Source organism: Nothoprocta perdicaria, unplaced genomic scaffold (genome assembly GCF_003342845.1).
Source record: "Nothoprocta perdicaria isolate Ctin4 unplaced genomic scaffold, notPer1 scaffold_299, whole genome shotgun sequence".
NCBI lineage: Eukaryota > Metazoa > Chordata > Aves > Tinamiformes > Tinamidae > Nothoprocta > Nothoprocta perdicaria.
Genome location: NW_020455531.1, coordinates 105,881 through 177,969, shown reverse-complemented (window position 1 = coordinate 177,969; position 72,089 = coordinate 105,881). Strand labels below are relative to the sequence as shown.

At 39.4% G+C, this 72,089-nt stretch overlaps 3 protein-coding genes across 3 annotated transcripts in view; 1 reads left to right on the top strand and 2 right to left on the bottom strand.

The window, feature by feature from the left end:
• Positions 1-846: 846 nt before the first annotated feature.
• On the top strand, positions 847-7,905 carry MFSD9 (major facilitator superfamily domain containing 9). The gene is made up of 5 exons (XM_026041885.1): positions 847-931; positions 2,194-2,237; positions 3,049-3,178; positions 4,388-4,597; positions 5,153-7,905. Exons 1-5 carry the CDS (start codon positions 862-864, stop codon positions 5,944-5,946), a joined length of 1,248 nt encoding a protein of 415 aa, XP_025897670.1. The 5' UTR covers positions 847-861; the 3' UTR covers positions 5,947-7,905.
• Positions 7,906-13,900: 5,995 nt separating this feature from the next.
• On the bottom strand, positions 13,901-44,184 carry SLC9A2 (solute carrier family 9 member A2). The gene is made up of 12 exons (XM_026041881.1): positions 44,025-44,184; positions 38,120-38,583; positions 32,699-32,949; positions 27,001-27,218; positions 25,805-26,007; positions 22,853-22,942; positions 21,400-21,470; positions 19,793-19,954; positions 19,072-19,168; positions 18,008-18,139; positions 16,139-16,229; positions 13,901-14,307 (listed from the first exon to the last, which is right to left on the bottom strand). The coding sequence occupies exons 1-12, from the start codon at positions 44,167-44,169 to the stop codon at positions 13,937-13,939; spliced, it is 2,295 nt and encodes a 764-aa protein (XP_025897666.1). The 5' UTR covers positions 44,170-44,184; the 3' UTR covers positions 13,901-13,936.
• A 24,070-nt stretch (positions 44,185-68,254) lies between these two features.
• Positions 68,255-72,089, bottom strand: part of SLC9A4 (solute carrier family 9 member A4) — a 30,154-nt gene continuing 26,319 nt past the window's right edge. The window contains exon 12 of the mRNA XM_026041888.1: positions 68,255-68,535. Within this exon, the coding sequence (XP_025897673.1) occupies positions 68,255-68,535 (281 nt within the window). The remainder of the gene's footprint in view (positions 68,536-72,089) is intronic.

The window sequence follows — 72,089 nt, the reverse complement described above, 5'->3', positions numbered from 1 at the left end:
AATACCCCAGAACTACTGGGTCCRTGTGGCTAGCTCAGTAAAAGATAAAGAAGTTAGAAGGATGGAATAGGAAATGTTTGTATTATTTGGGATAGGCAATCTTCACTGGCCAGTTTCTCTACTTCTGCAAAAGAGTTGTCATTTGGCTGGATTTTTTTCCATGTTTCTCCATTGCATCTCTTAAGTTACAGGCAGAGTAGGTATTTTGGTAGATACAGATGCATCTTGAAGCTCCTTTCCCACTGCAGATGAGAGTTCAGCTCATAAGCTGCACTTTGAAAGTGAAATAAATATATACKGTATATAAGTAGATACAGTATAAGTACTGCTTATATACATATATAAGTACATAAATATATACTGTAGTTTTTAACTTTCACAAGTTAAAAAATAGTTTTAGGTGGTTGAAATAACAGACCACTTACCTGGTCAAATTAAAAATAGTAGTGCCAAGAACATTTCATTTTAAACAGGCAAACTTTAAAATATATTATAAAAGCATTTATCTTTAATTATATGTCTTCAGAATAGATGTATCTGGAAAGAAAAAAAAACTAATGTTTTTATAGCTTTTGCTTATGTGTAAGACAATTGATTCTTTCAATTTAAAAAAAAACTTGCCTGTTTTATAGTTTTATACATAGGTAGAGATTTGTACATATTGTAGAGATTACAATATATCACATTCACACATTCATGACTACATAAAACTTTTTTTTTTAATTCTGTATAGGCATGGAAATTATTTTTAGAATTTTAAATATGAGACCATTCTTAAGTCAGGGTGTCATTGTCTATGTCAATTGTGATAAATTATTGCCYCTTTTTCTGCCTGCTTTTCAGGATTTGTTTGGTGTGAGTATGGTTGTTCCTTTACTGAACCTGCACATCAAATCACTAGGGGCAAGTCCTACAGTTGCTGGAATAATAGGTAAGTTGCAATCCTTGTTTTGATTGAGAAGAATAAGATAACATGTACTAAAATCTGCATTACTGGAAACTGGATATTGTAACAGTATTCTTCCTTGGTAGTAGCATAATAAAAAGTAATGACAAATTTCAAAGCACAGAAACAACCATGCTGTTTTAGACACAAAAATGACAGATCCCTGGGAAAAAAATCCTTGTAATCATACTTTTAGAGATGTTTTCCTACTATCTAAAAATTAACATCTTAACAACTTTGGAAGCCAGAAGTGTTTTATTGCTATCTACTCACTTTGCAACGTTTTTACAGCCATTTCTATTGCTCTTGATTGCTCCCATTTTAATTAAATTTATTAGAGCTGCCCTTCAGCAATATCTTTATCATCTTTAAGGAGTGTTTACAAATAAATTCTGAAGGTTTTGTRTTTTGATTCAGAATATGAAGTGGTGAGATGAAGCTCTGTGATTCCAAAGTGGTGGTCATTTATTTCTCACAGTATGGTTTATAATTCATGCTGAAAGTGTGTTTTTTGTAGCTATGTGTGGTTGACTTAGGATCTCTTGCTCTGTTTTTTATTACTCTGCTTTTTTATTTTGGATGAAATCTATCACTTTTCATGAAATAGTTCCAGTTCTACTCTGAGTTGACAAGAGTGTTATTTTAAGAAGCAATTCATCAAAAATATGTCTTCATTTCAGCACTCTGCTTTGATTTAACTTTAAAAGAACGTGAGTTTTGAGGTGTATTCTCATGAATGAAAGAGCCTGGCAGATGTTTCTCTGTGCTTCTTTTTTTCTTCTTCTTAGTTAGTGACAGAATTGTCACTAACTGCTGCTAAACTGTTGGCTTCAGAAATGAGAGTAGAGCCTATGGTTTCTTCAGGGCTTCTGCGAGATGCCTTGTAATAGAAGTAATTAGTGACCACTGGTAATGAAATTATCTCCTGATTCTGACGAGGCAGTTGTAGATGCCAAGATGCATTTTATTTAATACACTTTGTAAAGCTACATCCTTTTACATTACATGCTCTGTGGTATTTCTCTTCTTTCTCAGGTCTGAAACGGTTATGACAGTTTTGTGGAGAACTGTGCATATTTTTTTCTCCTACTCTTCTTCCAGTGCTTTTACTAAATTATTCCCAAAGCCACTCTCATGTTTCCTCATTTAAAATTGTGTGCAGTTTTCATAAGTAATTCATGCTTAATTCTTGCCATAGGTATATTACACTTTTTGTTTGTTTGTTTTGTTTTGTTTGTATTTTTTAGGCTCTATCTATGGTGTAATGCAGCTCTTTTCAAGCACATTTGTGGTGAGTTTTAAAACTGCATTTATAAGTATGTTGCTATTTCTGTGAATTTTTTTAATTAAAAAAAATGAATCTTGAAAATTTCAAAGTTTTTTTAGAGGACCCAATTTTTAGTCTGTGTGGAACATATGCAAAGTTACGCAAACCAGTCAAATCCTTCAGATCATTGCTAAGCAAGAACAGTCTTTAGACAAAAAGTAGAATCCAAGTTTGGAATCAGTCATACGTTCTGGAGCACATCTCAGTCACATAGGGTTTTTCTTTTTTGCAAGTTATTTACCTTTATGCTATTAAAGCAATTTTCTTCAACCCTGTAGCCCRTCCAAAAAATAGTCTCACAAGTCAGTTCATCACAGACCTGTTTTCTTGAGTTTCTTGTTCTCTTTTCTGGAGTTTACTTTCCCTGTTTAATGAGCATTCTCTCCTAAGTTGCCAGGTGGCCTTAATTCAGGCATCGTGTTTTCATTTTTTTTAAAACTCCTAATCTAAATAAAAGGKTAAAGAGTAACTGCTACTACTATACCCTAGTGTTTTATCACATGATTGTACTTTTAGAAAGGGAGAAATTAAATRAAGTTTTGTCTGTGCGTGGCATGAAATAGAAGCACAGCTTGAGCAGAAGTGCTCTCCGTAGGACAGAACTCATCTTCCTTTGCAGACTTTGAGCCCTTAGGAAAGGTGTCGGATAAGCTCATGAACTTTGCATTGGTGGCCCTGTGATGATGATTTTTTTCTCAGTTGTATTTTAATGTATTGATTGTTCACAGCAGATAGTTAAATGCTATAAAAAGCTCTTATTTTCTCCTTTGCCAAGGGCTGCTGGAGTGATATAGTCGGAAGACGATACTCCCTGCTTGCCTGCGTTCTTCTAAGTGCCCTGGGTTACCTCCTTCTTGGAACATCCACCACCATATTCCTGTTTGCCATTTCTAGGGTCCCTGTAGGTGAGTAAGTGCTTGGTATTTGTGACTTGATGTTCCCTTGTAGCTTCAGCATGAGAATTACTATCGGAGAAACTTGAGGCATGTGGATGTGTAAACAGTGGTACCAACTAAAYCCCAGTAATGGAGAAATGTCTGCAAATCAAATGTTCTCATGTTTTGTTTTGTTTTGTTTTCCCATGAAAATAGTTTGTAATGTATACTCAAATTGACACATTTTTTATGCCACCTTCAATAGTTGAATTATGTAAAAATGTGAATACAGCAGTTCCTTGAAATACTAATTGTACCATTAGTCATAAGTCATATACCTGATAACTGCCAAAAATATTGGCCTATATTTTCAGTACAAAATGGAATGACCTCTGCCATATTGCTTTTCTCGTGCTGAAAGCCTACTTAAAAGTCATAATATAAAATTTAGTTTAAACTATTATTACCGTATTTACAATAAACAATATCTATGCTGTGCAAAAACATTGCATGTTTWTATCACTGAAACTAAGTTTGTATCAATGCTCACATTTGAATTTTGAATTTTATAGTAAGTTGTTGTTTCTTAATTTAAAGAAAAAATACTAATGAATGATTTGATAGTTTATTGTGTCGTAGGAGTAATACTTTTTTTTTTTTTTTGATGTTAACAGCAAAAGAGATTGAGAGTGTTGCCTTTCTTAGAAAGAAACATAAGTGACTACATGATTAGTATCCTGCACTGCGTTTTTGCCACCCACCACTCTCATATGAATTTGTTGTGTTGCAGTCCTGAACTGTCCATGTGCAGCAAAGTTGGCACAGGGATATATCTGTAATAGGCAAGCCATTCCCACAAGTTCTACCACTGTATTCTGTCCTGTGAGTGGGTACTCACAGGATCCTATATTTTCAACCATCCTTTATTCCTGATGAGATCCAGCATGCAGAGAAGCTATTTACTCCTTCAGCAGGAGCACTCCCTTGTCAATTTTGATTCCAAGGTCCCCATTTTTGAATAGCTGAGGAGTAGTTGTAGCTAARTATGCAATTTATTCAACGTGTCTCCTCCGTGACATACTCTTGTATGACTCCAGGTTTGAATGATGTATGKTTTATGGAATGCTCTAAAATATGAATCTCACAGGCTTTGGACACTGGTGTCCCACATAGCTGCTGTGGCTTGCTATCTTTCTGGGTTCAGCAAGGCATGTTGAATTATTTCTTACTATGTTGCAGGTATTTTCAAACACACGCTTTCCATTTGTAAGGCCTTACTTTCCGACCTGGTGTCGGAGCGAGACCGTCCCCTGGTGATCGGCCGCTTCAATGCAGCCTCCAGCGTGGGCTTCATACTGGGCCCGGTGGTTGGTGGCTACTTTACGGAGCTGGAGGGTGGCTTTTATAAATCATCCTTCATCTGTGCCTCTATCTTCATTCTCAATGCTGGTGAGTCGAATGGCGTATTTTGCACGCTGAGTCCCTTTTCTTTGCACTTTTGGGTATTTGTGCCATTTGCAATTGAATTCACTGGTATCAAATTTTAAGAGTTGTGACAAAGATGTTTTATAAAGGGATACTATATTTTGAATCTGAACCTGTTTGAAGGGGCAGGAATTTTGAAACGGTTAATTTCCAGATGCTTCTTCTTTATATTGCATATATTATTTTACATTCATACACAATTGAGGCAAGATTTTGTTGTTGTTTTCTTGTTTATTTTTTTGTGCCCAAATATGAAAACAAGAAATCAGATTTTTTTGTTCTATGGTTCTTAGAAGAGTTTGTGTTGTGAGTGTGTCACCTCAGTGGTCTTCCTTGCTTTCACCACACTTAAAATTGAAATGATACTGTGAATAACAGTAGTCTTTGTGTTATTTTTATTGAAATGAATGTTAAAGTCCTTTTTTTTCTTTCTGTGCTAAGTAAATTGTAACAAACTAATGTTAAAACGAGTATAGCTAACACGACTGAATGAAATTAAGTAATTCTCTTATCCCTTAGGTCTTGTTTGGGTGTTACCATGGAGAGAAGAAAACACAAGTGACCGTGCACAAGGAACCAGTAGCAGCAAAGTCACAGAAAATTTCTCAATAAAAACGAATCGTGACCTGCRGTTCCAGCCAGTAGCTACTAGGTCTGTGGCAAGTGACAGTCCCTTCCTGTCTTCATGGAGCCAGACTGCAGCGATGCTGAAGAGAATTAAAGACATTGCGTGCTCTGACTTGTGGGATATATTTCTAATACGGTTACTGATGTCCGTTACTATACTGCTCTACTACAGTAATTTTGGTCTGGCCTTGGAAGAGCGATTTGGGGTGAAACCCAAGTTCACCGGCTACCTAATAAGCTACAGCAGTACCCTGGGAGCCCTGGCCGGCTTTGTGCTTGAACCCATAACAAAACTCTACCAGCACAACACGTACACCCTTCTGCTGCATTCCAGCATTCTCACCTGCTCGCTGATTCTCCTCTACACATCYGCGCTTAACGTATGGACTGTCGTTTTGTCTTCCACGTTCTTAGCTTTCTCCACTACTGTCGGCCGTACKTGTATCACGGACCTGGAGCTGAGCCTGGGTGGGAACCAGGCCAGCGGGGCGCTCCTGGGTGTAGGGCAGTCCGTGACATCGGTGGCGCGGATAGTGGCCCCRCTCCTTTCGGGAATTGCTCAGGAGTTCAGCCCTTGTGGCCCTCCTGGCCTAGGGGTTGCCCTGGCTCTGGTAGCCATTCTCATCATGAACCTGAACAAACCCAGGTATTGCGGCAGTGGAAATGTTAAGTTGAAAACTCAGTAGCTGCAAATTTGGATAGAGTGGAGCATCTTAAAGGAAAGGCAAAGGGAATTACAGAACCTGGGGTAGTGCTTGCACCTACAGGATCATGCAATCCTAACAGGATTCTTAAAGGAGGCCCATTTTGTGTTGAGATTGAGGCAGGAACCTGTAAATGTCTTCTGCAGGGTCATAACTCTGCGTGCGTCTTTGTGACCTGGTGCCACTAGAACCCTTGTGTGTGTGTGCGTGTGTGAGACAGAGAAATACCTAATGTTGGTTGTTTTCTTTGTGTGTGTTTTTGTGTGTTTTCAGGACTTTTAACCTTTATGGGGGAAAAAAAAAAGATATGAAATGGAGAAATCCCATTTGTAACTCACTTTTGAAGCAGTGTTTACATCAATAGATTCCAATATGAAACAGCTGATTTTTATTATTTAATCAGAGGTGTATTTTTTATTACTTAAAAGAATTTGCAGTATATAACTCGTTAGCCATCGGTCTGCTGTGGCAGTGGCGTAGCTAGCGGGATGTTTCTCTATGTGGTATCGTGAGGCAAACTTTGCCTGTCACACTTGCTGTGCGGAGTGATCTGGTGCTTCAGAGCAGCCCTCTGAGCCCTGCAGACCCTTTCCCAGAGAACAGAACGGGGTACATGCTAACTTCAGCTGTCCTAAAATAGTTTTAAAATAATACAGGCTGCTGACACTGAAATTGAGCACGTGAACTTTATTGCAAGTTGCACTAGTGCTTTCTAATTAATGATAACTTCTGGACTTTATCATGATTTTTTTTTWAATATTTCCTGAGCAGTTTTTCTACCTTCTATTTAAAAATAAATTTCTTAATTTCTTTGGTGCCTGTTAAGGGGATGCTGGAGCAAATAGCAGTAGTTTAAAGGGAGTTGTGGACTAATCTGTTCCCTTTCATCTTTAGAGGCATAAATGACATTTTAGAGACAGAGAAAACTGTTTATGTGTTGGTGGAGTCATCATCGCTTCTCTGTGTGGCCCAACTAATTTTTCTCTATGGGAAAAGTTACCCACAGAGCTGCAGTCAGAGTTGTACCACTGACTGCTTGCTGTTTGTTGTTCAGACCCATAGTACTCAGCAGTCATCACCTTTTGGGGTTAAAGTTGAAATACACAGTCCATTTTTCACTAGAACCATCAGTCCATTCTACTTTTCCTAGCAGTGCTTGATGAATGTAAAAGACAGCTGTGTGGAATGTGATTTTTTTGGTAAAAGCAGTGTAGATGTCTCCCTGAAGATCTATGTGCACATAATGTTGCTGCTTCAGGAGAGCGATAACTTGGCTGTTTTTCTTCCTTTCCCTTTCAAGATGATCCTATAAGAGTTTCCTTGCTGAAACTCCGTGATTCCAACAGAAACATCACAAGAATAGAGTTAAAAATATTTTAAAAACTTCAGTTCTTTTAATTTTGTGTAATGTTTCTTATTCCTCATGTCGTTTCAATTGATAGCCTCATTTTCTGTGTGATAAATAAAGCTCACACAGAGGCGTTACCTATTTTAGTAGTCTGTGTTTCATTTGTCCTTATGGACTTGAGGAGTTTTCAAGTTCTTTAAGTTCCCTTCCTTTAGTCAGTGTTTGCCTCAAAGCACTCTCTATAAAGCGCTCTCTAAATTTCCCATCCTATTTCTTTCCATTAGTGAAAATAAACATTTTTTCCCTAAAATCACATTTCTCTAAAACAAAGACTTCTAGTATGCAACTACAGAAAAAAAAAAAACTCACAGATTAATTCAGTATGTATAAAATTGCAATTTTTGCTATGTGTCTTGGTTATATTAGATAACAGATTACAATTACCCTTCTAGAGCCAATGCACCAACTAAAGCTAAATTCTGTAAACACTGTAACTGTATGGATAAACTATACAGCAGCCTGAATATTTCTTCTGCATATAAACATAAACTTCCCTGGTTTTGTTTATGCATAATTGAAAAATGTGATGTCCACAGTCAGTGATTATTTTTGTTTGTGTATGAAGTTATTTTGAAAAATGTTTCTCTGTATGTCCATAAATAAAAATGGAATTAAATATTGGATATTGGGTAAAACTGTGGAAGGTTGTACTCTCAGGGACGCTTTGTAACTGATATTACTGAAGAAAAGTTTTCACTTGTTTGTCGAAATGATTTCTGAAGTGCAATAAAAATCCTTTTTTGTAAAGCTGCAGTTAGGRAAAAAAGTTGCACTAAAATTGTTTTTAAGGAATAGCAATAAAATGAAAAGGCATTCCACTTCTACCATTTTGTCACTGTTTTTTCACCCTTTCTTCTAGTGTAGTATAGTACAAAATACAGATCACAACTCAGTGTGTTCTCAAGTACAAGGTTTTTTTTTTCCTAGAGTTTTTTATTTTTTATATTTCAAGGAATGCTGTTCCCTAAAATATGATTGAATACGATTATTTTCATTAAGTGGCAAAGTGTCCTATGAGTCAGACAAGAAGTGGATTGCCAGGTTAAAAAAAAGAGAGAACTTAGCACTTTTAATGTGACACATTAAAGTCACATTAAAGRCTGGGGGCTGGAGGCTGTGCTCCAGCACATTGGATCCTGGCGTTGTCTCTTTCCATCTCCAGAGAGCGGTGAGTAGATGCCAGCCCAGGAGGGATGTTGTAGGTACCAACCTTGCCCGGGAGGGATGTTGCAGGTCCCAGTCTTGCCCAGGAGGGATGTCGCTCCCGCTATGTGGCCCAGTGACAGCGTGCAAGGCCTCATTGAGYCACTGGGCACTTTCCTGCATCCCATGGTGAGGGCTAAAGGCTGTAGCAAAGCAGATGCTGAATATGGACTAAAGGAAAATATAGTTTCCACCTGCACGTGTCTGAACACAAGACTTGTGCTCCATGTTGCTGTATGTTGCGTATATCCGAAATGTACAATTTCTGCAAAGTTTGCTTTCCTTSCTTGTTTTCTGTTCTCTGGATTTACTTCCCACAGCATCACTGTAGAGGCTAGCACATTCCCATTTTTCTTAGACTATCTCAAGTCTGTGAGCAGGTAATGCAGAAAAAAACTGGACAAAACTGCTTATTGCAAACACTTTTTAATGCYATCAGCCAACCCACACAGGGTATAGAAACATTCCTGTATAAAAACCTCATTCTAKCTGACTGGAACCTCTGTGGAGATCATCACTCATTGCCTGCCAATCTCTATTCAACTACGGGTGGAATGCACTGGGTAAGTATTTATAGCTTGGCTCTTTGGGGTTTATAAATCCCAGGTTCAACCATACTGTCACTGCTATAAATTTGCAGGCAAAGATGCAAGGATCTAATYATGAATCTTTTAAGGGAGTTTGATGTAGCCTTGAATTTGAGTATTAATGGATTGCAAGCGGTCTTCAGGTTTCTTTCTTGTAAAATGAAAGTTTGCAGAGCTATTTCTAAAAGTRAGTGTAAAACTGAGCATATTTTAGATCCTGAAACAGTGAGGCTCAACAGAGCTGCCAATGTTACTGCCTCTCCTGTGATCTTAATTCCTGCTATTCTATCAAAACTTGCAGTCTAGAGAATCTCTAAAGTGTGATGAGGGCTGTACAGGAACCGCATCACTGATGATTTGAGCAAGAAATGCTGCAAACCCAGTATCCCATGGTGATGTCCTACTGGAAGCCCCGTCTCCCACCTGCAGGAACATTGCTTCTGATGGAGAAAATCCCTTAAAGGAGACGCACAGTCCTAAGGGAAAGAATCTTCAGTCCTAACTTGGAAAACTGAATGCTATGACTGCCTCAAGTAAATATATACTAAGCAGCCATGCTTATTCTATTCTATTCTATTCTATTCTATTCTATTCTATTCTATTCTATTCTATTCTATTCTATTCTATTCTGTTCTGTTCTGTTCTATTCTGTTCTGTTCTGTTCTGTTCTGTTCTGTTCTGTTCTATTCTTCTGGTAGCTCTTGATTAGCTCGCTGGCTCATAAGTTAGATGAGAGACAAATGGGAACCCTTTGACTTGGAAGTGGTGAGACAGAGCATGGTGCTTCACACAGATAGCTCTGTCAAGCATAGTCAAAGATTTGGTCTAGTAAAAAGCAGGATAAAAAATGGTTTGGCTTTGGACCATTGGTCTTCCCTTCTCTCCTGGAGTCAAGTGGCACCTCACTCAGGTGGGTCAGACAGTCCATGATGTTTTTCTACCACTTCCTTAGCAGTTCCTGTTTCTCCTGCTAGGCCWTGACACTTTCTGCTTTACGTTTCATGGGCTGGGCCTCCAGTCCAATGCTGACCTGGCTAGGGCTGCCTGTGGCACATGCCATATTTTGGGTGTGTGTATTCAGAACACTTTTTTACAGGACCAGAGCTCCTGCAGTACAAAAAGCATTCCTCCAGCTAATTTAAAAATCTTTCCTCTATTCAGGAGCTCGGAAATGTTGGCAGAACTTAGACAGCTTTGGAAATTGTGAGTAGCTGAAAAAATTCAGCCTTAAAATGTGACTGTTGTCTGAAGCTGGTGAACCTGGCAGAAGTTGGAAAATCTGTCCCAGTGCACAGTGTGATTGCTCCCAAAGATCCCAAGATACTTTTCATAACAGCACATATGTTATTCTGACTGAATTCTCGACTTAGGAGTCACATAGGGAAATAAACTTCGTGGCTTCAGCAGAGAAGCATATTCTCAAGTTTCTTAATTGGTATGCAGCATTATCATCTTTGGTTGAACACCTGTGTTTTCAGGGGAGCTTCTATTGCACTTTGAGTAGGTCAGTCCTTAAGATTTGGTTCCTTATATCAGATTATTTTCCCAATTCCTCCCTGAAACAGGTAATTGGATGCCTATCTACTCTCTGCCCATGCAATACCTCCACACTACCCTATTTGCTTTCTATCTATATGTGTCTCAGCAACTGGAGGGTGAAAGCATGTGGATTAGGAACACACATTTTCTACTGGCTCATCCCCGAAACAGAGCAGCTGGGCATCAACCCTCTCCCCCAGGGTTGTAAGTATCCATACTGCAAAGTGTACCAGAGCATCAGGCAATAGAAATCTCTGTTTGAATTTGGCAAGTTTTACAGTCGCAGTGAAGAAGTGTTTTGCTGAAAATGAGAAAATCGTGTTACCAGTCAATACACGGCTTTCTCCATCAGATGGTGCTCAAGGACAGATTTATTGGGCTTCTCCTCCAACAGGCAGAATCTTTCTTCAGTGCAATATTAAGAAAACTCCTCTGCAAACTAAAACTAAACTGTCCATTTATAAAATCCTAAAAGTGCTACTGAACTTGCTTTTCCTCTGTAGGAAGTAAAAAAAAAAAATGGTAGGAAGAGACAAGCCTGAGACCCAAACCACAGCAAAAGTGAGATGAGAGGGGCCACTTGGGACATAGTCTGTGTTGCCTACCGCTGTCATTGCTACTGCAACTGGGAACATCCAGGAAAGTGGTTCCAAAAGGTGATGGGAGTCTCTCCCCATCCAGCATAGTGGAAAGGAGCCTGGAAAATATGGTAGGAGCAGGGGGGGCAAGCAAGAAAGCACTCACATGGAGACAGAGATTCCCAGGACTCTTGTGACTGCTTCACAGTATAACACTGCTGTAGTCTCACCTCAAAGTGCTTTGAAAAAGTGTCTTAAGTATTAGCATGTTTTCAAGCGCCAAGAACTTAAGACTAAATTCCATAAAAATGACCTCCAGTTTTATGTGCATGGACTATGGGGCACCCGCTTTAGAAAGCAGCGATCTGAGTATGCATGGTTCCAGCGGAGAGCAAATAAAGCTGTAAGGTTCCTACAATAATTATTTAAAGCTGTGCCAGTAAAACTGACCATGATTTGAAAATAAATAAAGAAATAAAGTTGCCTTCCCCAGATATAGGCCAACTGCTTGGACATTACCAGCCCAGGAAAGAGAAAGGTCCACAGAGACTAAAATTATTGCAGACGTGCAAAGTTTGAGGTTTATTTAYTGGCCACTGATAAAAAATTGCTAATCTAAGGAATCTGATCTGCAATGAGTACCTGGTTTCAAAACTGAAATCCAAACTTACAGCTTTCTTATTCAAACATGATCATGATAATGCATGACAGGGTGCTAGCGTCTGTTTTTGCTAATGAAACATTTGTTCTCATTTGTTTTTAAAATTTACTGAGTTTGAACCCGTTTTTATTTCATAGGAGATGACTATTCATGGCTATCTAAGTAACATCATGGTTCTTCCACAAAAATAATCAGTTTTATACAGACACTGCCTCAGTATGAACATTTGACTGAGATTTTCTAGAATTCACAGAGCCATCTCTCTGAAGCTTAGAATTTGTACTTGAAATACAGCAGAAATTTCCATAGCTTGAACAGAGGAAAAAGACTAAAGCAACTGCACTGATGCAAGAGTTTAGAGAAGTTTGACATTTCAAATAACTACATAAGATCAATATTACTGAACAGTTCTTTAATGAGTGAAAGACTTAATCCCTATTTATAAAACTCAGCCCCACGCCCAAACCTCTGAAAGAGCTCTACCTCATGATTTAAAAGAAACATCCGATTTTAATAGTCTTTTAATAGTTCTTCCAAAACAAGCTTAAATAAAAAAAAACTTATTGTCCACTGATACTGATGTAGAAATGTGCTAATCAAAAAGGAAAGTTATGATTTTCACAGTGTACATTCTTAAATGAAAGTTATGAATCWTGTTACAAGTACAAYGAAAATGATTTGTGCTGAAATGCARAAGTTCTGAAGCAAGCTCAAAACCCAGGAAAGGCTAAGTGGGACAGAAAGTGCAAATTCCTGAGAGCTACAAAATAAGTACCATTTATTTTAAAGCACCCTCCCTTCCCATAAGCAGTCGAATAACAGACATTTACACTAGGATGAAGAAAATCTATGTTTCTTATGAGTGCTATTAAGGTGCACAGTGATTTCAACTGACTCCAGAGCCCCATTGTGCTACTTTTCTGTACAAACAAATCAGAAGGAACATGTTAATTCCAGGGAGTGTATAGCCCAGACAAAGAAAAGATTTTCCTTCCCCTTTATAGAGGAGAAAGAGAAAAGGCAAATGAGCAGATCGGATTCACAAGCATAAGGTGACCTGGCTTTCTTCAATCTCAATAGTCAGCGATGCAGCCAGGAAACCCTGCTCACTTGGTCTATGCGCAGYGCTCCACAGCCATTCTACTGCTGTGTTTGCACTGCACCTGAGAAAATAAGGTGCAAAAAGCAATTTTAAATAAGAACATTATTTACGTGCTTGAAGCTTTCCTTTTTAGGGCTTCTGGTGTAGTGCTATGTGCTCTCATTGGCATTAGTGAAAGTCAAAGTCACTTCGATTTTCCTTAGTGATCCTCAGTACCTTTCAAAGGTACAAATTGCCAGAAATGCAGGAAGTAAAAATTCAAGATATTCAGGTCTTGTCCCTGTCACAACTTTTCTCTATAAACTGCATTTGCAGTTCTGCTTCTACAGCTTATTCCTTTTCTTCTTGTAAGAAGATACTATCTTTCTGTGTCCCAGGTCTCCAAATTCAACATTAGGAATATGTTTAGTCTTCTTACAAAGTCTGTATGATAGGTGCATTGTGCAATTTTCAGTGTTACTCTTATTAAAGCTCTGGTCAAAACAAGCATAATTTGATCATAAATAAAATCTGAAATTATATAGAACTTTTTTTTTTTTAAATATTCCCTTCATCACTGGACTTTAAACAATTGTTTTCAACAGATAATTGGATCTTGAACTGGATGACTTCATTCCAGAAAAGACGATGTGATAAGGCACATTTCCATCCTATCTTAATAGTGAAAATAAAGTAATTAAATAATTGCTATAAGTTATTTATAAAACAGATCTTCTCTTTATGTCTTCAGTTTTGCAGTTGTTCCAGTATTCCATTCATTTAAAGGCATTGGAAATACTTCTATCCTCATTGAGCTTTTTTTGTTTTACTCGATCCCATTGCTTGATGAGATGCTTTAGAATCCTAACTCTTTATGTCCATGACTTCTTACTGATAGCTCTATTTTGGCTATGGTCAGTAAGGCTGGTTCTCAGGCTTATTTCTCTGCCTCTCCCCCTGTGATGCCTGCCTGGTCAACCGTGGTGGTGGCATAGGTCTTGATGACACATGGTCTGTAGACAAATCTTCCCTGGTCAATGTGCCAAATCTTGGTCTCGTCAGCAGCGGTTGCCTGAACCCAACGGATGGCTGAGGCTGGCTGCTCGGCTCCTGGCTTGCTCCTCCTCCATCCTGTTTTCCATCAACTTCATTCTTCCACTCCATCCTAAACTCAGGCAGTGGTCTCTGCTGTTTCTGYCTCTGGTCTCTCAAAATTTTCCCTGCTCTGGGTCTTAAATTGAGCACTGTGGTAGAAGCATCCATTTCAGAGTCACTGCTGTCGCCCACTGTTATTTAAAACAAAATTTAAATTTTAGGTACAGAATATTGCTGTTTCAGGAATATTACAATAACAGAACACTGAACAGTAGTAGCYATACACAGCTAAAACGCTTTCCTGTGTTTCCTACATTCAGTCTTCTCTGTCTGGACTCAGTAACAAATACTTACTGTGTAGGGTTGGAAGACTGATTTCACTTTCCTTACTCTTACCCTGTGCCCCACCTCCCCCCCACCAAAAAAAAAAAAAAAAGAAAAAAAAGCTTTTAGAAAGTCCCCACTCATCTGCCACCCTGTATTTTAGTGACATTTCCCCAAGCTCTTCCTTTCTGTCTCCAGGCACGAAAAATCTGACTCCATCTCGGCTACCTGGGGTCTACCCCCTGCTTACAAYGAGGCAGGACACAGAAATCAGATGTTCCACTCCCATAAGAGGCCTAATCTGAGAGGCATTTGCAGGGCACTGGATACTACAAGGGAGGCAAGGAACTTTGCTTAGGAAAAGGAACTTCAATTTCCCATCAAAGAGTCTCCCAAAGGATAATGTACAGATGGATGGAAATATCCAATCTTTAACACACCTGCATATAAGTTTTCAAATAAAATCTGTGGATCTGATCTGTCAGACATGGTGTTTTAAATGTATCAAAGTAACAAATTGTAGATCATGTAATCGTCATAACAACACGTTCCATGAATAATCTCCACGTTATTTGTTTTAAAAAGATGAGGAAGGGGTCAACAAAACATATCATATTCATTCACCCAGATAATTTTATATCAAGAAAGCTCCTCTTCAGACTATGTTGGCAAGCTTTTTTCCCTTAATATGCCAAATAGTATATTTTTTGACAATTGAATAATCTAGACGCACATTGCCTTTTCCATGTGTAATTCTAGGTGACAATAGATGACCTCTGTAGACATAGTTAAAAAATAAAAGGCATCCTGTAGTCAGGAGAGCAAAGATGCAACTATCAACAGACAAGGACACAGACCCTTCTGAATTAATGTGAAAGAGAGGCAAACTAATKGGGGGGGGGGSCATAAAAAGCAAGAACTATTAGTGRTTGACTTTTTGATTGATTAGTTCTAATATACCCAGCAGGAGATCTCGGTCGTTATATGGCATGAAAGGGGATAATCCTGAGCATGGTATAAGCAAGCTTGGTAATACAAATGGTAGTAAGTAAAAATAATGCATAGTATTGGTCAAAGTTTTCATATGCTATATTTTTCTTTCATCATAATTGTTTTTGTTATAAAACTCAAGATCTCCAAAATGAAGTGAATATGAGTTCAGGCAGAAAAAAAATAATGTTGTTGCAATTTTGAGCATTTTGAGAAGATCTTCCTGAGATCTACAGATCAGAGATCACATTTTCATTCACCTCTCTGGTAAAAATGCATAAAGAGTCTCAGGGTCATCATCTCCTTCATAATCCAAGGAGATCTGAAAATGGTATGAGAAAGAAAAGGAGCATGGACCCTAACAGTATTTATGGTGCAGAAGTGTTTCAGGCTGCTAGTTGTTCACATGAAGGGATATTGTGCATTTGAACTGCGAAAACTACTGTGTCTGCTGGGGCATTTCTCCACACTAAAATAGCTGGTTTAGTCCCAGCCACCTGAATGTTCTGTAACCTCTGTTAAATATCCAACACCTAGAAATATGCTAAGAATGCATCACTCTAGAATGTGTGCTTGCGCATAAAATGGTTAATATTTATTTGAAAATTAATATGCTGATTTCTCCACATCATCCCTGGAAAAGTTTTCGAGCTACATAAACAAGATGAGTAGCAGCACAGGAAGAGAGAGCAGAAAATTTTCCATTACCTTTAGAAGATGTTTTATTTCTTACTCGTAGTTTCTCTGGGAGTTTAGTGTTTTTAGGAAGCGAGAGAAACCTTTTTGTATTTGCAGCAGCCTGTACAAATAAATACGAGAAAAGTTAAATTACAGCAGAATGGATGACTTCTTACAAAATGAATATTATGATGCACCACAGAGGCTTGAAAGGGTTTATGTAGCTAAAGCTAGAGAGTAGTCTGGGCTTACCTAATGTGTTATCTTTTACTACACATTCAGTGCCTTTTTGCTGGTCAAGAGCTATGCTAACTAAGGTAAAGACAAAGAATAAATCCAAAAGCCAAAAAATAACATTCTACACAGTTGACTCAGACCAACAGCCTGCAAGGGGTGTTTTGAGGCAGGCAAACACTGCATCTTTTTCCATAACTAGTGCAGAGCYTTATTAGCCTGTTGCTAAAATCAGGTTGAGACTGAAGCTTGGGCATAAGAACCAAACTGTGTTCTACCCTGAAAACGCTTAATACACCTAGATGACTTTATGATGGGTGACCAGCCACACGAAGGCTGCTGGAAAGGTCAGCACTGGGGCAATAGCAGGTTCAGGACACGACAGTCTAGTTTGCCAGTGACTTAACTCTAAGAACTCTGAGTGCAAAGCACACCTCATACTTCCTGCAACACAGGAGGCACTTTTTTTTATAAAAATTCATGAATTTCTCAAGGGTAGCCTCTCCTATAATTATGACAAATATTTAAAAAAAAMCCCAACCTTTACAGTCAACCAGTTYTCCTGTGTTTGTTCCATTTGCTGTTGTACATTCAAAGGGAACATGAAAAGAAAATCTATTTTCCATGACTTGTTTTCCCTCTTTGGATATGGTAAAGCTACTCAGGATCACCATGGGTTTACTTAAGGATCATTATTTTTAAAATTACAGTCTATGCAATCTAAAAATCTGTTTATTTCCCTGCCTRCCAAATGTTTCAATCCTGCAAAGTCTCTTCATTACTGTACCTTGTAAATCATTGATTAAGCATGACAAAGAAAACATATGGATCTGTGGCTGATAAGGAGGAAGTCATTCAGGAGCACAGCTATTGCTGAAGAAAATGCCAGAGTAGCCCAGGCAATGATCACAGAGAAGATATAGTGTTTACAGGAGATGTGATTCCAACTTCAGCTGTCAAAGGACAACTATATCCATCAATAATGCAGTCAGTAAGGAATCTTGCAACACGAAAATACAAATTTATAAAATGGTTACTTTCTCTGTCACCTGAAACAGGAAGATGTTTTGGGAGGTCAGCCTCTTCGCTGACTGAATCCTCATTTTCCTTTCCAGTAGGGTCTGAAGTTTACAATATTGGTAAAATAGGATTGCTTCAGRCTACCAAATCTCATCAATGCCATGAAATTTCTTGAAAAAAGAACAGATTTTCATATTCTGTGTCAAAACTTGAGGTCCTGACTACATTTTWTGATGACTAAGGAGCATTTTTAAAATGCTCCAGCATTTTTAAATGAAATGTTCACTTTGTCTTCATCAAAAATGCTTCTCTTATGCATATTTTGGAGCACTTTTTGTATATCTCAATGTAGAATTCTGATCAGATCTTAGAGGTACACTGTGTGCGGAGCTTGTCTTGCTCCTCTGAGCTAAAATAATGGCAGAAGAGCCAGTTCCTACATCATATGCTTCAAGACTGCAGCTTTGCTGAAGGGGTCAACACAAACCAGGAGTGGATGTGTGCAACTCAGGGTGCAAACATGACAAGTTTGTGTGGTTGTCTTCCAAACTCAGAATTTATGTTTCTACATTTCAGAAGATCTTTTTTGACATAACATTTAGCTACAGAGAGCTACTTGGTATAAACAAACCAAAATGCAAGTACCGGTTTTTCTCTTGACAGGCTGTTCGTTTTCCTTAAGCTCTCCCTAAGGCTGTGCCGGCGACGGATCAGAATTTCTTTGGCCTGCTTTTCATTCGCATCTGCAGCCAGGCTATGTCGGTTATATGACATTGTCTGAAATATAAAGGCAATGGTTACATTCCAAAAAGCACAATGTCAAATGCATTGAACTATATAAACTGCTCAAAACAGGCTTTTTGCTTTAATGGTTTAATAGGCATCATAAATCTTGCAAACAAAATCATATTAAAGATGATTAAGAACAAGGATAGCAATTATGCCAGCACTTCTTTTTTTCTTTTTTTTTTCAACTGCTGCTATTCATAATGGAAGAGAAACTGTAAAAAGTTGGCTTGATACAGTGTTTACTGCAACCTTGTACTAGCTCAGTCAATACATCAATAGAAGATGCATATTTGTAAGMGATAAGATCAGGCACAGAGGGGAGAAATCGTTTTTACCTTCAGCGAGCTGAAGCAAATTCCTCTTTTGAATGTTTTCCAAAGATGCAGATATTCAAAATACTTAGCCACAGGAAGGTAAAATGGACTTTTGTTTTTATTTCTCTGCTTTTCCAGCTCATCACCTCTGTTCTTAATACAAGCAACTTTCACAACTGGGGGCAAGTGGGAAACTTAATCCCACACTGAGAACCGACTGAAATGTGGATATAAGTGGGACTAGATTGTGATTGAATCTGCACCTACRATCTGCTTCATAGTAACATAAGTACTTGGTAGGTAAAAAGCATACTATATATGTATATATATGTATAAAATGCATATTTTATATTATATAACACATACAAAATGTAAAACATCAAGTTTTACCTATAGTGTAAGATTAAGTAAACTATTTATGTTAAGGGGTACAGATATCTTGCTGAAAATATGACAGAGAATRGATCTATGGGCAATATGGATGAACAAAAGCTCCATTCTTTTTTTTTGCTATTGCACAGCAGACACAGAGCTGGCACAAAGATATACTATTAAAGTCATCAGTACACTCAAAGATAGTTAACGATGTAAAAACTTCATCCTTACTCGATGTCGTATTTGATAGAGGTTCTTTGTTAATATTTCCCGCATATTTTCCATTTCAGTGGGAGAAAGTGGCTTTATTTTTCCTTCATGATATTCACTGTGTTTAAAAAAAAAAAAAAAAAAAAAAAGGAATATACAGGAAAGAGAGAAAGAGGAGTTTTTTTCTTTTTTTTCTTTTTTTTTTAACATGGAAATTGCTTTGGAGATATTTCCTTTGTTAGAGCTAGAAAAAACATTTTTAAACCAGCCAAGCAAGATGCAAAAATGTAATGCACAGAAATGAAACCTTGATAACATTTTAGTCACTGATAACCCTTAAAAGTTGGTAGAGGTCCTCAAGACTCTCTAAAATTTCACATAAATTACATTAAATCATAAATATGATTAAGGTACTTTTCCAAATGCCCATCACKCTTCCCTTGTAGATATGGTAGTAGATGTGCAGCAATGTTTCAAACCCAGCTCAGCCCTACGTGGCGAAGTAATGCTCCCCAAAATCTGTGTGCCACCAACCCTGTAAACTTAGACACTCTGGAAGAGTGGAGTTCACTAAGTGCTTTGTAGGTGCACTGCAAGTGCTCTTTTTTTTCTATCTATTCACCTCTTTATATGCAATTAGCACGCAGGCCTCATCAAAGTTGTTATCCTATGTACAGCCTGGGTCATGAAACAAATGCTAAGCCAGACATGATGCTTGGCCATGCTGGCCTCACTTGCCTACCTGAGAGACACCGCCGACGGGACCTTGCTGATCATCCCACTCTCTGCCATCTCAATGGCATGTTTTATTTCCAGCTTCTTGTATAAAGAAACAATACTGGATTTGGGCTGGTTCTCCCGGATTAGAAGTCTTCGCAGGTACTTATTGTCAAACTTTTTAAACCTGTATATGAGGCAAACCAACCCAGCAAGTTAATTTTTTACTATGCATAGCTAAGGAATGCCAATATACCATCTCTAAAGCAACTGTGAAGGAGCTTATTCCCTGGGAAGATTTCTACTCATATTAATAAGTTACTGGTGAATAACCTAATAAAAATAACCTAATAAAAAGTCAAGTTCATCTTTGCTTCAGATGCTCTTGACCTATATTTTCTTTAATGGTTGGTCTCCTTAGTAGGAACTTTTAGGTACTCTGTGTTATTAAACAATATTGTTTTTAATTCTCCATTTTCATCAAGACAAAGAGAACATTAAATATTTACTGTAAAAACAAATAAAATGTCTAAGTTAACACCCACTGCTTTTTCTTTGAAATTTTAGCCTGTTCTTGCAAAATCTTGGAAGTTCTCCATTCCTCCAAAACAAATGCAACCCTTGTGGATGCTTAGTGAAATAATATTGATTAGAGCTGGAGTGATTTTGTTTATCAGAAAAATATCTTGCCCTCTGGTCATCCTGAAGTTATTCTTGAATTTGAGTCAAAAATATTTCTGAAGGTAATGTGGAAGTGGACCTATCTTTCTCTATAATCTGTTGACAGAAGATCACAGACTGGAGTAGAACTAGCCTGAGTAAAGCAGAGTTGTACTCATATCATGTACCTGTCAGGTAAGTGTCCTCACTTTTATGCCCTCAGGGCATTTGGGGAGAACTCTTAGGCCTTTCTGCTAATGCAGTTCCACTGGTACGAAACACTGAAATTCTTGTTGAGGCAGTGACTGGAAGGTGGGTGAGTAATGTCCGTGTTCTGGGTCTAAAGGACAAGTACTTGGCGGGGAATAAYGTGCTTTGGTGACGATGATAATTCACTAGCTGAACTGAACACATGTATTATTCATGCATTGCTAGTGATAATCTTCTTAACTCACACTAAGTCTTAAATAATACCATCAAGAACTGTGGAGCTGCCTGCTATTAAGATCTCTCATGCACCTCATGTCATCTAATGCCTTGATCTTCCTGTCGAAAACCCCAACGCTTTTGTGTGTTTCTCATCAAATAACCCCTTACTGAACACCAGAGGAATACACAACCTGCAGTAGGAAAACAGCCTGTGGATGAAAGGCTCAGTGGATACGCAGGAAATGTGCTGAAACAGCCAGRAAAAAGGAGATTACACAGGCCTCAGAAGGTAAAACTCTTTACCCTGGGACCAGAGGGTTGTATTTTTTCCCAGCTGGAGTTTTGGTTCTACTTGCTTGTGGTTTAGTAAAAAGATTCTGTTTTCCTGTTTTCTCTTTGTAACCCACACGTTCTAAAAACAACCATCTGCTTTCAGGAATAAAATGCTGAAAATGAAATAYGATGCCCAACAGCCTTCATTTGTTGTGGTTGAGCCAGTTTCATCTTCCCTGTATAACAAAGAACTTGAAATGCCATTCTTACTTATCTCTCCAAAAATTGTGACCCCAGTGTCCACACACATCTTCAATTCCAGCCTTCACATGATCGAAGAACTAAGGGGAAAATATTGGTTCATTACATAATCTTATAAGACATCATTTGGTTTACACTTGAATATTATTACTTTCTAATACCGACAAAGCTCAAACGGAAAAGTCTATTCAGAATTTAGGATGATGCTTCAGTTAAACTAAATACAGTCAAATGAGCCTAGTGCAGACTTGGCTTACGGTTATTAGAAAGGCTCAGACTTTCTGCCAGTTCACATGCTCRGAGAGGGTAGTTCACATTCAGTCATTGGCCAGACTGAGAGACCCAGATTCTGCTGTTTTCCCCTGCAGCTCCCTCAGGTCAGATCCCCAAAAGGACATAAATTGGCTGCCTGTCTCGGGAATGTCACTGTTTTGCTCCTAGCTAAATCTGCAGGCAACTTGTTTTCCCCAAGTTTTCACTTTTGAAAGTTCTCTAGCGCTTTGGGCTATGCCTGGGACTTCCCCAGGGTCTTCCCCAGGCTTGGCAGGGAGCCAGGTATGACTTTGCGGAGGAGAAATGCTGAGAGGGCAGCAGCTCCCCACACCAGCATTCTGCATGCCTTGGACGTGGCTGACGTCCCCGGCAGATGATCCCAAACTCTAGTTTCAGGGGCTGCAGTCCARCCTGGCCTCGGGGCCTTCTGAGCGCCTAATATTAGTAATACACTCTTCCTGACTCTGTCACCAGCAATGCAAAGGTGAATCAGTCCAGAGGCACCTCTCCCTCTGAAACATTTCCTAGAGCAGCTGTGCTCTTAATTCAAGTGCCTCAATAGGGCTCTCTCAAATTCAAGGCCAAATCCTACAGATAGGATAAGCTCTCCAATTGACTAACTTGTAGACACCCAGGCTCAGCTCTTTTCTTTGAATCCGGACCGTGTTATTGTTTATTTGGAGGATTTACAACTACCCTCATAGGCATGCTGCARGGAGAAACACATTGAAGAAAGTGCATGGCTAGTAAACTGCAATGCTGGGAGAAGCATAAGTACCAAAGACAAATCCATAAAGAGGCTGATGATGTGAGAGGTAAATAAGATTAAGTGYGTCTTTAGAAGGAGTTTGCATTTGTTTAATTAAACTAGCTGAATTGTAATGCAATTAAATTGCCATAGCTTTGCTAAAGTAGTTAGGTTTTGAAACAGCGTAATTTCCTGTGTGAAGCAAGAAGATAATTTCTCTCAGCAGATAAGTTATAAAATGAAAATTCTAAAATAATGCTAAACAATAATAGTTAATAATGATCAAATGTTAAACTTAAATTTACAGTTACTGACTTTAAAGCATCTATAGAAATTTAGAAGATCCCATCTCCTTCTGTATTTCTTCCTTGCCTTACAGAAAGCCACTGGGAGTTTTGTCTATACCAAGGTTTCATATATGACACCAAAGCTCCAACATACCCTGTTATATATCTCTTCACTGACAGCAGGCTGCTTTTTATTTGACCTTTTGACATCAAGAAACTCCACCAATGGACGGATTGTTATTCCCTGTGAAGAAAACAGCAAATATTTCTGTGTTTATCCATGAATAAAAGGGAAAAAAAATCTTTTAGTCTCCTAGTCTTTTCTTGCTCTTTCAGAGCAGTCATAATGGCTGTGGGCACCTTCCCAGCACTCCACAAGCACATCTGAAACTCTAGTTACAACAGTGAATTCATTTTTGTGATCAGCAGGTGTTGCACTTATCCCTTGACAGCCTACAAGCTCTGCTAACATAAAAGAAGTGAAAGGGATCTCTAAAAGTAACAGGTCCATACCCCTTGTGCCCCAATACAATGTGTGGCAGTTTCATAWATCCAATAAGGAATATGTCACTTACAACAACCCTGAGGTTTTTAGTTTTTTTTTTTCTAATTCTATTAAGTATTAAAAAAGCCTCTTACTTGTTTTATGAATAAACAACTATATATTCACTCATTACAAAGCAGAAGGATGGAGTCCTCTTTTCTAGTGGTTGCTTTCAACACAGGTACACAAAGATGTCTCAACATTTTTAGTAGCACTAAAAATACTGTTCAAGACCAGTGACAAGCAGATTGTTGGTAAATATATAAAAGAACAGAAAGTTTTGGCCACTTCATGTATTGAGGTGGCCAAAATTACAAATTCCATGACTATTTGTGGAAGAATCAACATAATGTTTTATTTGCATAGGCACACTGAGATGGGGAAGGCAATGAATCTCACATGATGTTGAGATCAGCCTCAACTATCCCAGACAACCATGCCATGCATTTCTTTTCAGAAATTGATCAAGCTTTATCGTAAAAGTAGTTAGGTTTTTTTGCCCCATTGCTCTTACTGGAACACTCATCCTGAAACTCATTGTTCTGATAATTGGAAATCTTCTTCTTAATTGCATCATGGTCCCTTTGTACCACTTTGTTCTTGTGCCAACATTGTCCTTTTAGCTTAAACAGTTCTCCTTCTCCTTTACTCTTTGCRTTTACCCCTTGATATAAACAGTAATTACATTCCCTCTTCTCCTTCATTTCACTAAGGCCAAGACATTCTGGTCTCCTTCCACACAACAGGCTTACCACTCTCATGATCGCTCTAGAACATGGCATTATTCTCTGCTGCCAATATTTCATTATGTCTCAAAATCACCTTTGCGTCTCCTTTCTGTCTCATTCTAGCTCAAAATCACCTTCTGTCTCCTTTGCGCTGGTGGGTTAAGCAGCATGCAGTTTTAAACTTGCACCTTTTTCTTTCTCCCCTTTCATTTTTTTTGCAAGGCTCCCATTTCACAGGAGAAACTCCTAATAAGTAAAAAAGTCCTAGCAAGAAATTGCTCTTATTACTGTTAAATTTCAATATGTTTCATCCTACTGTTCTTCATTGATTCTCTTCTTCCTACACCATATCCCACACTGTTGTCACCCTGAGAATGCTGTCCAAGGTCTGTCATCAACATCAGCACCCAAAGAATTCCTACTTTTCTGTGCCTTGGTCTACAATGAGAATACTAAATGAAGTCATGCCTCTGAACCATCCTTGAGGAATTCTCTTAATGACATCTCTTTAGAATATTATCTGAAGGTGGCTGCACACTGAAGCCTAAAGAGGCTGGGAAATCTCCATCTTTGCAGATACTCTGATCACAATGGGGAATGGAACTGGGCAACCTGATCTAACTTAGCCCTGCTTTGGGGACTGGACTACAGCCTCCAAAAGCCYTTTCCAATCCCACTTAGTCTATATTTCTATTTCCTTCTACAGGAGAAACTACCAACCCCCYTTACTCATCCACTTCTACCATATCTAAAGCCAATCAATCTTTCTATAGTCAATCTAAACCTCAGTTTAACTAAGAGCTAGACTCATAATTTCTTCTGTTCTCACCACAAAGGTTTCATAATAGCCCATTTAAACAAGGTTACAATAGGTTGACTATTTAATGAGGTTAATAGTGTTGCCTTGCTTTATAAAACAATTTGTCTTATAAAAGAATATCAGCTTTCCCTTTATGTTGCATTTCATAACACATTCCATTTACCTACATATTTTTAATTATTCTTTCAGAATCAATTTTCTCATCCTACATGCTAAAGAAATCAATTGCCCAAACTACTTTTTTTCCCCTTTTTGAAGCATGAGGGCAGATACTTGCAACTTTCCATGAAACCTTCTTTCATATAAAAATCATGTTAAAAAATAAATGCCCACAGATTGGAAATCTCATGTACTAGTTCCTCAGAAGTTTCTCACAATTCTGCATAATTACTAGTCCCACATTTTGACTTGAGTGGCTTAAGCTTCCCRGAATTTTGCTGCTTATGATCCTTCCTTTCTTATCATTCTTATTAGTCATTTTGACCACGGCCCCATAGTCAGTATGAAACCAGAGACAAGTTCTGCACAATCTCTTCCACACCTGGTGCTTTTGGATGGATGTCCAGCTGTTTTTCAAAATTATTGCGTAACATCTAGATTCAAAACACTCCACCTCTCAGTGTCATAAGTGTCTTCCCATTCCCCTGTGCACAGCACTCCATAGTCACCACTGAACTATTGAGTAAATATGTAATTTTAAATATTCAAACAAGAACTTAGTGCTAAGGCTGCATCCAGATTTTATTTTATCTCTACTCCAACCTCACTGGTTCTTAAAAAGCTTAATACTACTTACATGGTAGCATAAGTACTTAATATCTGTCATACCTTTACTACCTCTCTACTTCTGCACATTTTCTTTTAAAGTATAACCATGGAGCAATGCAGAAGAGTACCTTCAAGTATGTTCCTGTAAATGAGTGGAGATGTCTGTTTTTCAACCCACTGCTTATCTACAACCCATCTGAGAAAATAAAGTAAAACAAAAAATGTCCAGAAGAGAAAAGGCATTACCTGAATGAAAACAGTAAAGAATATCACCACAATAACAGCAGTGATGAACAATTTCTTCCTGGGGAACACAGCAGGAGGAAGTAAAAATACAAGTGAAAAACAAATAGCTCCCCGGAGACCTCCATAGGCAATAATAAATTGGTCCTTAAAAGTGAGAGGAATTGTTCTGAACACATTAATGATCTGAGTCAGGACAAAAACACCTGAGAGAAAGAAGGGAAATATAGGAGAAAAAAATAATAAAATTACATGAAAATTCTCTACAATGCTGATATTTAAAATGTTTTTTGTTTTTTTTTCTATTTATATATTTTTGAAGAAGTTAAATATTACTTAGAACCTTTAAAACACCACATAAGGAAAATTTCAAATATCCACGGCGTAACTATTTATTCAACTACCTCCCTGAGGTCAACCAGATGCAGGACCCAAAGCAACTAACTGTTCTYCACTATCTACTAGACTTTATTTGCATCTTCAGAATATCCAAAAATCTGTCAGTATAGACCAGGGTGCCTAAATTACTTTTTTACTGGAATTTGAGGTGCTTTTGAACACTTTTACTTGTTCATTGTATCATTCAAATTCCCATTCACCYACTTAATTTTACATGCCTGGTAAGTTTATTGTACTAGCAGTTTTGAGCAAGAGGTATTAATCATGGGGTTGCAGGTAGTGGACAGAGAAAATAGTTGAGATACGCACAAAGTGACCGAAACATTACATAAGAAATTGGGGCAAGGGAAAGGTTTAAGACCTATAAGCGTGGCCTGCACTTGAGTCCTGAGTGARAGATAAAGATCTAGTACTGTAAATACAGGAGAGGTCAAGCTATTTCTTTCAGCATTGTTTCGTCAAACGTATTCCTGAACAGCATTTAAGCTACAGCATTTCCTGGTTTAATGTTATTTATGCCAATGTCCAGGAAACCCTACAAACMTAGCAAACAGTCAAAAAATAAAAAACTGTTTGATAGTTTGAGAACTGCTAGTTATTAAGCAAATGTGTTTATCTGTAAATAATGGTGTACTTAGATAAAAAATGTTCATCTGGGGGAAAGGTGGAAGCTGACCCTGACATTTAAGACACTAGATAGCTAAAAACATTGTGTGGGTTGATGGGACTCTACCTCAATCTGAAGTCTTCTACTTGAGGTAGGATTAAAACTTTCACATGTAAAAAACATTGACACTTACCCAGTGCCCTCCAGATTAAACAAAAAAGGAGAGTGAAGCTAACAAAGGCCCAGTTCCATTCATGATTCTTTCCAACTGTAGACACTCCCATGAAAATAAAAATTAAGGTTTCGCTGACACTGCTCAGCATCTTCATAAAATACTTTATYGTCGTGTAAGACTTTTGGGAAACATTTTCCTCCACATACTTGTTCATGGTCATGGCACAAGCTGTWATCCTGAAAGGCAAACATTTTCTTGTATATCATTGGCTTGTTTTTTTGTTAGCTCATCTCAGTTTCTGGAGAATGCCAATCACTCCTCCATGGTCCTTTTTAAAATACAAAGTATAACTGATCCCATCACCAATCAATGTTAAATTTATAGATTTACTAATCCTACAGTTTTGTACATGAGATTTTTTTCCACAGCTTTCTGAGAAGATATTAGTATATGGAGAGTTTTATCACTGCTAAATCCACATGTTCCATGCAAGCATCACTGAAACCATATTTTGAACTTGGAAGAGGGAGAGACAGGGGGTGCTCTGGAGTATGGGGATGCTCCTATTCTTGCTGCAGGACATAAAAAGACAGGATGATAATTCAAATCCTACGGCAGAACTTCCCCCACTTCCCATCAGAAGTTGTCCTCCTACACCATTCCCCTCCCCAGTTTCTTTTTCCTGGCAGTGTAGGCAGCAGCAAGGCCATAAACAGTTTGTCATCCTCCTCCACTCCAGGCTACTGCTTGCTTTGCCCACGCATGGGGCTGACCATGGTCCTCACATGAGAAAAACATAACCAGAAGTCATGCTGGAGCAGTTGCACATTTAAAGTGACTAAAAATGAATGAACTTGGCATCTCAGCTGACATGTGAAAGAACAGAAAKGATTTAGTGTATACATGTGTGTACATGTCCTTGCTCTGAGCCTGTCATTGAACATAGGTTTTTAAGCAGCAGGAAGAGCAAATAACACCACCAGCTTTACAGCATATAGTACAGCTGCCAACAGTGCAGGGCTGGCCGAGGACCACTGAGAGAGGTCTACCTGCTTAAAAATGGCTAGCAGTGCTGGCTGGAGGATAACCTCAAGGTTGGGCCTCAGTGTAGGGGAATCACAGTCTAAATCACCTATAATTATCAGAATGGGAAACTAAGGTAAGAGTCACTGTGAAATAGCTGTCTCTTCTGGTTATACTACCTAAGGCAAAAGCATCTCTGCCCTCCTCCCTACAGTCAGTGCATTCTTTTGTCCAGAAGTTTCCTTCTGTCACATAGAGCCCGAATGATCTGGTTTGGAGGAGAAAATCCAAGACCTGAAATGTAGTGGTCGATCTCTGACCCCACCAATGCATCTACATCCTCATCCCCAAAGTGCATGAAAAGCATTACTTCTGACTGATAAATCTGGGAGGCCATGTGGGCCCTGGGAAGGGTCCTGGAGGCACATTATTATGAGAGGAATCCAAAGAAATGGAGACACATAGGTTGCTACCAGAAGAGCAGTAGAAGACCCTCAGTGTGCCTAAGTCTGGTCCTCAACTTCCATTCTTGCCCACTTACAGGTTGTGATAGAAAGGAAGTCTAGTCAGCACAAAGCAAAATGGTCATTATTATTAGAAAACTAGTGTAGTCCCTAAACAAACTTCAAGAGTGAGCAGAAGAAAAGCTGGATAAAACAGTCCTAAATTCCAATGCCCTACATTTAGTCCTGACGTATTTGTCTACTATCTTCTCCTTGTCACCCTGTTTCACCAAGATCTTTAACAGAAAGGTCCTCTTGGTCCAAGAGTGGCATGCTCTCTGGGAAGCAGAGCTCATCATGACTATTTGGGATCAGTATAGAAGAAAAATTGCATATTTCATGAGCATGCATACTTCTCCTCTGCAATACTCAGTGCTTTAGGTAATGCTTCTAGTTTAAGTGTGCAGAGAGATCCTGTATTTGCCATCACAGGTAGACTGTGACACAGAGGTTCTTCATAGTTATTGTTTTGTTCTTACAATCTTCCAAACTAGAGATTTGGCTCAGTCACTACCATCCTTGGAAAAGATCATTTGTATATTGCAGAAAAAATGAAGACGATGACCTGGGACATGCCGTCATGCTAGAGTCTTAAAGCTGTCGCCTGCTGCCCATAACATTAGGGCTGTCAAGTCTACGTCAAAGACAGAACAAAATACTACTCTTTTCATTACCTTCTTAAAATAAACTATTTTCATAAATATAGTAATTTAGGAAGGTCCTATAACCTGGGAAATGGAGGACCATGCTCTGGGCACAGTTTGTTTTTGGATCCTGAGGTAATGGAGACACTGTAAATAGATGTCCGATAAGAATCTGTCACCGGATTAATTAGGATCTTTGCAAGCTGTAACTTAAAACATCTCCCATGTTTAACAACTAGAATTTAAAGGGGCTACACTCATAGATTTTTTCAGTTGCATTTTGTAATTAGTCAACAACTGAATTGATTCACCAGTGTACCAAACAGTGTGGCATACTATTTCTTACTCTTAAAATGAATACTATTACATAGCTAATAAATGCTTACCCTAAGTATTTGGTGTCTTTTCAACTTATTTATTCAGGCTACAAAAAAAAACTACTTGAGGTCTCTTCAATTTAAAAATGATACAGTAATATAATGTTAGAATATGAGACAAAATCAAGCTCTTAAGATATGCAAGATGCTATATACCTCATTATAATATCTTGTTTCCAAATTAGGCTTTTACTGTTGCCATAATCTAAGCAAAAGCTTAGGTGTGCATTGTTTCACATTTCTTGTCCTATTATGGCTTACTACTAGCCTCCATTTCTGTGCCCTGAGGTGGTTACCTTGGTCAAGAAAGAGAGGAAAAAAAATACAGTTAATCACACTTAACCTGCAACCTTCAGTGGCTCTGAAGAATAGAAGTTCTCCTGTACAAACAGTACAGTTTCTGTCATGGCTGGAATAAATAAGGCCACTGGGTTCAATCCTCATATTTCCCTGACCTACTAAATTTACAGTAGTTCCAATGCTCATTCCTTTCAGCCTGGTAATTCATGCTTGCAAAAAAAAAAGCTGCACATATTAATATTTCTGCTCTTTCATGGCCTTTACAAGAAATAAGCAAGCAGAAGATGCACTATGATAACTAGAAATGGAAGCAGGCAAATAAAGTTCAGAGGCACATCTGTACCTTTTTACACCCATAATCCTGATCCAAGCCCAAGGCCTAATTACAGGAGAACCTATTTCCTCTCCTGAAGAGAACTTTTTTTTTGGCACTCACAAGGATATGATTCAGTCCCGCAGCTATTCAAGCCAAGTCACCTGACTCAGGGGTTACACTCAGATGTTTCAAGAATCATTTGTCCCCAGAACAAGYATATGGGCTTATCAGAAGAGGGACAAGCACCTTCCCCTCTATTCCTTTGCCAGTTAATTCCTAGTTGCACAGAAATGACGCACTCTATGCATGTACCTTATTTATTAGATAATACTGTATGTTCCTGTCGATGACCTTCATCTAAAGTATTGTGCAGTGCATAACTGTGATGCCTTGTGGTGTGTGTTTAAGCATCAGGCTATGAAGGATCAAGATTTTACCAGACTCAAGTGGGTATAAGTGAAAAGTGAGAAATAAGTTGAACTATAAATGATCACATAATTACAGGCCCTTCAAACAAAACATGTTGCAAGGGGCTCTCCAAGGTCATTTGATRCAATCACTTGCTCAAGCAGGGCTGCCTTTGAAATCAGAACCAAGCGAACACAATCATGTTCATGAAACTTGCTCCAGGAAATGGCACACAATGTCGGTAGATGTTGCATTCTGTGACACAGAGCATAACATGCTCTGCAGTTGAAAACCTAATCAAATGCTAAAAGCACGGGGTAGATTTATTCCCAGTGCACTTGGAGATTACAGAAAGTCTAAGGCCTTCAACAGCACTGCTTGGTAGGAAGGATGCTCTATGCTCATGACAGCTGAGGTATTGCACCTCTGCAGAGACCTCTTTGTCCTCTCCCTATTACTGACATATCTTTCTCTGTTAGTTATTATTACAAAATRTGTTTAAAGTCAAAGCATATACAATATCTTTTTTGGAGCATAAAAAAATACTTCATGTTTSCTCTATTGTTTTTCATGTTCTCAGGGGACACTGCCATAAATAAAGAAGTAATGTATCTGTGCCATGTTAAGCATTAGTGTGCTGGCCCCCGGCTCCAGCACGCAGTAATTCCACTTGTACGCTYGCAGCCCTTTGGTGTCCTTTTCATTTTATCCTAGGTGCAGAATATGCAATTCAATTTTCATGCACACTACTACATTTTTTTCCGTATAAAGTGTAGCCCGAGGTTTCTGGTTTAGAAGTCCTTTAAGTACTTGATCATAGGATGACAAGGACATTYGACTTAAGAAGAGGAGGAAACTAGAAACCACACAAATGCTATGAATAGACACTAGGGAAAGAGATGGCACATCTGTGAACTCAGTCACAGTGGATGCACATGTTACTTTATTTAGGCTTATATCAGAGGAAGCAARCCATGCAATCTTTAGCTCTTCACTTATATTGAAGTACTAAACTCTTCCTTTTTGTGGCATATTTCTATTTCTATTCTAGTGAGTTATCAGCTGTAAGGTCTCTTTTGAATTGCTACTTGGTCCCAGAAATCCTTAAATTGATATGGCCATGATAAAAGATATTATATCACTGAAAGGGTACTATAAAATATTACARAAACTAAGAAATAATATCCCAGCTTTCAGAAAAAATGCTAGGCTTCTAATGCCTAAATTACCCATATTTGCCACTAGAACAATACAAAGATATTAAAGAAGGTTTACCTTTAAGAATAATGCTTGCAAYCTGAGAGAACCACTTAGGTATATCAAGTATCATAAACGGTCTTTCTAAAAATGAGGCTGTTACAGTAAAAGCATCCTAAAATAACAGACTATGGAAGCCAAGGAGTCAGGAAACATAATATTTTTATCTGTTAGAAGTGATAATAATAACATAATTTTATAYATACTTACGTACACAGAAAGCATTGCAAATATATCAGGCACATGTATTAGGAAGCTAAGCTAAAGGATTGTAAYACCATAGGACTAGGTTCTGCAAATCTTACATTCACCCCATCCTTACTGCAGGTGTAATTCAGCAGCAGTTTTGCTTTAGAGATGCATGCATCACCTTCAGTGCATGGTACTTAGTGGCTGCTCACATGTCTAAGGGAAGATGTAGTTTCACAACACATTGGCCCAGTAGCAAAGCCAGCTCATGAAATATCCTAGCTACTACTCCCACTCTCTCCCAACCACTGCTACCCCCCACATCATTATTCATCACCCCCTCAGTCATGTCTATATGACTAGTTGTGGGGTCAGACCAGGACACAGGTCACAGAACTGACCTGGGTTAAAAATAACGCCCCCAAAAATGCAAGGGATTATTTTTGACTTGGAACATTTGAAAGATATGGTTTATGGTGTGATGCCATGAACAGTTTTAGTGACACAGCTGGTGTGGTGGCAAGCTGAGACAATGGGATGGGAACAGTAGGGGAGAGGCCGGAAATCCTCAAGCCAGCTTCACTGCCATGCACGATGGAACTACGCCATATGGCAAAGTTTGCAAAATCTGGTCCTCTCTGCAATTCCCTTTGGCATTCTTATTTGGGTGCTATTATTACTGAAGTTTTGGGTACTTACGCCATGATGCCCGAGAGATGAAACATTTCAGCTGTTATGTATGACAAATAACTGTACAGGAAGACAAAAAGTGGCTCAATCACTCGGATTTTATGGGTGAAACGGGTGGTAAATGCTGCTACAAATCCCAAAAGGATTCCAATCAATACTCCACCGATCCCCACTATAAAGAAGTTAGCAATCCCAGCGAATATGTCAACAACCTTAATTGTGCGCATCTGGCAGAAAGACTTGAACAAATTGTACAGGACCTATGGGAAAAAGAAAGCATGTTATGTTTCTGAACTTTTCTTAATTTCCCTTTGTGTCATTGTGTTCCTCCATTTCAATGTTGGACTTTGCATTTCTATATCTACTTCAAACTCARTTTTGAGATATGATGTGTACCTCTGGCATACCATTTGTCATTCATAAATATTAGGGTGATTTACAAAAAAAAAAGGGTAAATACCATTATACTATTTTTTGCAGATGGGGACAGAATACTGAGGTATCATTCTGAAGGCCAGAAGTACAGTCATAAGCAGAATCCTTATCTGGACGATTCAAAGTCCTAGTCAAAGCTCCATCTATATKCATTAAATTTCAAACTCTAATTTCTTCAGTAATAATCAGAGAAAAATCAGATTACTTTGACATGTGTTTGAGCYACAAGACACCAAGAGGTGAAGTAGTAATCAGACTGTAGATCTACCTGGCACATGGGGAGAGCACAGAGGCTGCCCCAAGGAGTGCAAGAAATAAGGCATTCATGGAGTGWTTTTTCTATGATATACTAGCTATTAGGAGTACAGTGCTTTAAGGATTTTTCAAGTTGTGGATTGCTTCTAGAGATTTGGATTTATTTCCCATTAACAGACCTATTTTCATGTATTCACTTTTGAACTGTTCATAACCACATTCAAGTTCACATTTCTCTAAAGTTCAGTGCTCTGGTTATGACAATACATTCAGAAGTGAAAACAGCTTATTCTTAAAGAAATCTCTCAACTGAAGATCTATTAGGGAGATTTAAGCTTTGCTGGCTGGTGCCCACATGCCCCCAGCCATGTGATACCATGAGGGCTACAGAGTCCCCTTGGACACATAAAAGCTTGGTCATATGCACCTCTTCCTGTCAGGACTCATAAACACTAGAAATGAAAACCAGGTTCAGAGACCAAGCCAGCAGTGTTGTTCTTAATAAACACCACACTAGTCAGCCTGGAAAGCRTACAGAAGTTAAACTTTTGCTTTCCTTCTGAAAGACTTAGTAAACCCAACAGGTTCCTCCCACAGAAATGTTATTGAGATAGCAATGTTTTATCGGTACTTGCATTGTGCCAACATGTACATATTGAACAGTGAGTGGAAAGGATTTGTCAAGTTAGCCGTCTTGTTCTCTCTCACAAAAAAAAAAAAAAAAAAAGGAAAAGAAAGAAAGAAAAAAGAAAATTGTAGAGCTCTTACTGGACAAAATGTCAAAGGCTTACACATGTAGAAGTCCTCACTAAAAATTAATAAATATGAAGATACGGTTTATTATGGGTACTTTGGGCTAAGTGAAAAGAAAGAAATGAGAAAGAGGAGAAAAAAATATATATATCCCAGTGCAAGCATGAGAAAAAAAAGGTCAAATCAAACCTAGCAGCATCAAAGAGCAGGAGCCAGGGTTATTTATTTCATAAGAATGATGAATTCATGACAAGTCTACCTGGGAAAAGTCTCAGTGTTCACCTGTGAAAACCCATTCAACTTTCTGCGGTGAGACAGACTCCCTTGTTAACTTGTCCTGTGAATGACTGGAAAGTTTCATAGTAGGTTCCAATGGTTTTCAAACTGTCATGAATTTATACAGAGAAAATATATCAAAATAAAGCCAATTGACAATAGCTGTGCTCATGTTGGTCACTTCACAAAGACCCTTCAGTTCACAGACTCCCAAGGCTCCATGAATCACAGCCTGAAGACAAGCACTATTCTTCGTGTCAAGCAAGCAGAGCAGTTTCCCTGAATCACTTCTTGGCACTTATGACTACACCAGCGTTTTGTTATTCTTCAAGACACCTACGGAATTTGACCTTGCAGAATGATCATTTGGTATGTATTAAGGAAGATGATTATTTTCTCTAATTGGAGTTAAATAGCCTTATTTATATTTTAAAAGGAGCTATATAAATATATATGCAGGAAATTTTCTGAAATAAGGCCAATCAGAGCTATTTATAAAGAAACATATAGTTTTGACCTGTTCAAACAGCAGTCTTTCCATAATATCCTCTCATCTTCACAGAGAAGTGTTCACCCTGCAGATAGTTATAATGAAGCTGTTGCTTCTGCATAAACTGCTCCACAAACCTTTAGTGTGCTGCCATAAGTTATCTGAAAGCAGAAAAACAATGTTCTCCTTTGTACCTGGGTTCAAAACCAGGCTGCCATACCAGAAACAAGGACTACGGCATGTCATGAACATGATTTAATCATGTTCTTATTGTTCTTTATGTACACTAGTGTAAATCAGATCATAATCAGGTTCACTCCCCTTTTGTGCTAAAGGTTTTTAGAATAAAGTTTTATAGTTTAACAACTCTTTAAGCTTTTAGGTGTGTTAAACAACAGCAGCACTCATCATATTTTGTAATGCATTTGGTATGAGACTTTTTAAAAGTTCAAGATCTGCATTTACTCAGTGTCCTTTAGCTGAACTCCCTGAAGGTTACACCACAGAATATAGTCACCAATATTTTTTTAATCTTTTGTCAGTGTCTCTGCTCTTCCTAGACACTAATTGCTTATTTTCACCAATTTTCAGTTACTAGCTTTTATTTCTGAAATTGCTTTAAAGTACTCAAAAATAATGATTTTAGAAGAGGCATAATACTGAGAAATGCTGTAATGTTTTCTAACATGGGAATAGTGTTATTATAATGACAGTGGCTCCCTCATGATCTTAAGCCCAGCACTGGCATTTGAACTACTAACACTCAACTTCAGCTGTGATCTTGCCAGTCAATATCTTTGTGCTAATTATCGCTGAAGCAGTCTTTTGATAAAGCACCAAACCAAAAATGAAGCATTATGTCTGACTAGCAAACTTTGTCCTCATTTAAATTCAGCCTCCAAAATTCCATCAGTGGATGAAATACGTCATGCAAATGCATAGATGTATCATGAAGTGTCTCCTGAATGACTGCATGAAGGATGGCACAGYGATGAATCCAGATTATTCCATGGGAGAAGTGCAGCAGAGCCTGCATTCCTGGCCAGGCAAACCTTGCTTTATCTATAAAATGAAAGTGTGGTAGCAAGTTTGCTGAAAGGCAACTTCTAGATGACAATTCTTTCCTAATAAATGCTTTTATTAGGAATGGAAAGGTACAGTGAGCAGTAGAGCAAGAAGAAGGGATTAAAATATTTAGCAAGAACATTTACTGAAGCCATGCCATTCTGCACTGCACATCTGATAGCCTCTGTTTTTCAGACAATGTGGTGGCCAAGTGTTTGAGGATGAGAAACTGAGCAACTTTCTGCTGACTGCCAGTCCAACTTCAGCTCCCTTCCTACGCTGAACCACATCCTACCTAACCCATCACCAAGAAAAYTGGCCCAGTTGCATCGTGATAGGTAAGAAGGTAAGGTTTTTTTAAGGGCAGTTCACAGGAGAATTGTGTGATTACTTGGGTCACATTTTAAGCAAAATCACATGATTACAGGTGTGCAAAACCATAACAGGGAGACATTAGCAAACCAATCCTTAGCATGTGGTAACCACTTGATCTTCTGCCAACTACCACTTTTATTCAGTAGCCTGGAAGTATGACCAAACATACTCCAGATTCCTCTTATTCCCTCACAAATATATGCAGGATTGGTGCAACAGACTCTTCAGTATGTCCTCGCAGGTCAGTGCATCTGGGCATAAATTCTGTGAGAAATGACTATATTTACAAGAAGGCAATGATGATGCCTATAGGAAAACTGTATATTATGGTTATTGATACATGACACTGCCTAAAAAAAATCACAGTTTGAAGTAATCCTTCCTTGGRCAAGGGCATGCACACATACTTCCACTATCAAAATACAAATTGCTTGCAAATTTTGCTGGACTAATTGCACTTCTAAGATAAAGTGATTGATTCTGTAGTCAGAAAAAGAAATTTTGGGGGGAATATCCACAAAGAAAGAGCTTTATATTAAGACAAAATATTTTCCCCCACCTAAAAAAAAAAAAAAAAAAAAAAGGTGAAAAGAACTCCATTCCCCAAGTAGTCATTAAAACAGATGGGCAGAGCCATGGCTGAACCATGAAGTCAAATACATCTCAATATTTACACCTTAGCACAAAGTATTTTTCATCACTGGATTAAACACCAGTATAGGAATGAGAGGCAGTTTCAGCACTGAACTAATGTGAAAAAATAGTCTTTAAGAAAAGCCTGTAAGAGAATATGTGTTTCMATTTGCTGAATAACAACAGAATCAGATGCTAAGTGTGAAGCTTCAGAAGTGGGAGAAAAAAAAGCAGCATTCCCAAAGAAGCAGAAGAAAGAAATGATCAGCTCAGATTAAGTGGGCGAGATATACATGTTAGTCAAGAAAAGTCATAGAAAGTATAAAACTGAAGGACAATTATGCATGGGCAGCCAGCAAGAATCCAGAGACAGAGACAGGGAAGGTATGGACCCAGCTCACAAATCTTTGTGGCATATGAAAAACTGGATTTACATGGCTCATAAAACAGAAAGCATGAAAGGACATAGTTAACATAGCCAGGACTTCAAGTAAGGTATGGATAAATGAGAGTAATGTTCCAGACATGGTGTCACCAGGTACAAACATGGGGCACTGGGAGTGTTAATGGAATTTGCAGATTGCTGTCCTCAGGTCAGCACCACAAGCCCTGCTAAGCTGGTTAATGATTAGAAAAGACTACCTCCAGGTAGCTGTCCTATCTCAACCGTAGCCTGAGAGAAATATGTTGGTGCTCTCCATGTAATTCCAAATAGATGGGCACATGCAGAAGGTCTGCACCAACTGGACATGGGGCTTGTGGCATCCCACAGATTCACTCAGGCTCCCTATGCACATCCAGGGGCTGTGCATCTGTGTACAGCATGGCCATCCACACAGGCCATTTTTCTTCTTCTGCTCAGATATCTCTTCAGGTGAGAAAAACTTCTGGTCTAAGAYTACTGAAGCAACGGAACCCAAAGACAGCAAAACTAAAGAGATCAGGTAACAAAATGACTAGAGAAAATATGCTACCATTACACATTAATGTGGTGTAGCCTGAACGACTGTAATTCCTAGTCTAAAGTTTAGAGGATTGCATAAGCACAGTAGCATTCATTGACTTCCTTCTTCTAGCAAACTCCAATAATTAAAGACATATAGCACAGTGGCATGCAAACATTTTTTATCATTTATTAAGTAACTTACCACAGTTATAGCATCATTCAGCAAAGATTCTCCAAACACCAGGATGTAAAGCTGCTCATTGACATGAATATTTTCAAAAACCGCTAACACTGCCACAGGATCCACAGCGGAAATGAGGCTGCCAAAAAGCAAATTCTGCAGCAATGTGATATCAGTTAAACCAAATGCACTGATCTGGCAAATTCCAAAAAGTGAAATCCCGATGCCAATGGCATTCCAGAGCGTGCCTACCACCGCATACCAGAAGATGGTACCAAAGTTCTCAAAGAAAAGACGAGTTGGCATAAAATATCCAGCGTCGAGTACAATTGGTGGTAAAAGATACAAGAAAAAAACATCACTGTTCATTACAGGTGGGGACTTCTCCTGTGCTCCAAAAATAATCCCACCAAGAAGCAGTCCAACCAGAATAAGGAGACAGCTTTCAGGTACTATGGAGGGCAACTTGTGATAGAGATGGAAGCCTTCAAAGGAAATTCAAACACAAGAAAGTGAAATAGTTATTTGTACAAAATCCAAAAGACTATGCTGGATTCTGCTATCTTAGTCTCTATAGTGAACAAACAGTAATCAAAGGGCAAGTACATTTTTGTTGCGAAGACTGAAATGGACAATAGGTCAAGATAAATTTACCAGTTAGGGTTGTTAGTTCAACTAATTGAATGGACAGTCCTTTCCTGCTAATAGCTAAGCCAGCTGGAGCAATTGGTTGCAAAGGCTCTRTTCACAACGGCAATTTTTTTTCTGCAATATGGAGTCCTGCAGAAAGATATTCCCCAAAGACTTTTATAGTGCAGATTACATCTATATAGGGGAAAAAAACATACTAACTACTTCTATCTTCATTCACACCTTCACAAAAGAATTTTAGACGTACAATAATTTTGTTTTTAGATGTCTTTTCTCAAAGGTAYAGGAATGGTCATATGTGACCAGCACCCAGTGACACATTTCCTCTGTGACCTTCCTACAGATCCAGCATTTTTTTWAACTTCACTGGGGCCTCCCAAACTGCATATTTTCAATTAAGCAATGGCAACTTGTGTCATTTATTATTATAGTCTTTGCTTTGTATTATATGAATTATGGTAGCATCAATACTCTGCTAAAGAACTGTACGAAGTATTGACACAATAAAAAAGATTCTGAATGACTTCATTGTAGAACAGTGCTTAGTGTGATAAAATTCTGGAAACTGTGCAGTTTTGATTTTAAGATTGCAATTAATTTTAGAAGTTGATTTTTTTAATTGATACAACAAGCATGACTTTTGTAATTAGAGGAAAAAATTCTAAAGAAAGTTACTCTCACCAGTCCAAAGGAATGGTCAACCTTATGCACCAAGGTCACATTTCAGGTCCTGGAGATGACAATCTTTTCCAGGCTCCTCCTTATCTATATTTAGCCTACATAATTATATAGAAAACTCTCCACACCCACAAGATCCTACAATTCCTGACTAACTAAAAAGCATTTTAATTATTTTAAATGAGAGCCACACAGAAACACTGGGTGTGGCATAACGGACATCTATTTCAGTAAAACTATTTCAGTAAAAATCACAGCCACAGTCGAAACAGTTAAATCAGTGCATACAGGGTATTTAATACCAAATTTCCCAATTTCAGTCTTTTGTATCTTGTGATATCTATTTTGTTAATTCTCCTTTCATCGTAGTTTTTGTCCAGGAGAGAGAAAGACTCAGCTTATAATTAGAAAAAAAAAAAAAAAAAAGATTAGGAAGGACAAAGGGGAGATACATACAGATTATATAATTATTACAGCTTTAAAAATCTTTCACATACAGATTCTATAATTATTACCACTTTAAAAGCTTGAGATGCATTTTTCTTTTATGGATGAATACACATTTTTTTTTTTAAATACTTATAAGCACAGCCTATGTGGCTTCTTAGAAGGACTACCAAATTTCCATCATCCTTCCAAACAGTAATCACCAATATTCACTTGGCTGTATAGAAGAGGTCGCATTCCTGAAGACATGAGAATTTAGATTTGGAGACTTAACTCTTCACCTTTCATCCACTTTCACATAACTATTTTATGACTTGCATTCGTTTTTGCTGTGGCAGGAGGCCAAAATTTCCCACACTGTGACTCCTGAGTAGTTTCTCCTGCATAGGTAAGCAGGCTTTGCTAAAATAAAAGTTTTTAGAAGTCTTTCCATAGAATAATAAATCATTTTCTCAATAAAACTGATAAAGAGAGGATTTTTATTAATGCAGTTTTTCAYGGAAACAGAAACACCCCAACCAGTTCTAATACAAAAACAATGAAATGCTAATTATGAAGATAAAATAAAAAATCCAATGCTTCCTTTCCTTCTTTAAAACACACAATTTGGAAAGTTTCATACCCTTACAGAGCTTTTGGGGATTTACCTTACCTGTAAAAATAATGGAAAGGCTTCTGCAAAGTTGTATGTTTTTTACCCATGCAATTTGCTCCAAAACTCCTAAACAGAACCTGCCTGCCTTCATAAAAGGCATTCACAGGTGATCTTAAGATATGAGCTGTGGTTCCCTGATTAAGAAACTAGTAGAAGCCAATACACATTAAGTGTCACCCTGCAGGATGAGAGACATGGTCCCTCTTTGCTGGCTCCATAGGCGTGTGGCCAGGAGCCCTGCAAGGCCCGGAGGGAGAGCAGACCTGGGCTGGGAACGCGGATGTGTTTCACCCCAGGCTATCACAGTCTGGCATGGACAGCAGCCCTGGGAGTGGATTCCCACACCACGTGCGTGCTCTGACCACTGCTGAATCTGAACCAGGACCACAGCTGCTTTCAGATCCTCTGACCRCTGGTTCCTGGCCTCGGACTACGCCATGATCCAGTTTCAGACGGCATGGAAGATGGCCTTTGGGCATGAGGGCACTGGCCTAAAGTGCAAATGCAACAATCCTCAATTTAGAAGTCCCTAGAGTCCCGCTCTCCTACTTCTGAGGTGAAATTCAATAGCATGTGACGCTCCTAATGTCACTGTCAGATACATTTCTGATTATACGTGAGTTTTCCAAGGATATTTTCAGAATTCTGATGCTGAACAGTTTAAGCCTTTTTTTTTTTTTTTTTCCAGGGGGGAACTGTAGGAAGGATGTTGGCTCACTGGCTCATGTTTCCAGACAAAGCATTTCTAATCATGCATTTGTGATTAAAGGTGGGAGCCATGGGAACGTGGATGAGTTAGGCAATCTTTTGTAAATTTAGTAGCATAAAGATTAAGCAAAACTCTCCCCGTCTTACTGTCTAGACACCATGGCATACTTCAAGTGCACTGAATCCTACCTATACATTGATAGAGTCCATCAGTGTATTGATAACAGATCTTATTACAGTATCACCACACAAGATAATAAATAACTAGAGATAGTCAGAAAGCAACTATTCCTTTCCAGGCATCTTTTGAAATTTCTTGTTTTTTTGTTCTATGTGGGAATAAAGAGCACTTTCTTTAATGTTGTATATCTTTGTGAAGATGTGCCTTGTCAAAATGTTTGTTTTGCTTGACAACTAGCTGCACATTTCCTTTCTCAAATTCTCTYTCTTGCTCTAAGTCGAGCCTGCTGTGACCCCATCACAACCAAGATCTGAGAAACATATCAGATGATAAATACTCTGCTGAAATTAGTATCTCTTTGGAACATTTCTGCTTCAATGAAATTCTATTTCCATGAAAACATATTTGTCCAAAAATATACCAATCAGGTTATAAAAAAGTCTTGTAATATATTTGTCTTTGGGATTCTTACATATCGCAGGAAGTATTAATAAATTTGAGCATGTATTCTGAAATCCTTGCAGTTGGAAAGGATTGAGGCTTAAATTCATGAAGGTTTGCAGTGTACATCAATGTGTACATGTCCAGCATCTAGCCCCAGAAAGGAATTTGCAAAGCCAGACTAAGCACCTAAGGTAGTGCAAGAGCCTCCCCATGGATTTCATGCCACCTAGTCTGACATGGGCAAGATGCCTACACTGCCCTGCACAAAATTGTGAAGAGAGGGAATGTGTCAGAAAACCCCAGGCCTATCCTAAGCCTATGCATCATGAGACAGGCCGCAAAGCCCCCTCCATCCTGTTGATTGCATAGGAGAAGGATGCGGCAGAACCAACATTTCTACATCTCAGTGGTTAGGGAACTATCTATCTGGGCCATCTTTAATATAAGAGAGGGCACAAACGAGCAAAAAAGTTAACACTGTGGGAATGTGCCCTGGGAGCAATGAGGGCCTGTCCTGGGAAGGTGTGCCTGACGCAGGCACAGGATAAGGAAGCGCCAAAGGAGCTCCAGGAGCAAGAACTGGGCGTTCCTAATTGCAGTCTCGGAGTCAGGGCCCCTGCAGTGAGGTGTGGTGAAGCTCAGCACTGCCGCACCTAGGGCCTCTCTTGGATCCGGCCCTTAGCGTTCAGTGCACACTTAAAGCAAGCAAGATAATGCCCTACATTAACAACATCCATTCTTGCTGGGTCTAACTGAAAGGGTCCAAAAAATCAAACCCATTTCTCCTTGTTCACCTATTCTCCATATTCAAATAAGCTGGCTTATTTGTTATACTACAATTAACTTAGAAAATAGTCAGTCGAGTTATCTTTTTTATGTTTTAGATGCCTATGCACTAGCGAATCATTGTGATGATTAGAATGGATGCAGTCCTACAGAAACTGTATACTACTGTGCATGCCTGTATGTAGAGAATTTAAACAGTTTCACTGCAATGTCTTATAAAAACAAATCAGTTTCATTGGTCTTGCTATAAAACCTAAATTCAGAATCTTCGGTATTTTTAGAATATTATTTTAATTTGGCCATGATTAATTCTTTATAATTCTTTCATATATTCTGGTCATAGCAATTGTGCATGTTTCATGTGAACTCCATCCTAATTCTGCAAATGCCTAAATACATACTCAAGACRAAGTAGGCAAATCTCAATGCATCTTTAATGCATTATCTGCATCTTTGCAGGATGCAACATACAGTATTTCTGCAGACAGCAGTGAAGCTATAAGCAGTCACTTGGATGCTTGRGCATCTCATCCTCAAGCTTGACACTGGTGGTGATTGGAGATGACTTTCAAGTGTGTGTTTAGGCAGAATCAGAACTACCTGACCATCAGCCAGAAGGCGACACATTTAAATGGGAGTCAAAGTTTTCAAATTTCATCCAGGTGTTTTATCAGAGCAAACATGACCATGGTTTTCACTGAAATCTGTGCTACAAAACCAGACCTCTCAATTAGACAAGTACTTGTATACCTTTTCTTTAGTTCCCACAGCTTTATTCTTGAAATTATCTTTTAGTTAATGTCCAAAGTTCATCACATACRGGGATTTTTATGCACATTGCTGGTATGCCTTTATCTGATTTTCTTTACAGCACTCTACAGGACCACTGTTTCAGTCTGGGGCATAGAAAACTAATTAAAAACACTGTATATAAACTGCACAAAATGCAACTATGCAATACAAATATTTTCCACATGAGGGAATAAGCGTCCCTTCTTACTCACTCAGGTCTGTATTTTTTTAGTTTTACGGTGCACAAGTGACTGGTGGGAAAGCGCTGCGCGGACGTTTCCTCTCCTCTCATTAATGCTTCCCATCGATCTGCTGCTATGTTATGGAGCTGTCATCATACCCGGCGTTATTTTAAGAGGAAGAAAAGAGCGCTCGGCTGACAGCTGGGAAGCGTCCGCCCGGCGCTCGCCGAACCCTCGAGCGCGGCGCGGATGCTCCGCTTTGGGGGCACCAAAAGCGACCCCGTGCCCTCGCTCGCTTCGCTTTCCCGGACAGGGAAAGCGCCTTTTCCCGGCCCCTGCGGCGCTGGGGGAGGCCCGGCCGCCCTCCCCGCCGGGGGTCCCGCCGCCGGCGCGGCCGCTCACCGATCTTGGCGAGCGAGGCGAGCAGGATCCAGAGGGTGATCTCGAAGGGGATCTGCACGTGCGGGTAGTCCAGCGTGAAGACGTGCAGCCGCGTCTCCTCGAGCGCGCCGCCGCTCGCCGCCGTGCCGCCGAGCCCGGCGCCCATCGCCGCCGCCTCGGGCGGGCGGCTCTCGGCCGTGGCCGGCGCCTCGGCCGCCCGCGCCGCGCCCAGCGCCGCCGCCAGCGCCAGCAGAGCCGCGGCCGGCAGCCGGGGGCCCCCGCCGCCCATGGCGCCCCCGCCGCGCTCGCCCTACGGCCCCGCGCCCATCCCGCCGCCGCGGGCACCTGCGGCCGCCGGCTCCGCCTCCCGCCCGGTGACTTGCACGAGCGCCGGCCCCGGCCCCCCTCCCCGCCCCCGGCGGGGATTGCGCGCCCGCCCCGCGCGCGACGGCCGCGGGGCTCGGGGGGCTGCAGCGGGGCCGCGCTGCTGCGCGGCGGGGTGCGCGGCCGCCGGCCCTCGCCGCCCGGCCCCGGGCCGGCGCCACGGGCTCTGCCGCGTGTAAAAATAGCCCCGGAGGATCCGTGTAGCGCCCGAAATGGCTGGAAGGGCGACCGCATATAGGCTTATTCACGCACCTGTGTGCATGCGTGCACTTACAGAATCTGCGGAGTTAACATGCCCCGTACATAGCGCRTGTGCATGCCTGCACTTAAATATATATATATAATATATATATATGCGCACATTTCCTCTATCAAATATGGGATAGAGGCAAATATACATCTGCTCCTGTATAAATTAATTTATAAATTAATTCTTATAAATTACTTATAAATTAATTCTGCCCCTGTATAAATAAACAGAAGATTCTGCTCCTGTATAAATTCTCTTAACTTAGAGAACTTAAAGGAGATACTCGGTRTCAATATAAACATATATGTGCATGCATGTGATATGTATTCTTGGTATATGGATGTTGCCTCTGTCAAATAAAATAGGCAACATCTTCTTCCTGTTAATTAAGAGAGTTAAATTCTGTTAACTTAGTTATAAAGTACAATAAAAAAAATATGCATACGTGTAAATAAATGAACACATATTCATATATATACACACACATAGAGGTAGGTTGCTTGTATCAAATATGATTGGCAAAATCCTGCTCCTACTGAAGGCAATGGGAACTTGTCACTCATTTCAGGAATGCCAGAAKTTCGTCAGATAATGCCAAGCATCAGCTCTCTCCGGCTCACAGCCATGATTTTCTCCCGACTTCACCATTTAAGAGTAATACGGTATTCCAAAGCTCAAACCAATAAAAACTTTATAGCATGCCATTCTGCACACCTGTACAGCAAACCATATCATGCATGACAGTATGTTGCTTAAAGTGAAAGGAAAGCCAGTAGGAAGAGCTTTTCTTCCCTCTCCTCCCCCCCATAAATGGTAGAGAGTAACRAGCAAACACCTGCTGTTTTGGAGGGAGTCAATTAGCTGAATATTTGTAGCTGCCATTAACCTCACAACCTAAAAACAGTGTGCTAAGTCTGTTTTCGTGGTTTAAATTTTAAAATTTAATACCAACAAAAGATTTTGATATATTTCATCTATGAATCAATTCAGAGAACAGGTTTGAATTTCTCAACAGTGTTCAGGTTCAGCAAAGCTGAACATTGTCAACTCTGAGGAAATTCCTCTTAAATGGAAAAAAAAAACCAAATAAAATAAACAGATACAAGAAGAATCCTTGATTCCTGAAAATATCTGACAGAATATTAGAAGAAAAATTCAGCCTTTCAGTGAAGGATGCAGCCTGCTCCTTCACATGCAAGCCAAACTCTAAATCATAAATTTAWCTCCATCGATAATCATAGGGTTTGTAAAGAACCTTGAATGTTCAATTTTATGACCTTTCCTTCAGGTGAAGAAAGCCTTTCTGAAAAATATTGTTATGAATATTTCAATACATGCACGTTCTAGGAACAGCAGAGATCCTTTCTAGCTATCATCTGCTGTGGGTCTTCAGAATATTACAGTGGTACAAGCATTATCTCCAATGGATGTCAGCAAGAAAGCAATGGAAAGAGCAAGTTGATCAAAGCCACTGGAACTATAATTATTTATATTGTGCCATGATCTCACATTCTTTAACACTGCCTCATAATCCCCTTCTGTGCTGGGAAAGTCCATGCAACAATCACAAAGGTAATATGCTATAGAACTTCAGTGCTCATTGGAAGCAGATTTAGTGAGGGCCACTGCAGTATAAGAGGCTGAAGCTATTGCAGGTTCTCACACATCATTTGTGGCTCATGGTTGCTACCAGACCCATGCAGTTGAATCTCTGCCTTTCCATATCCCCTAGGAGTCGAAGGGGTTGAAGGCTGGTGTAAGGCCTTGAAAGTCAGGAGGAGATTTAGGGGAGAGAGTAAAGTAGAGTTTAATATTCTTATTGGCTCTGCTCCACCCAMATCACATGGCATGATAGTGACAGTGTCCAGTGTGCCACCACCACTCATGCCCCACCTGACCCTGCCGCTATCCATGCAATAGCATGGAGAAAAATACATCCAAGCCCTGGGGCAACATGGGAAGGGCAGAGGGGTGCCCACTAAGCCAGTAATGTGCACATGTCCCCTGGCTCTGCAGTGTCTCATCCGGGCTCTGCCCTACAGCTCAGTGCATCTGCTCTTACTCTGAATGTGTCATGGCTGGGTCACTCCACAACATCTCCATGATGATAGCACAGATGGAAAGCAGGAACATGGCCCTCATCAGGCTGCAAATAATGCCAAGCAGGCTTTCCAGCGGGACCCCAGGCAATGCCTCAGTGCCCACTCTGTACCATGGCACCTGCATCATGCCTCTAGTGTCAGTCCTCGGCTTGGTGTGATCTACAAGACCCAGCGCTGACAGCACCTCATGTCACAAAGGGCATGTCACTTTATAAATTAGGATGGTAACATAACATAAACATAATTCAGTTCATGTTTTAAACTGTTCATTGATTGCTGCTTCTAATTGCTACCAGAGCGAGGAATTACTCAGGATACCTACAATGTGCTGTTTGGGAAAGAGCTGTCTCTAGACACACTGGATGTGTTGCCAGGTTGTTAATATGGGTGTCATGACCCATCACAAATTATGACAGTGTAATCTTCCCTATAAGAGGCATAGAATCATAGAATCAGAGAATCATTATGTTTGGAAAGGACTTTCAAATAATCATGTCCAGAATCATGACCACCATGCCTGCTAAACCACGTMCCTAAGTGCCTCATCTACATGTTTCTTGAACACTGCCAAGGACGTTAACCTTTTCATTGTAGGTGAGGATTGGCGTTGCAGGGTTTTATGTCATCAGTTAATATTAATCCAGCTTTATCTACATAATAAGAAAAGATCTATCCTTATTATCATTTAGATAACTGTTTTCACAATGAAAAAAATATACAATGATCTAAACAAATGAGAATTTTCACTGTATCATAAATTCAACCCCATTTTAGAGACTCTCTAAAAAGTATGTGTTGTAACCATATTTGCATTTTTGATTTTCTGACCTTTCCTTGATACCACGGGAACTTTTSTGGAAAATGCCATAGTGAATGTTTCATGAATGATTCATTAAAATGAATCTTCTAGGAATAATGTCATAGCTACTCAATAGTTATATATCAAAAACAAAACAAAACAAAAAGATAATTGAATAAATATTTTTCTATGGATATATTAATAGATATTTGTCCATAATTTTCACCAATGTTTTGCTTTGATAGACATTTCCAGCAAATGGAAAAAAAAAATGACATTATGACATTCTATTGCTGACATTTTCTTTTAATAGAGATATAATGCAGYGGAGCTTTTAAGTTGTTTTCTGTTTGAATTTTCTCTGACATAATCCAAACAGCAGCATTGTAAAATCTCTGTTCCTGGTTCAAAATAAAGCTATAAATGTCATTCTTCTTCCTACCCATGCCTTAAAAGGGACACAAAGGTTTTCTTCAGATTTCCTCTAGAAGTTTAGTCCAGAAGACTTAACCATGGATCATCTTGCTAAAATAAATTAGTGTTACACTAAAATAAATTCATTACAAACTATAGCATCTCCACTACATCATAGAAAAAAAACTTTTCCAGTTACCTCAAGTAAAAAATGTAGTTTTAGGTAGGAAGCAGGTAGCCACATGGGAATCACTTGGGAATACAGAGCGTGTGTGCCCATGATACTCGTAACAAATATGTTCAAAGAGTTATGAGACAATAGCTAGCAAAGAGGTAATTATGTGTTATTCACTCATTTAAAAACACCTCCTGCATTGAGAATTTGAGAATTAGAAGCTATAAGCATACTTCATTGACAGCTGTCTGTATTTTGGAGGGGGGAAGTGGGGCATTCACTTTGCACATTATTTTAGCTAACATTTCTCAAAATATTTTTTCCATTAAGGCTAACATGCTCTTTATTAGGACTACATAGTCACCTTGATCATGTCCCTATGTCTTTAAATCCATTAATTAGTGAAAGAATACCTCATCTATAAAGCAATTTATTATATGAAATCAATAGACCATTGAAGATTTCTTTTTCCACAGACTTCTCCAGGACTGCCTAGCAACCTTCACCATAAACCACATCTACTGGAGGTTTTATATCTCCCTCATACACTCACTTTAATGACAGCAATTTAGCTGTGCAGATCTGAACTCTAGTGAACCATTTTATGGTCCTTACTGTGTTAACCGTTGTGTCCACACAAGCTTTGGTTTTAAATCAGAAAGGACTGAGAATGAGGACATAGATACCATTGGCCGCCTAATCTGGCAGAGCTCARGGAGTGGCAGATGTAGGAGACTACACCATTTCAGATGTGGGGCACCAAGAAAGGAAAAAGAGAAAAATAGACTCTCTCTGCAGCTTATGGGCAGCCACCTCCCGAAGGGAGCAGCTCATCTGGTTAGCAGAATAATTGCACCTACATAAACACTTTCTAAACGATTTCTCCTAGGGCCTTCCCAAGCCATGCTATGTGTACACAGACACAGGTCAATGTGAGCAAGCAGCTCTAACAGGTTCAGCCAGGAAACTCTGGCAGCCCATTTTATGCCATATGCATCAAATAGCAGAGAGATTTTTGTAGCGCTGCAGGGTATCGGAATTGAGTATCACCCAGGAGGAGAAGGGGACCCACCGTCAGCTATTGCAGGAAGGCTACACAATGTCTCGGGCTTCAGGTGTACAGTTACATCCCAGGAAAGCTAATAACCCATTAAGTTAATTTTTGCCATTCCTTGAATTACAACTTTGCTCATTCAATTCAGAGCAACACAGACAAAATCACGAGGCTATGACTGGAAGGGTTTTGTGCTGTTTTTCTTTTCTTTCTTTACCTATGTACCAGGGGGTCACCATATCACTGGAAAATGACTTTGTTGGGCACATTGACCAGAAACCCAGAACTGGGGATGACAGACTGGTTTCCATCCCTTAAGGACTAAAACAATCTCATTGTTTATTAGCTAAGCAACATGTTTAATATTTAAACTGTAAATTCCTTCTTTAGCTTATTCTGCACCAGGACACTTAGGCGTTGACTGATTTTTGAGGCCATGTCCTCACACTGGGTGTCAAAAATAGCCACTGTTCCCAACTTTACTACCTGTCACTGCCAAGAATGCAGAAATACTTATTTAAATGTTTAACTTCTTATTTTTTTGCAAAAAAAAGTTTAACAAGTAAGATAATGTCTCCTCTTTCAGTCTTACAGTGGTATCATAAAAGAGAATAGGAAATGTCTCTGCTTTTAAACATTTATAAATGTATATTTTAAATGTTTATAAATGTATGTTTAAATGTTTCCTTATGAGTTCATGTGTTGGAGTTAGGGACTCAATAGCATGCTTCGGTGTTATAACCAACAATTATAACTCCGGCGAAAATGGATAAGGGTCTGAACACAACAAAGGGCAAGGTATAGGCTGATCTGGCCCTAGAGACCAGAGGCTCTCTGATGAGCTTCATTTCCCACTCCCCCTTTATCATTAGATTGATGGCAGAAGCTTGTTGAACTTATGGTCCTTTCAAAAATGTTAAGCTGTTTATTTTTTTTCCATGAAAATTTTCATTTTAAGAGTTACRTTGCTTTTCAAGTAGTTCTAAAGCAAGCAAAAATGTTTCCAAGGTGTGTGCTGTTCTGAGACAAATGCCTTATTCCCAGCTTCTCTCTCCTTAATAACCAGTTACTCTGATCCAGGAGCTTTCTTCTGTGCGCTTGTGTTCAGTTTACAAGCACAGCTTAAAACCTGATTCCACTTTCACTGTGATGAGCTGTTTTGCACCAGCACCACTGGTTAGATTTAGGCCCTTGCTAAGTGCTTTTATAGGAGGACTCAGACCATCAAAGGCATTTAGAAACAAAAAAAATCTCTTGAAGTGTCTTACAGGAGGCAGTAAATGATGCAGTTCAGTTTAYAAACCGTAGCTGGAGTTGTTATGCATATTTGAAAGGTACAGAGAGCTTATCCTATAGTCCCTTTCTCACTTGTCCCCTTGTTTCTGGTTGCTTCTCACCTGTGGTTTTTATCCCCAGGAGCACCTGTGAAGTACAAATACAGACTTAGCGTGCTCACGCCATCTGAGTTGAGCAGCAGCTCCTYGTCACGGAGCCAAGGTCGCTCCATGGAGGCAAGGGAGCCATGGAGCCAACCATCCTGTAACACTAGCACAAAACATTAACCTGTCTCCTCTGCAGCCTTCAAAGCTGACTCCCTGTCTTGGCTGATGCTGCACATATCCAATGGAAGCCAAGGAAAAGGCTTCCTGTGCAGTTGAAGCAGGAGCAGCCCAAGTATGTGCTTTACAGATGTGGCTGAGTTGTACTTAAAGGCAGCTGGTGAATTGCTGTCATTCTCAGCCAAGGCATTAACTGCCTATGTAGTAGTATAGTGTATGCAGAGGTTAAATTGTGAGCAGATATTTTGTGTATGTTTTGTGTATACCATGTATAACTTTCTCTTAGGGTACAGAAAGACACATCTGAAGCATTGGTGAATTTTTACTTCTTTTCAGTGGCTTAAGTTTGTTCATGTCTTGTTTCTCTTTGGCATTTTTTCCCTTTACTTCTTATTTCTCTCTATCCAGTACCTGCTGGAGTTAATTAGCCATTACTTACAACTCTGACGTCGTCGTGTTTTCTTTACAGAGGGTTAATAATCCCTGCAGAATCTTTAAATGTTGATGTCAGCTGATTGGTTGAATGAGCAGCAGGCAGTAGGTGTGAACATAGGTTTTCCACATGATTTGGTGGGAGTTTGACTTTAGGTTTCACTCAGAATATTACCCACATCTTGTTTTCAAGAAAGGTTAGTTCAGTTTASTATTGTTCCAAGGTCATATGTAAAACTAAACCTTCTTTACCTCTTCATTTAATAGTTTCCTTGAAAAAGTTAGCATAGGAAAAGARTTCAGGAAATAAAATAATTCAGGAAAGAAATGAAAACAATTTTATTTATTTGTATCTGAATTCTGGCAGTGTGTTTATGACAAAAAAAAGAAGCAAAAGAGGACACCTTACCAGAGAGCATAACATGGAAAAGTAGAGGCATTCAAATATAAGCATAAAGAAGAAGAAATATCTTAGAAAATTCCACCCTGTACCATGCTGCATAAAGATAACGTGTGACTAAAAGAACATAGACAGTAAAGCTGTGAGAGTTAAAAGATTACTTTTATTTAAGGTTCTCTGTACCTACCATAATCATATAGTCAAAATGTTAGTGAATAGCAAAGATTTTTTTTTTATTTATCTAGATAGCTCTTTCTGAATTTCAGGACAGACTTAAGTGCACGCATTTAAGTCACAAATCCTGTTAAGATATAAGAGTACAGGAATTCCACACAGCAGCCCCTTGGAAGGATTTGGTGAGATACAGCTGCAAACATACAATGACTCCTACAATTTGGGTCACAAGCTGTGGTGAGTAGTCCCAACTGAGGAGAAAGGAGTCTGATCTATGCCATCTGCTTGGCTGCCTCAGTGACTACACTGCCCTTGGTTATAAACTCCCAAGTCCTTGTCTATAATTATGCACACACACTTCCACCATGACCTTGAAGCTATTTGGGGCCTAATGCTAAAGAGAATTAGAGGAATGAAGTGTTGAAATCGTACATGGAAAGAATCGGCTCCATCTTGTCTGGGGTCAGTTTGGTGTCAGTCAGGATCCATAAACTAGGTGTCTTCCAAGCAAATATTTCACTCCCTAAGWAACACTCATAGCTGCAGTTTTCTTCTAAGACATATCAGAGATTGACAAGTTGCTTCTGAAAAGCGGCAGAGAAAGAGGAATTGATTGAGGATATCTTCTCTTTATTCAGCAACTCAGCAATTAGAGAGTGGCTGAATGTGTAGGAGAATAATCAGTTTCTTGCTTTCCTCCATTCAAGCTTGCCTTTGTGAACATTATTAGTGAGAAAAAATGAATCTAATCCTGTCTTCTGAAACAGCTCCATGGTACAGACAAACAATAGCCACTACAAGTGAAAAAGAGCAGGAAATAAACTGTTTACCTACAGTTTATGACAAAGAGAAGATCAGCATGTCAGTGCCTGTAGATTATGTGCTTCAAATGCAGTGCTTCCTCGAGCGCATAAAACAGTCAAATGCYCCTTTCATCCCAGGAGTCAAATGCTCCTTTCCTCCAGAGGAACAAACTACTTGCTAACCTAGAAGGTCATGCTCACTGATGTTTGCTCTCCCTTTCTGGTCCAGAGTCCTCAATAATTTATCCAAACCACAGGATGTCTTGATTAGGAGGGATAGGGTGCTGTGCCTTTGCCACGCCATGCGAAGAGGACATTCATATAGATGTGGAGAGAGAAAGGCATCACAATGTGCCTCCCTTCAACTGCTCCACTTCTGGAAACAAATGATACCATTTTCAGGACTCCAGCTATTAAAATCTGCCTCTCCCTACCGGAGAGGAAGGGTACAGGATTACAAAAGACCACTGCAACAGCTCACTGCCACCACTAAAAGTATTTGGTTGCTCTCTCTCTTCTCTCTGCTCCTCACGGGGCTCCTACACCTTGGACTAGCTTTAGCATTGGTCAGCAATGAGTAAGCTCATCTCATTAAAATTTCTATCAAAAAACTATGTAATCAAAATGCTAAAAAGATCAGGGAAGGGCCTAAGCCGTACCACAGCCTGGACAAGGGGAAGGGAGGATCCTTCTGCTACGTCAGGAGACAAGACATGAGGAAAGGGAGACCTTCCTCATTCAGGAGCAGTGAGTCCCCAAATGAGGAATTCAATAGGAAGACATTTCACCAGATCATCTGCACATGAAACTATTCCCTGAACTGCAGCCCTGTCTCTGATGCTTCCCTCTGTGCTAAGTAGAACAGGCTCAACGGGTGGGATTAGCAGACCTTCAGCCTGAAATATTTAATATTGCAGTGGTTAGAACTATCAGCAGACAAGCATCGAAAACCTCTGTTTTAGAGAAGGAACTCTTTCTTCATCTCAAAGGTGATTGATTGAATCTCATACTTCAGTTAGCCTTCCAAAACAGTGTTAAGACAAACATAAAATATCTTCATAACCATTTTTTTTTTCAAATAACAAAATCGAAAGCAATAGAACAAATTACTAAAATGATAAAACCATTCAAAGAGTTTTAATGGTTCTTTAAGAAATGGAGATGATACAACAACTTTCATGAAACTTTGTAAAATTTTGACACTGAATCAGATAACTCCCAGATGAGTGAAAATTTTTGTAAATAACTAACGATGCTGCCAGATGTAGAAGGAAACTGAATATATTGGCATGAAGAAGACAGCAAATTTCTTTGTCTCAGTAGAATGGCTTCAGTTGACTTCAGTGACTAACTTTTAGATGCAAGACAAGTGTAACTTACATCATTGGAAAGATCTGATAAAACTTGTCACGGAACAATCTTTTACTGTGACCCCTGTGGAATCCTTCTTGAGTTCATCAGTAGCACTTTGACTCTCATAACCTCTGTCACAACCTCTCTATCTCTGTGTTCAATTGTATGGGCATAGTAATTATATTTAGGTAGCAAAAAAGTTAACTGCTTCTGCGTGATCTACTAGCCAGTCTCTTTTTCATTTCATACACACATACACATATACATACGCAGACTCATGTTAACATATATATGTGTGTCTGTGTGTATATTTTTATTCATATTTAATATAACCTTTATGTAATTACTTCTGATTAGCCTTCCTTCATTTTAAAGGATTCTTCTCTTTCTTCATGAATGCAAATATCTCAATTGAAAACTGCTCCTGTATTTTTGAACCATTCAGCTGGATATATATACTTAAATGTCAAAGTTCCTGACTTAATCCAAAGCATTAACAGGTTATAAAATAGCAATGTTTGATCTTTTTACATTACATGCAAGGATCAAAATTTAAGCATGGTAAGTGTGTGGTGAAATCTTCTCTGCTGTTAGGGAAAACTCAGGAAAGGGAGGAGAGATGAGAAGGTACCTTGTGATGCCTACAGCAAGCCAGTGTACTCACAGAAGCCATGTCAGGATAACATTACTTTATTTAGAAGATTATATCCGTTTCCTTGTATTTGAACCTGCCTCTGATTGTTTTCTTGTGCAATAGACTTTCTTGGAACATTACATCAYGGAAAAGGAAGGTGGGGTAATTATGTTCTTGCTAATTATCATCACAATTATCAGGATTTTCTGGAATTCTCCAAGGTGACACTCCATCTATAGGAGGAGGATRGAATTTTGAACGCACTGCTGAAAAAACAGAATGAACAATGGTAATTCTAATGGTAAGCCTTGGCAGAAAAGATTATCTCTACATACACAGGGATAAAGGAATTCACCTCTCTGTTTGTGGATAGCTTAGAAAATAACAGCAAAATGACAGTGATCATTCTGAAGACCAGAGCAGCAGCAAAGTGTCTGTCCTGTTCAATTGAATTCTGCTTGAACCGTGGGAAGGTATCAGTTTGTCACAGAAGCATCTTGGTTGTCATCTCAGCTAACCCAGACCTGTAAAGGTAAGGAAAAAATAGCCTGTAGTGTTAGAAAGAAAGTAGAGCAGCTAGACATCTAAGAAAGCTTAGAGAGGAAAAAGAAAACACTCTGACTTGGGTTTTCTTCTATAATAATTAAATGTCTTAACATATGAAGTTGAATGAAGTCCAGAAAATGAAGTCTATGTCTAACACATTTTTGATCCTACATGTATTATATACCTGGCAGAGAGATTCACTAGTTCAAATATATTCCTAAGGTATATATATTCTGGTCTTCTTAGATGAACAGAGTCCATGATACAGATGCTAATACAGATRCTGTGTGTGGAACTTGCCTTTTTAGTGCTAATACAAGTATCCAGAAACAGAACTAATAAAAGTGTCAAGCTTTTAATATCTTCTTGTTAGTCKAGACCTAGTATCACAGAAAATGTGGCTTTCCATGGAAACACCAAAACTTATACAAAGCCTTCCAACTCACTAAGAAAATGTAGTCATAATTTTATTTTCATCGTGGTTCATCAGTCCTAAGTTTAGGYATCTGTGCCCTCGCTTGTCACCTAGGGCCCCATGCAGGGCTGCTGGCTATCAGGCCCTTCAAGAAAGGGCGACTATTGCATCCCAGCATAGACTCCTTCAGTCACTCTATAGATCCTAACTCTTACAGCAGCCTATGAAAGGAGCCAAAGATTAACAGGATGGATTCATGTCTGAAGTCAGAKGCGGTAGACTCCAAACATTTATTTTTATTGCTGCAGTTAGAATAATGGGCATAACTGAATGAGGTGCCCTCTCCTTTACTGTCCATCTCTTCCATACCTCTTTTCCTGATTATCTCATGATGTCAAGAAGGAATTTGAGTTTTGGCCATCACTAGGAGCAACCTTACAACTGTGCACATTGCCCAGCTCTTCTCTAAGTGACCATCCATGTAATAAGAGAAAGGGGTCACACATTAGAGGGGTTTTTATATAACAATTCTGCTGTGGTTACTAGTCTGGGAGCTTTTGACATAGAGTTCTCTCTTGGGGTCCACACTCCCACCTTAGACATGCTGAAATAGAACTGAGCAAAGAGATGCAAACTGCCAAAGTTAGAATGGTCAAAAGAATGGCAAGTTCAGAAACAGCTTTTGAATATGGGCATAATTGTCACAGTTCAGAGCTGGCATTAAGCAAAGATGTTGACTTCTAACTCAAAAGGTCACTCAAACTCTGGGTTTGAACTGTCCAGTTTACTCTGAGAAATCATGCCCAAATGCTTCTGTGTGAYGCCAAAACCAGAAAGTATGTAAGGCAGCCCACTGTAAAAAATCAAGCAATTGACCCAACTTACAATTAGTGCGAGATGCAAATAATCCCTGTATACACAGAGGAGGAGAAGTTTAGGAATGTTTGCAAGAGGAACTCCTGCCTTGTTGAACTCAGTGGCAAAAAGTTCCAAATCCAAACAGGATTTCACCCTATATTATTCTTGCCAGTGTGGAGATTTTTGATTGTAGATAAGGATCAGCCAGGGTTTATTGCAAAGTTTATTTTGTAGTAAGTCTGTAGCAGCAATTAAAGTTCCAAAACAGTTTTCACATACTAGTAATTTAAAGAAAAGTACATCTTTGAAGATGTAATTTTCCATTTTTAATCTCGATCCAAAGATATTCTTTAACTTTGAGCAAATTCCTGTCAAACAGTTTGAGTTATAATTGCATGAAAAAAGATACTTTTCCAGATGTAAAAAAAAGATGACTGCTGACTTTTTTCCTTTCTTTCCCCTAAGATAAGCCAAAAGAGCTGACCTCTGAAAACTGTTGTATAAATAAGCACTCAGGAACTTTTTCATAATTGCAGTGCAAGAGTAAACTGGAAAAAAACTAAACTTTAAAGCTTGAATACTTAGTAATAAGAATAAACAGTCAAAGAATGACAATAAGGTATTTTGATTCCTTCTGAGTCATAATCCACTTGCTRGACCATGCCTGAGGTGGTAGAGCTAATACAGACGGGACTGGGCCTCTGTTTCAACATTGCTATCAGAACATGGGCAACTTCAGACATCAGTACAAAAGTTGCAGCAATGTGATATCTGGCAAATGTGGAGTTTAGAATAATGTCAGGCAACCTAAAAGAAAATAATAAAGAAAAGACAAAAAATGCCCTACCACAAGTTTAGCTTGGTAGAACACAGCTGTTCCTTATATAGAATGATTCTACGCCATTCTAGTACAGAATGATTTACTTAATGTATAAATTCTCTGGAGAATAGAGCCTCTTATTGGGATATTTTTGGAAGACTGGGTAGAGATATTTGAAACGTAGAAGCTTTCATAGGATGTGTTACATATTGATGCGTTTCCCAGGCTGACAATCAAGACAGAACATTGTCGGACAGATGCTTCTATAGAAGGAAAAAATATATATATATAATTTTCCCAGGAGTCCATGAAAGTGTTTGTCAGGATGATTAATTTTATATGGAAGATACAGGAATATTTCCTTGATGCCTAGCAGCATAAAGTCCTCTGATAAGTAACTATAGTAATTGGCTTCTGGCCGTTGTATAAAATGTGGTAATAGTTATAGTATCGCATATGTAAAGTAGGATTAATTTAGAAACCTTATTTTTCTTCTGTATCTTTATTTTCTTAGACCACCTAGCAAGCACACACTTAACAACCAGTCAATAATGTCACAGAATCACAAAATCACAGAATGGTTGATATTGGAAGGAACCTCTAAAGATCATCTAGTCTAACTCCCCTGCTCCAGCAGGGACACCTTGAGCACAGGGCGCAGAGTGGCATCCAGGTTAAAGATCTCCAGAGGAGACTCCAGAGGAGACTCCAGAGGAGACTCTGGGGAGCCTTTTCTAGGGCTCTGTCACCCTCACAGGAAAGAAGTTGTTCCTCATATGGAGATGGAACTTGCTGTGTTTCAATTTGTACCCATTACTTCTTGTCCTATCACTGATTACCACCAAAAAGAGTTTTACTCGATCCTCTTTACATGCTCCCCTCAGGTATTTATACATATTGATCAGATATTCCCTCTCAACCTTCTCTTCTCCAGGCTGAACTGTTCCAGCCCACTTAGTCTTTCCTCATAAGATAGATGCTCCAGTCCCTTAATTATCTTTGTTGCTCTTCACTGGASCCTTTCTAGAAGTTCCACATGATGAATTGATTTATCATTTCACTTTCCTATTTTGATATATTTAAATTTAATATTGCTTCATATACAATTTTTCACACAATTTATTAAAAAAGCAGAGTAAATTTGGCTTTGCTTTCCTTCTTAAACTTCTACTAATTATTAAGTCATGAGTATGCTATAATCCATATCACGTATTAATTTATGAGTAATCTGTCATTACCTATATCCTTCTGATGTGGTTTGGAATCAGAGGGTCAACACTGGTTCTGAAAGGTATACTCAAAATAAAAATATTTAGGGTCTGCTCTAGTTGTTAACAAATTTAAATGCCTGAACTGAGAACACCCGTAGCCTTGTGGTCATGGCCCAACCTACCGTAACACTGAGTATAAGAAGAAAAGTGTATTACTCTGTGCTTCTGTGACTCCTAGAAGAGCCATATACCATGGTTACTGGTAATTTACAGGAGAGCATGGAAACATAAAATAGCTTTAACAACTCATTCTCATTAATGTCTTTGTTTAACTCTGATTAATCGTAAGGAAAGGGTCAGAGCTGAAGAAAATTAGGACATATTTCCTTCATTTCTATAAAAATYTAATGTTTGGTCTTAATGGAAGTTTTCTTATTGATTTCAGTAACTTTAGCTGTACATAGACTCATAGAATGCTTAAGGTTGGAAGGGATCTTTAGAGATCATCTAGTCCAACCTCCCTGCACACGCAGGGTCACCTAAGAACATGTGACATAGGGCGGCATCCRGGTGGGTTTGGAAGACCTCTAGAGAAGGAGACTCCACAACCTCTCTKGGCAGCCTGTTTCCTCAYTGTCAAGAYTTTTTTCCTTAAGTTCCTGTGGAATTTTCGATGCTTCAGCCTGTGGCTATGGCCACCAGTGAAAAGAGGCCAGCTCCATACTCCTCACCCCTTCTCTTGAGGTATTTATAGACACTGATCAGATCCTCCCTCAGCGTTCTCTTCTTCAGGCTGAACAGGTCCAGCTCCCTCAGCCTTTGCTCATAGGGCAGATGTTCCAGGCCCCTGATCACCCTCGTAGCCCTGCGCTGGACTCTCTCCAGCAGCTCCACATCCCTCTTGTACTGCGGAGCCCAGAACTGGACACAGTACTCCAGATGTGGCCTCACCAGGGCTGTGCATAGGGGGATGATCACCCACCTCGACCTGCTGGAGACACTATTCTGAATGCACCCCAGGATCCCATTGGCCTTCTTGGCCACCAGGGCACACTGCTTCCTGATGGTCAACTTGTCATTCACCATGACGCCCACGTCCCTCTCCACAGAGTTGCTCTCCAGTAGGTCAGTCCCCAGACTAATGGTGTCTGGGGTTATTCCTCCCCAAGTGCAGGACCCTGCACTTGCCCTTGTTGAACCTCATGAGGTTTCTCACCGCCCAGTTGTCCAGTCTGTCCAGGTGCCTCTGCATGGTGGCACAGCGCTGTGGGGTATCAGCTATTCCTCCCAGTTTAGTATCATCAGCAAACTTGCTGAGAGAGCACTCCTTCTCTTCATCCAGGTTGTTGATGAATGAGTTGAACAGGACTGGACYGAGGACTGACCCSTGGGGGACATCGCTAACTACAGGCCTCCAACTGGACTCTGCACCACTGATTACCACCCTCTGAGCTCTGCCATGCAGCCAATTCTCAATCCACCTCACCGTCCATTCATCTATCCCACACCTCCAGAGTTTGCCCAGGAAGATGTTGTGAAGGATGGTGTCAAAAGCCTTTCTAAAGTTCAGATAGAGGACATCCACTGCTCTTTCCTCATCTATCCAGTTTGTCATTCCATCATAGAAGGCTATTAGGTTATTCAAGCATGATTTCCCCTTGGTGAATCCATGCTGACTATTCCTGAGCAGCTTTTGGTCCTCCATGTGGAGATGACAGCCAGGATGAGCTGTTTCATCACTTTGCCAGGGATGCAGGTAAGACTGACTGGCCTGTAGTTGCCTGAGTCCTCCTTCTTGCCCTTTTTGAAGAGTGGGATGACATTGGCTTTCTTCTAGTCCTTGAGAACCTCCCCTGTTCTCCAGGACCTTTCAAAGATGATGGCGAGAGGCTTAGCTATGACCTCCGTCAGCTCACCCAGCACTCTGGGCTGCATCACATGAGGGCCCATGGAGTTGTGGGTATCAAGTTTCCCTAATTGCTCTCTTACCCAATCTTTCTCTACCCGGTGCAAGTCTTCCTCTCTCCAGGCTTCTTCTCTTCTCCCTAGGGTGTGGGATTCCAGAGGGCTGCCCTTGATAAACACTGAAGCAAAGAAGGCRTTCAACAACTCCGCTTTTTCTGTGTTTTTCTTTTTTGTAACCAGGGCACCCACCCTGTTCACCATGATCAATCCTTAAATACTTTGGTTTACTGAGACAGCTCCCAGCCTTGAAGTTAAGCATTAAGGCCCAGATCTTTGATGGGTATTTACGTGTTTAATGATTTTCTTGGGTCAGAACTGGCACCTAAAGAAATGTTCCAAGTTCTTGCTCGTAAAGGCATGAAGTTCTTGATACTTCTCTCTGAAATAGGCAACCCACAATTGAAAAGCTTCTTTACCGCATATGCCCAAAAGAAGAGCATGTCAGCCTGGTGTAACGCCCCACTCGCTAAATTCAAGATGGTTTTCTTTGGTGATATAAACAACTAGAATGCAGGATATCACCTAAATAAAAACCACATTTCTGCTAGCCTGTTATGCCTATGTATCCTTATGCCATTTATAAAGAGGTTATTTTTATTTTTAATCCCCCATGGGAGAAGAACAAATCTTCTAAAAATAGTTTTCAAAAGACAGTCACAGTGATGGGGACACTGATTTCAGTGCATGCTGAAAAGTATTCTTTTATCATATGCAACCTGAAAGCTACTTTTGCTTTTGGTCCAATTTAATCCTAATGTAAGCAGAGGATTTAAGAGGATTTTTTTTTTGGTTCTAACTACATTTGCTTAATTCCATCAACAGAGGTCACTGCAGCTCTTTTCCTCTTTGGTGAAAGCATGCCTTTTCCAGCAGTAATAATATTCCAGCAGTGTTACCAGTCTTATCTTTTAGGGAGAGATTAGCGCAATAAAACTTGCCCACAGTGGGGGCAGAGTGTGGGAAGCTGAAAACCAAATCAAACCAATATTAATACAAAGAGGAGTTTGTTAATGGATTCCCTTTCGAGCTTTGGGACTTAACCAAAGAAAATTTGACTAGGATGATATTTTGTATTTTTTATCTACATCTATCTCTTTCATTACCTGAGATCTGTGTATCTGGTCTTGACTTTGACTGTTATATCTGCTCTGCAGCTCATGGTAATTCAGTATCTGGCATTTTTCCACTGTAGAAAAACAAGAGAAAAGATCCTTAAAGAGCTCCTTCAAATTGCTAAGACATGATTAAATAAAATGTCAGCAATAATCACTTTCATTTGAATCTGTGTCTTCATGCTTGTGAAAATGATAAGGGAAGATTTTGTGATATTTATCATTGAGAGAAATGGAAGCCAAAGGGTTTGTTTGAACCAGCAGTAATGTGAGGTTTGCAAATGCCTATTACTAAACTCATTACCATAGATTGAGTCAAATATACTTGTAGACAGAAACTACTTTAGAAATAAAAGAATTGTAACAGTGAACATTGTTAAAATATATTTATTATATGCACATATTGATCTGGCAGAAATATATTAGTTTTGTGAGTAGGAGAAAAAAGATCCACCACTAAACAATTGAGGAAAGAGTTGTACCACCTAACTTTGAAAAGATGTTTGCCCTCCATAGGAATTTCCATCCATTCGTTCAGCTGATTTATGCCCTGAGGTCTCCCAGACTCCTGCCTCTGGGGTCAGTCCAGCTGCCGCATGGAGAGTCCAAAGGTGTCCAAGGGGCCTCCTGGCCTCCAGCTGACAACTTAGAGGGCAGAGGACTCTTAAATGCAAATCTGCCTCACAGATCACTTTTGCCATCTATTTATGACTAACTAAACTCAGCCTCGAGTGACCCTACCCCTATTTTACATGCAAGGCAATGGAGGTAGAGAAAGCTGAAAAGATTTTTCTTAAGTTTAACATCTACTAAAGACATACAGTTTCTCTTCCCTTCCAGACCAAAATGGAAAAGTAGCAGCAACTTTTAAGAGATTCTTTTTCAGCTTCCACAGAAAAAGGTTATTTGCCACAGGTTATTCATTTCTTATTTTCCTTGCAACTCCATTCAACATTACCAAGTTTTTCTACAACTATGCAATTCATGCAAAATGCATGTTGTTTTTGGAAAGGAACAGCAGAGAATGCACAAGGAAAATAAAGAATGAAGAATTATGAATTATTTACATTGCATATATTTTACACACATATCTTAAATATGAGCACATCTTATGATGATTTTCAAACAGCAGCTCCTTTTGTCTGACTTCAAGCAGTGCAAAAAACAATGTAACTTCTGTGTGGATTCTTCCTCTTCTTGTGGCGAAAGCTGTAAGAGCAGTTTCAGGCAGTTCTTTTGTTCCTTTCTTCAAGTTTCAGTCACCTGAATGCCTATGGGAAGTAAAGGTAGACCTGAGGTTAAGAGACCAGAGTTTCATGTGCAGTCCTTGGCACTTGTTTCTGTGTGACAGCTCCCTCGCTTTATGCAAGCTTTTGAACGATCTGCTGCCTGTGTTCACATCTCATCACACCTAGAAGACACTGTGCTCCAGTGCAAGTGCTATCAATCTTCATCATCGTGTAATATAGCAGCTGAATATATCTCAGCAGCTAGCCCTCAGAAAACAGGCATTTTTCACATAGAATTTCATTGATGTATTGTTTTCTTTTCACCTAAAGCAAGCTTCTATGTTGGGAAATTTGACTTTAAAAAAAGCACAAATTAAGCTAGCTACAAAGCTATAAGTTTTATTCTAAGATATCTCCAATAAAATAAAGGCCCTTTTATTTTCACATTTGTGCATAACTCACTATTTGTTACTCCTTATCACTGGAGATAATGTAGAAAAACAGAAGGAGCAAATGGTGTTTGTCCCAGTATCTGTTCATGACTCTAAGCACTGGACATACACAACCACACAAGGGCAGTTTGACTTGAAGCTTATTTTATGGCAATTTTACATTTAGCAGAATAGTCTGTTCTGGAAAAGCCCTGAGTAGACTAGTGACTGGAGTTGCAAGCAAGATGATAAGTTGTGGGTTGACTAATATGTGGCCCCTAACAGACATTCATGGCAGTTATCTCTTTTTATCTAGCTTGCTCCAGCAAGAAAAACAGCGGTAAATTGGGGATATTGTACAACTAAGCTGCCTACTGCTGACYGCGTGTTAGTATACAGTTGTATCTGCCCTGCCAAGGCAAGGGAAATCTGAACTTGTTGTTGTTTTCTGCAATGCATCTCTCATTTCTTGTGATTGAAAGGCAGTAGAAACCCTAATTGTTCCAGGAGGAAGGAGGGACTAGAAATAAACAAGAACCTATATTGGCTTTTGAAATTTTACATCTGTGAAACCAATGAAGAAAAAAAAAAGAGTTTCACATGCAATTAAGATTGAGACTGAAAATAAATTAGGTAACTGGGTTTAATAGATTTCCAGTCTTCCTAGCTGGGTCAGAATATTACTCATGTTACCTAACAAGCGCCTTTGATTTTAAGGTTCTTAAGTATTCTTAAGTATAGTGTGTTTGACAAAACAATAAACCTAATTGTCCTACCCAAAAAGCAAACAAAATATAAAGATAAGATAATCTGGTTTTCCACTCTTAATGTTTGAGTTCTACACACGCAAGTAGATAGAAAATTAGAAAAAAAAAAAACATAAAAAAAAAGAAATTTGGAAAAATGTGTATGTTCTCCAGAGTCTCACACAAGCATTTAAATAGTAGTCTCCAGCAAGAAAATAAGACACTTCTAAGCTTTTTTTTTTCCCCTGTAACTTTATCGATAGCATTTTGATGATTTCAGCTTTAGATATCACCCATCCTCTTTAAAGCAGGTATCTGACTACCTCACTCATTAATATGGATTAAGCTAACTTTTTCAGGCTGAAAATGATCACAGTTCCTCCTTCTTTAACAGCCTCTGCAGCCTGAAACACTGATTACAGAATGTTAAAATTCCCAGTGGAGACCACTTTTCTCTGTGGTAGGACCACTGTCCTCATTCAGTGCTTGGTTAAATGGTATTACTGAAAACAGAGATGTCTCCTTGCCCCAAACAGGCGCTTGTTGTTCTAGTGCCTGTCATGTCCTGATTGCCCCCGCTGCCCCCCATGCTGCTGCTTTGATTGGAAACTCTTGGGGGAAAAGATGCTCCTTTTCCTACAAGTTCATACTTGCCTATGGTACTAGATGAAGAGAAATAGCTGCAGCAAGAAGAACAGGATCTCACAGTTAATCATCCCACATAATAAGTGCAGTTGGTTGCTCAAAATGTGTTACTTACCTTGATAACCCACTCCCTCTTTTCACAATATTCTGATTGCTGTTGTTTTTTATATTAAAACATTTTCTTGTTATCACTGTTCTTTTTACTTTCTTATATATCTCATTGATTTGCAAGTTCTGTTCAAGTGTATCTTTGGTATCTTTGATTTTCTCTCTACTATTGAAGGTAGAAGCAATTCATTATTATTATTCTKTCCTGAAACTCACCTGCCCTGGACTCTCCTCCTGCCACAAAAGAACAGTCAATTTCCTGCATTAATTCCCCAAATTCCCATAATAATTTTTCATCTTCTGGCCTGAGTATCCTGTGCCAGTTCATTTTACATCAGTGTATAAAAGAGACTAGTTAGTCTAATGCAAATTCCTGAGTAAATAACATTGTACCAGCGTAAACCAGGAGGCAGTGGATTAAATTACCTTTCTAATTTTAGAAACACGAGAATTTAAGAATGTACCTAAACATGAGGACTTAAAGAGGGTTTAAACTCATACCCTAAAACTAGTTCAAATTTTTTAAAGACCTCAGAGTCCATAACAAAGTTAGTTATCTGTGGTATCTGCTGCTGTAGTTATTGTTATTCTAGCTAGAGCCAATACATTTCTTTAAGGATATTTATTTTCTATGAGCAGTCCCATGTAAATAAACAGAAAAAAAAAAMCCCAAAACAGTACAACTTGGTAGTTATTGACATATATTTTATATGGGCATCTGCAGCATTGCTTCTTGGCTAATGGCCAGCAGACCCATTAATAGCAACTAACGGCACAGAAGAATTTCCTGCAGTCCTATTTCCTAATTGGTAGGAAAGCAAACTAAAATTAGACTTTACAAGTTTGGGGTCAGACTACAAACCCAGGAGAGCTCCATTAACTTCTCTAGCTGTTCTACAGCTTTGATCTATTTGAAGATGCGGCTCATTGATTTCTTGAGAAAATATTATAAATGGACCAAAAGTGGGAGATTTTACTCCGGCTAGGCATGGGTTTTCTTTGGATTTTAGAAAGACTTTATTATTTTATCCGATTCTAATATAAATGGTCATCTGAAACTGAATAATTTACTTCCTATTCATTATGGATAATCACATACAACATGTTAAATATTTTAATAAAGAATTTGAGAGTTGATTTTAAACATGCATTTTAAAGTCACTCTGACCAAATTGAATAGATCCTTCTTTTTCATGGTGTATCCTTTAGGCTTATTTCCATATTATTCCAGATATTAACCTTCCTCTTCTTGCCCACTTTGTACCTGTCCAGCTTTCCCAGACAGCTCCTTCATTAAATCTTCTTAAAGAGAAAATGCTGCATTTGCAGCTCACAGTAGTAATTCCTTCATTTAATCTCCTTCATATTCTCTGCCCTGAGCCTACCTTTGAAGATGAGACATGAGCACTTCTTCACCCTTTCAACACAGAAAGCAGGCCCATTGCCCTCCTCCATTCACCTACATCAGTTGTGTGGCATAAGGACTATGTCAGGCTATGTTAGAAAGCTGATTTTGCCCTCACTTAAATTTATTGTGGTTACTGCATAGTTCATAGTGCAATTTACAGTTACTGCATAGTTCATAGTGCAATTTAATTCAGATTGCACCTGATCTTGTGCAATCATCCTGTTTCATTGTTAAAATAATGCTTTTACTGAGGTTTGATGATACCTCAATATAGCTTGCTGTAAGATGTAGACCTGACATAAGGTTTTTATTTAAAAGCTATTTGGGGTGTTTCATTTTGTTTGGTTGGTTTGGATATTTTTCCCATCAATTCTCATGTTATGCTGAATCTGGGTTTACTTGTTGATTTTCAGGTATAGAACTGTACTTCCTTGTTTAGTCATAGTTGGTACAAAAGCCAAAACCTACCTGCTGCATTTATAGTGTGCCATTGGATTTCATGAAAGGAAATTGGATAGTTTCACTTGGCACAATATAGAAAAGTAAATAGCACTTAAACATTCAGAAAGCTTTGTACAATTTCAGTACAGACAATTCATTATGACCCAGTGAACATTACAAACAATGAACACACAGAGACAGCATTGCTATCTCTATTTCTCCCTGATTTGCAGAGTAAAATCCTAGAGGGGAGAACCTAAGCAAGTTCTGAGTAGAGGAGAGAGAGAGAGAAGATGATGTGAATAAAGCAAAACTGAACTTGATGTCTTTCTTAGCTGCAGATGTGAGTTTAGTGCCCCTGTTTGGGTACAACCAACTCACCCACATTTTTAAAGTCCAGCTGACAGTGGCAATTCTGCTTCCATTTAGGAGAAGAGAGCTCAAGCAGAGAAACTAGGTGACTGAAATTTTAGGCTTGATCCAAAATGACTCAAGTTCAGACCTTCACACTTCCTAAGCAAAGTGTCCTTACCACTGTGCACAGCCACCATGGAGGCTGGAGCACGTACTCACACAGTCAGTTGGAAGGGAGCGTGGTGGGAGGGTTGGGTTGTACACCTTCCCACTTTCCCTCTGTTGACTGTTGAGGTATTTCTGCCTTTTTTTTTTTTTTTTTTTTTTTTTTTTTTTTTTGTCAAATGCAACAGCTAGGCAGACATTAAAAAAAAAACCAAAAACCTGAAATCAAAATACAGGGCTCTTCTTCAATGCCAATATGCTAGAGTTAGTTAGCTTCCTTTTTCCTTCAGTCCCATTCTCATGTTTCCCAACTCCTCCAACTCCCGTTCTGGTCCAGCTCCAGTGTGAAGATTGGTCTTGTGATCTGGGCACTTTTGAGCAAGGTGGAAGAGAAGGTGGAGGTCGGACTTTTCTTTGCAGTCGAAGTCCCCTGTTTAAGGGACTAGTGCAGTTAACCACTGGACTATTGGGTGTATTCTTGATGGTCCTGTTCAGAGATAAAAATGCTGAATGTCGTGTTAGGGTTCTTGCTGCACTCCTGCCTGAAGAGGCCTCCGTGGAGTTGCATGTACCAGGATGTCTCCTTTATTCCTCCTGAACAGGTGCAGATGGGTGCAGATGTCTACATGTTAAAACTGGTTGAAGCTGGAGGAGCTGTGGTCCATCACAGCAAACAACTGTAGGCACTCTGTGGAGCCAAAACCTCAGACACCAATGGATTGCCAACAGAAAGGTACACTACACAATTCTTTTAGGAATCCTTTTAGGCCCCTTCAGTGGTATTTGGGTGCCAGAAAAATGCTTAAAAAAAAAGTCTCCCAGGATACCTTGACTACTTTGAGGTCAATAACCCATAGCAAGTTGAAGTCAATAGTCTGGGCACTCCTATGTCCAAACTTAAGCATGTCCTTAAGTATTTCTTTCTTCTAGATTAATACCATGGTACAGAATATAGAGGAAATCAATACCAGCCTTCACCAACATCATTACATGTATCCAACTATTGTCATTTAAATCCCCATATAAACCTCTACAAAGATCATATTGCCCTCTCTCAACGTCTCTTTTGGAAGGCAAGTTTAATGTTAAGCATTAGAATTTGAGTCTTCCCTGAGGCACAGTGTACCTTGATACAGTGCTTGAAAGTGATACAAGAATGAGTGCACTGGCCCCAGAAGAAAAATTATGGTTTGATTCATATAAGAGTTTTGTTATTTTCTCTGGAGCAGTGCCTGGAGATGCAAACATTTCTCCTCTGCACTTCTCATATGTCTAATGGCCTGGCTGGTGCCATTATTTCTGTCTCTTCTTCTGACTCATACTCTTTTACTTCCCCCAAAGTGAATCGAGGTTTTGGCTTTAGAGTGTCTACTCTGGTGATTGATTTTCCTCGTCGACCTGACAGATTGGAGGAACCGGCAAGTCTATCTAACCGTGCCATTGGAATAAGCTCTTCCTGGCGGTACTTCACTTCAAGGGGTCGTAGAYGGGGCTGGGGTTTGAATGTTGCTGGGAGCATGCAATCAGAGTCCCCACTACRATAATCTGAAAGAAAAACAAAAACAAAGGATTCATTTCAGCAAGAAGAGAAAGGGAAGGACTGTGGTATTAGCAACATCAGATTAAAGGGTATTCAATAAAATATACAGCATTACTGTTTTAAGTGTTGGAACTGAAGCATTTTAAGTACTATTAAAGACAGCTCTCAAGGAAAACTAAAAATAATCCTAAATTTTCATTTTTTTCCCAAAGTTGATGTATACAAKATTTTATTGATCTTGTCTCTATTCTGAAATATCAGTGAGGGAGCACTTTCAGCTGATAGCAGCTTGAAGAGCTGCTGTTGTCATCACAGGGCGATCTTCTTTATGTAGCATTCTTTTTTTTTTTCAAGTTTCACAAGCAGAGCTGACAGGAAGTTCAAAGGCTTTATAAAAGCAACAGCAGTAGGGAAAAATTGAACAAGGACAAGACTTTAATGTCACTAAAAATCAGGTTTACCAGTAATCATTAAAAAGAGACAAAAAAAAAAAAAAAAAAAAAAAAAAAAGAGAGAGAGGAAAAAAACCCCCCCAAAAACAGTCCATCTGAAACCAGACGTTTCAGCACTCTACAGTGCTTTGATTACATTGAGTGTGCCTGACCTGCTCTTGCTGGCTTTCCAGACTCCAAGTATACCATATATAGCTGGTTCTTTTATTCCATTTGGCTTACAGAATACACCTTTTTATTTACTTTGCTTAATTACAGCCCACGTGAAGTCTGATTATGCACTAATAAGTTAGTTATTTAATACCAAAAAAAGAAAAAAACTCAGCTTACAGTAAGCTTGGAAGTGTCAGGATTTAAAATCAAAGGCCTATGAATAATAAGATCAGTTAAAACATACATGCATCAGGTACAAACACACAGAAAAGGTCTATCACACCTTAGTCTCAGTAAAATTATTTAAAGCTAATGTTAACTTCGCAGCTGTCGCAGAGTAAAAATATGTGCACCATCACTTACCTCAACTGCGAGTCACTGATTACATTAGCAGCTGAGCTCCACTTCTGCTAGACCATATGGGCAAACTGCAGCTGCCCCAGGAGCGTTTTTTTTTTCATATTTGAAAGGAAAAAGTTTATGCTAAGGACTGTCTTTTTGATGACATCACTGCTTCAGAGCATAGCACATACCAGTAATGAACTTGTTCTTTGGTATGAATGGCAAGAAGTGCTGCTAGGCAGTTTAAGCTACTTTTGACCTCTTAGTTACTACACTTTTTGCATACACCTATTTTTTACATAGCCAAATCCAGCTTGTTCAGAGGGTATTTGTTTTAGGAGGGCTTTCAGGAATAGTCAGAAGTGTCATTTAGTTCTGCAGATGTGTATAAATGAGGTTGTCCTTCTAATCTCCTACATATGGAGTGTTTCTCTTTTATGTTCCCGAGTACAAGTCATCTCAACCAAGCACAGATTATGAGAGGAGTTTAGGTGGCTTCCTCTTACTGTAGACATTTAAATGGTGTGAATGTTACCCCAGGGATCTGACTTGATGTCAGAAGCAGAGCCAAGAAGTCTATTTATTTGTATAGAGCACAACAAAGGACTCGCATTCAGGGCCAGCTATTAGTGTAAATGTACCCACTTTCACTGCTTCAGGGTTTGCTCATCTCCCTACTGAAATAAGGGAACTGTTTCTGAGAGTAGGTCTTGGTCTAATAACTTTGACTTTCCTTTCTGAATAGACCCTTTAGGTTTCTGTTTTGCTCATAGCACATGTGCATGTGCCAAACAAGCTCCAGGTGACAGTTTGCCTGCACAGGTCAGATTTGCTTTCATCTCTTTTAAAAACAAAACAGAAAGGGAAGAAAGAAAGTAATTTTGTACCTGCAAAAAATCAACTTGGTTACCCAAATTTTGATACAAAGAAAATGATAAAAAATATTGTTGCACTTCAGTGAAAATGTATTGATTTGCCAGAAATTAAAACATAATTTTCAAAGCAATCCAAATGCATTTCAGAATCACCTGAATAAAGTCAGAAAAGAGTAGGGAGACTGCAAATGGAGATAAAGATGCATACTCAAATGCCTTAAATTGCACATTTTCTCTGACACAATCCTGTATTTACCAGAGGAAATTCAGTGTTACTCCACTTTTGCTTCTATCCCTAAACTCCATTTTATTGTGTACCTGTGATAACCTGTGCAGCGCTCACACTGGCAATTGATAGGTTGTTCCAGTGAGACCAATACTGTTACAGAAATACAGACGATAAGCTAGAAAAAGGGGAGAAGAAAACAGATATTTGAGGACAGACTGTGCCATATGTTCATCTTMAGTTATTTGGTTAATGAACACAAAGAAGACCATAGGCACAAGGGCAGGCAGAGGACCCCCAATACTGTGATCAGAGAAAGGACTGCCCTGCTCTAGCCCCTCCTGGGCTGCTTACGGGGATTGACCAGAGTGAGACTCACCGTGATGCTTCTTCAGGAGGAAAGGATCTTTCCCTGTCACCTTGCAGACCAAGGTTATTGCCTAAGGAGTGTGGAGCTCATTTTGGGATGCAGGGGAATAGCTTCAGAAGACTGTACAAAGAGGAACCAAAGGTGAGGGGACCAAAGGCGGTGAAAAGGAAGGACCAGGACAATTTGGGGAGAAACAAGTGAGGGAAAACAGAGAGATAAAAGGAATGAACTAGTCCCATGTATATATGTGCTGTTTAGTAGTCTTGTCTGGCAATGTTCTGCACCTGACCAACAGTCTTCATAATAAACTCATTTCTAACTGCCCAGGTGACAAGAGTCTAGCTCATGTGCATGGAGCTCTAAGAGCCATCCCCTGTGGTGGAACCATGAGTCAGAGGGGCTATTTGGCATGTGCATGGGGCTCTAAGAGCCTTCCCCTGTGGTGGAACCATGAGTCAGAGGGGCTATTTGCCCACGGCGGCAGCCCTGGGAGAGACCAGAGTGTATATGCAATGTCCGGCAGTGTGTGGAAGTGTGTGATCTCTAGCAAACAAGCTGGACTAGTCAGCACGCAGCATAACAGGCTTAGGAGCCATGTGTCAGGGTGACCATGGGGCCGGTTTGGAGAGATCAGAGAGCCTATGAGTTTGCTACTGCACGGACCAGACTGTGAGTTGGATACTGGAGGTCTAGGCCAGCATCTGGGGATGCCATGGACCTGAGGTCATAGAGACAGCTACTGCAGAAAGCCAGATGCATGTATGCACGGTAACTGAGAGACTAGGATTTCCATAGGCCAGCCGCTGGGAAGATGGGATGTCTAAGATGAGTTACTGGGAGATCCACAGTTCATCTGTGTGAGTATGCACCAGCAACATGAGTGAGGCTCCTATGTCCAGGTGCAAGCAACCGGGCAGACCAGCGATCTAGAGCAGCTACTGAGTGAGGTGAATGCCCAAGGCCAGTTACTGGAAGATCCACATTGTATGTGTGTATATATTTTTTCCACTAATGGATCTTCATCTTGACCAGCCAAGGAAGGGAACAGGATGAAGCCGCTGTTGTTGCTTGGCTTTGTGTGAGAGCTGTGCTTTCTGCTTTAGCTGATCTCCATTGCTTACCATGTATATATGTATATGCA